Source organism: Diadema antillarum, unplaced genomic scaffold, assembly GCF_040938485.1.
Source record: "Diadema antillarum isolate AM-2024a unplaced genomic scaffold, OU_Dant_1.0 seq00002223_RagTag, whole genome shotgun sequence".
NCBI lineage: Eukaryota > Metazoa > Echinodermata > Echinoidea > Diadematoida > Diadematidae > Diadema > Diadema antillarum.
In genome coordinates, this window is record NW_027272857.1 from 60,251 (window position 1) to 122,171 (window position 61,921).

Consider the following 61,921-nt stretch of genomic DNA (forward strand, 5'->3'; position numbering starts at 1 on the left):
TTTTCCGTTACTCCAAATACTCTAACACAGTTTCTCCTTGAGTACTGCTCAGCATCCTGCGATCTGTGCTGGAGTTTATTCATTGTTTCTTGCTGACTGTCAAGGCGTTTCTCAAGATTCTTGATTTATTTTGCTTTATTTTCATTTTCAATTTCAAGCGCGACGATCTTTGACTCATTCAAATCAGCTTGTTTCGCAACTTTACTTATTTCCTGCTTTAGTTCATGTATTTCCTCTCTGATCGCTTTCTTCACTGTCTCCTTGATAGTTTCTATGAATTCTTTGCTGCCGATGAGATCCAACACCGTCAAGCGCGAACATGGTGAATCACACGCCGCCGAGTGTGATTGTCGCGTTTGCCTTCCAGTGTACGAGTTTCGCGCACCTTTCTTGTCAGACGCCGGGCGATCTGGGCCATCCATTTAGATGAGTAATTCGAAGGGTTACACACAACAAAAGACGAGATGCTTCCTTTTGTCACAAAACAAAAGAGTTAGGCCTACTAGAGCTTGTGAATCAGAGTCGCGCAAGTTCGAGTTATCGTTGACCGATTTGTAAGCTACTCCTCACCCGGCTCCGGCCCCGTGGAAAATTTGGCGCAAGGCCGTACGTCAAAACTGCATACACCATCTACAGATAAGACCACTTCAAAATGTATATTCATTATCAAGATTGCACGAAATAATGTTCAGACTCACTCCTGGGAGGTCCATACAAAACAGGAAAGAAGCCCTATCGTTCACATGTCGGATGAAACTTGACAGATGTCGATGTAAAAGTGAAAATTTGAACTAGAAATTAGGCCCGTACGTGTCCGTGTCTTATAAAGTGCAGATACGATAATATTGTTCAGGTCGAAAACTAGTTGTAAGCCTACAGTTGGATTTTTCAATTGGTATGTACTGGAATAAATTGATAGTTACCGTAGATCTCTAGTCCTACTGTAGGGCTTAAGGCCTTTTCATACAAATGTACGTGTGCCTACCGAGTTTGCTAAATTTGAAACACGATTTGAAACACGATTGCTGGGGGGGGGGGGGTTGGCTTTGCCAAGTTCCCATCGATCACTCTAACGTTAGAGTTGTCTTTCTGCGGATGTGAGTGGAAATCCGTAAAGGCAATCGTATATTTGGTCTAGTATGTGATAAGTACTTAGTAAATGTAACATCAATCCTTATTGATTCGAGAAGAAAAACAACGGGACCAAACTGGGTCCTTTTAATACCAGTTGGCATCAACTGAACAAAACTGATAGATTTACCAGTCTGTTGATTCCACTTGAAAACAATGGTGGAAATTGGAATGCTGAATGAGCCGCGCCAGTTCATTCCAGCTGAAACAACTCATGGACCAATCTGGGCCTTTAAAACCATGTGGGAAAATATCATTGAGTGTTGTATGTGTGTGTGTGTGTGTGTGTGTGTGTGTGTGTGTGTGAATAGTTGCATGGTTGGCACATATAAAATCGCGTACCCATCTCGACTTGCTTACCATCATTAGCGTAAAACTAAACTGAAAATTAGATGATACTTGGATTTTCTAGTTCTATAGTTCAGTTGATTGAAGATGGGACTTGCTTTCTATTTGGTTTATCGATGATAAAGTAGGGCTATTCAAAAGACTATGATCGTCGAGAATCTAACTTGTACCAAAAACAGCGGAAATACACATGGAAAGTCGTTAGAGTTTTAAGTATTCATAATGGGTTTAAACTTTATGTTTGAAATCGTACTTACATTATATAGAGGAAATTAACAATTTCTGATTGTGTCATATATAGAGGTATTTTCATATTCTGATAGGCCCAATAAAGGCATTACTGTAGTATCTAGTTTAGTAGGACCTAACCATCAAAGAAGAGGACCGTATGCATGTTGAAGAATATGAAATCATCTACAACAGGAAGAAGACGGACTATAAAAGCCGAGACATCAAGAAAAAGCCTTGGAACGATCAGCACGTATTTGCTTGATAATGAATAGCTGCAGAAGACCAAGAGTTTAAAGGAGCTTCTCCAATTCAATGCAGTATATCTCATGGTTCTGCAATCTGCATGTTCAGAATAAGTTGACTGACTATGGATCGGCAGCCGAATCGGGGTACATCGGGGCACATATCGGGCACTTTTCAGCTCTCTGGACGTGATAAGATCGTATATTAGTAGATGGTTCAGAGAGTGAATACAGCGTGCATCGGATAACATCGACAACATCGCACTGACAGCGTAGTTACATCGTTCTAAAGCGTAACTGTAGTGGCAAAGATTGGAAATGTCTCATTCCCGATCATTGTAGTAAGAGCGTAGCATCAGCAATCAGGTGTAAGTCATAAATACAGCGTTCTTCGAGCGTTCTAACATCGTATACTGTGTCCAGTTTGGCTCATGTTTAACCCAATCCTTCCTGATTTAAATATATTATTATATATGATGTTCATCTTGGAATTTTCCACGTGTTGGACTTCGAATGTTATGATTATAAGAAGAATGAGTCTCCAATACGCCATCTGTAGATCCAACGAAAAAAAAAAAACCAACAACAATAAAAAAAAATACCTTGTTGAATCTACAGATGGCGTATTTGAGACTCATTCTTATACATGTAAATATATATATATATATATATATATATATATATATATATATTTACAGGGCTCGACACTAACGGTGGCCCAGTGGCCCGGGGCCACCAAAAATGAAAGTCGGGCCACCAAATTTCAAAAAAGGGCAAATCTGGTGGCCCGCCTCGGGCCACCAAAATTTTTTGAAAAGTATGTCAATAAATTCGTAACTTTTTGCGCCGGAAATTAGCAGTTAAATTTGTTTAAAGGATGAATGAAAAGAACTGAATGAGTGCCTGTGAGTGAGTGTTGCAAGTTTGTTGAAGTTTATTTATGAGTAAAAATGTCCAACTTCTAATTCTTACTATCATAAAACTTAAATATTTGACTCATTAAAAAAAAGAACTTTTAATTTTTTTTATTGTTTTTTTTTCGGGACACCAAATTTTTCTCTGGGGCCACCAAAAATTTGAAATTTAGGATTTTGGTGGCCCCATCGGGCCACCAAACAAAAAAGTTAGTGTCGAGCCATGATATATATATATATATATATATATATATATATATGTATATAACACAAATTGTGGCAAAAACGGCATTGTCGATTTGGGGCTTTACAGCGAAAGGGCCTTGACAAATTAGGTTACGTGAGAGGAGAATAGCAGCAATTCTATACCAGTAAATGAGGTGATTGATTGCTATAAAGTGCATCAACAAAACGCGCCATTGCTATTGAGACCCAGCAGCGATATAACGCGTTTGACATTTTTTGAAGAGTGTACATGTATTATGAATCAACCTGATTTCATATTTTTGCTTGTTTGATTTTACTCATGACAGTCATGTCCGTTTCCATCACAGATAACGAACATTGTTTAGCTCACACAATTTTTAAATTTGCACTCTTGCTGAAATAAGATGACTTCATTATCACTTTTCTTCGTTCTATACTTCATATGAATTATCAGCGTCCCTTCTAAACTAGAGTTAAATAATTGTCAGTTTGTGGATGGATTCATTCATTTAACTTCCACATCCCTTCAGTCATTTGCAAACTTTCGCAGTGTTTTCCATTGTAATCATGCGCTACCTATATGTACAGACCCTGTCTTCGCGAATGAATGCGTATCCATGGACTGTTTTCGAGTGCTTGCACTTTATTATTTTGTCATTTTGTACAGCTTGTATCCCAGCACAATGGAGGCATCATATGCTCAGAAAGCAAAAATATTTCAGGTAAGACTCTTCCAAAATCTATGTACTTCCTCCGTGCGTAATAGAAAGGAAATGGTTACGATGATAATGTGGGTAGTCGGTGTAACAAATGTATTTAAACTAAGGACTGCAGTAATAAAGTGATTATAACTTACACAGACACACGGATACATTTAGACAGAGAGAGAGGGAGAGAGAGAGAGAGAGAAGGATTATTGGTGTTTTGGAATAAGAAGATACACTCAGATGTGCTCGGCGTAATGTTATAATTAAACTATGCTAGAAAGTTTTCATTTTATATTTTGATTGTCGGAAAGGCTGTACCCGTAAGTAAACTAAAACGGAATTTACTGCCGTCAGATAAGATGCCTATATAGCACCTATACATATAGTGTAGAACAATACCGCAACGCAGTTGAGATAATTTTAAAAGAACCCAACTACACAGACTATAGACCTTTACCTATACAAGCTAAGTATTAGAAAATCTTATAGATACAGTGAATATTACTTCGACAAATCTATGTAGTTCAAAGGTTTGCACCGGTTATGGCAAAATGATCAGCATCTTCTTTTAGATGCTCGCAACTAATCATATTTACTTAGTATACAAATATATACAACATTCCAAATGTACCGTACTGTCTACGACATGTTTTGGCTCCAAGTATCAAGTTTTGTAAGCAAAATATTTAAGAAACAAAATGTCATCTTAAAGTGGATGGCTAGTAACTGATCAGTGGGAATCAGTGGGAATGCTGGAGGATGATTGTTCCAATCCTTGTGGGATTCATATAAAGAGTACATTATATATCTATTGTTGTGTGAAAATTATTTGCTTCAGAATGGTCTCATATTCAAGTAATGTGCAGTTTAATGTTTCCAGGTTACCGTGCCTGGTCAGTGACGGGGCATTAATCTGATCGGTTACTAGCCATCCCCTTTAAGCCCTGTGTGTCTGCAGTTGCATCGCATTTCATCTTAACTGCGTTGATTCTGATTGGCACGTCAATACTCTGCTCACAGCAAAAAAAAAAAACAAAAAAAAACAAAAAAAAACAAAAAAAAACAAGCAAACAAACAAAAAACAAAAACTTTTATGGCTTTGTTCATTACAAATGCAAGATTAAAGATTTTATGATACCATTTCTAGAGCTTTGACAATGAAAAACGCGAAATGGAAGTCTCGAAAAAAAGAAAGTATTAGGTTTTTGACGAAATTTTTCCAATAACAAAATTTTCCATTTATTTTGAACGAATGATTTCATGTGTATGATGTATTTTATATTCGCTTGTACATTTCTTTTCCTTGAACTGTATCGACAACAAAAATGTGATTTTGGAAATAAAAATAATTTGAATTTAATTGAATTTAATGAAATAGGAAGAAGTCGGAAAGGAATAAAGAGAATAGGAGGGAGAAAAGGAGGCAAGAAGGAGAGAGAGAGAGAGAGAGAGAGAGAAGGAGAAGGGAGAGGAAGAGAGGGACAGAGAGGGAAAGGGAACACGTACAGAAGAATGATGCAACGTTGTAATAAATTATGCAATAGCATAAATTGTTTCTCCTACAAATCATATCGGTATGATAGAAACGATCGAATGCCTTGGAATCACAGAATTTGCTTTGTTCATGTAGATATTGAGACAGTTTGTACCTTTTGTAGAGATATCCATTGCTTAGTTTTGTGCTGCTTGTATACAATTTCTCTGCTCTTTTATCCACCTCTGTAGATACTTGTAGCAATCATTGTATATAAGGTATGACATGAGCTTGTTTTGCATTTTGTTTTATATGCCTATACTAATTTCAGGTGACAGCCTTAAGGTATTGCATGTTGCATTGTTTATTGACAATATAAGGAATGCTGATCACTCCCTTATCAAGGTAACTGGTGTCCTTCATCTTGTTGGGGGCATTTTACTGGCTATCTTCGGAGTTGCCGCCATTTGCTTAACAGCAACTTATTCCTACATCGCAATGCCGATCTGGGGTGGTTTACTGGTAAGTTTATAGCCCTTTAGAGTATTTTGGTATAGCGCAGATTATGCACACAACCGAGGGAACCTTATTCATTACAACTTGTTTGTGTCTGTTTCTGCACGTGGAGTTGTGTGCGTGATCATACTGTTAGTGTTTCGACAGCAATACCTAATAATGTGATAGACATACAAGATAATTAATTACATAGAATACGTATTCATAATAAATTATTATTTCTTGCTATCAGTTAATTACAGGGCGAGAAAAATGCAGCTGACAAGACAGAGGATAGGATAATGATCATAATCTCCAAAAATTGGAGGAGTCAATGAAATTGATGATTACATATACGCGAGAATATATCAATATCTTACATGGTGGTACCAAGGGAAGATGTCAAGAATAAGTATTCTGTGGGAAGTTCTGCCGTGAAATCATTTAAAGAGACAAAGGTTGCAATAAACAAGCAAATGAAGAAAATAAGACCATTCAAAATAATATGGATAGGACTTTGAAAAGCTCACTTCAGCTGAACGCATGTGTGTCATATTGTGACTACCGTCAAATTGAGTTATGAAATATTCACTAGCTTGCGTACTGATTCTGTGACCCTGAGAGTGGTTCGGATGTGTTCACTGTGAATTACGATAGATTATTGTAAAATGTATTGATTAGAATGTTATTAAGGTACAAAGGTTCAAATGTATATACATTTCCATCAGGTAAACATGGAGAATTATATACAGTGTCTAAGCAGAACATATTTGTAATAATTTCAAAAGCGTGAATTCACAAAATAAATGTGACAATAGGTGACAACATAACTGTATAAAACAAGTATAGGATATACATATGCATATACACTGTAGTACACATTAAATAAGGATGGGAATGGAAATGGAGGGTCCAACTAAAAAGCAAAGCTTGTACGGTATGGGACCCTCAGAAAATACATAAGAGAACGAATATAGAACTTCATGAAACTACAAACAGATGTATAAAAACAAGATCAAAGGAACCTATGTCAACTGACATGAAATTAAATTAGGACAGAAAAAAGGAAAAAGAAGAAAAAAGAAAAGTATTCCATTGACATAATATAAGAATATTGGTCCGTCCTCCTTTTCACAGTGATATTTCGATTAGAATTTCCAGCAAATGAAGTAACAGGTTCATGAGAATATTTACTCTTGATTTGATATCAGAATTAGTTTAATTATCTGAAAATCAGTACTATTACAGCATGTGATGAGCGTTGCGCAGAGTTTATGCTGAGAATCAAGAGTTTAACGTTTTCAGTCTTTAGTATGTGTGCGTGACTGTGTCTATTGATGGATTAGGGCCAGAATAACATGGAAAAACTAACCTTTTCTCTTTCCTCTCTCATTCTCGTCCCCTTAATGGAGAAATTATAGATAATATATTTCTACCTCTAAAACGACAATTCTATAAATTTGGTTCAAACGGGGTCGTCCCTGCACGATTTACAATTTAGCATTTTGGTTCAAAACAAGGCTCATCTTTAGACTCGGATCTTTTGAACTTGAATATGCCACAATAACGACATGATAACGACAAGGTGATTGTTAGTGTGAAGAGTTAAATAAGTGCAAGTTTCTTCTTTTTTATGTTTCCTTCTATGTATCAAAACCCTTGCACCTGGATTATCATTGCAGTTTTACGTTTCTACCGGAGCCGTTGGCCTTTCGACGTTTGGAAAGTATCAGACAAGTCTGGTATGTCAATATCAGTTCGCATTGTATGGATGGAACGTATCATCAGATTCCATTTGTGCACATGTCAAGAAGTATCGAATAAATGCTATTTGGTATTTCACATCTTTCACTTTGTGCCGATTTGAATATTTAAATCATGTAGTCAATTCGCAATTTCAGCCATAATATGGGTCAGTCAACGGGGTTGGGCCATCTTTCGTGACATACTAGACCTAAAAATCAAGGCAAACCAAACAATAATGTCTGCCAGTAATGACCTCAACAAGAAAATGGAATTCCACGAGGTTTTATACTGCTCAAGCATCATGGGTACTAAAATTTCAGACCGAGAAATTTCTTACCAATGTTCATATCAAATTGATATCTATGTAACAAAGGTTACAAATTAATTTGCAGTTTAGTAAATCAACGAATGATTTCTGACTTCAACATGCATCACTGTAGCACATGGTAAAGTTTCTTTTTGAACACAGCAAAACTTAATCACATTTAAATTGATTTTTCATGTGAAATGAAATAGTTGATACCTCCGTTACATGGACATCATGCAGTTTGATGTCCTAACCAGATGGAATAAACCATATGAATTCTTTCACACAAATAATGTTTTGAGGAAATTGTCTTTTCAATCCGAAAGTAACTTAAAGTTAAAGAGAAGAAAGGAGATGATATCATTCAGAGACTGTATTCCCTTCCCGGACTGCATAATACGCATTACAAAGAAATGGCACTGACGTATTTGAATTTAGAGAGAGGGGAAAAATACCATCTATACCGCAAACCGAAAACAAGATGACCCCCTCCCCCCCCCCAAAAAAAACAACAAAACAAAACAAAACAACAACAACAACAACAACAAACAAACGAAAAAAAAAAACAATGAAATAAACGTCCATGAATGGGATACAGGAGCAATAGATGTCACTTTTATTGAAAAATGCTGCATGATATTTTGATCAGGAGTTCATATCTTCTGTCATTTGTTTTCTTTCGCTCTCTTTTTCTGTCTTTTTTTTTTTGCAGTTGAGTGCTTACTTCGCATTAAATCTGATCTGTTGTCTGCTGTCCGCTGCCATGATGTTCGTTGCTCTTCTTGCTTGTAGTCATGAGTACTGGGGTGAATGTATTCCTCTTTACTGGTTCGAGTGTGGCGGATCGCCGGTGAGCAGTCAGAAATAAAAAGATAATTAAAGATAAATTATTTATAACGTCATGTACTATTACTCCTTTTTTAATGATGGTCTACTTATTACAAGATTTAGATACAAACGGGTAATTTCCCATAGAATAATTATCTTGACTTATCAAATTAGCATCGATATTACTTCTTGTATAGAAATGTGATTTATAGGTAAAACATCAATTCAATTCAATTCCAGTTTAATCCTAGTCATCGTAACAAAATTACATGCTGATGATAACCTCTGTGCTGTTACCGGGATAGACATGTATATGATCATATAATGTGCGTGAAAAAAATAATGATGATTATGATGAATTTAGATGTAAATGTAAGGCTAAGCAGAGTTCTGTCACTGGTACTGCAGTAGTCAATATATCGAGGGAAAAAAAAAGATAATCAGAATTACACGGAGCAATACGTTAGGAATAAAAAGAAACAACAAAACATATCTCCGAAATCCTTTGGATTTTTAGCCTAGCAAAAACACCAAATGTTTTGTGTTTATTTTTTTACTATTAGGGAAAATTTCCGTATAGCCTACAACAATCGTGAATTCCTAATAAAGCATTTTCACGATATATGTATATATGTATATATATATATATATATATATATATATATATATATATATGTGTGTGTGTGTGTGTGTATGTGTGTGTGCGTTGTGTATGTATGTATGTGTGTATGTGGATGTGTGTACGTTCATGTATATCGTATATATATATATTGTAGTTGTTCCGCGTATTGGCAGTACTAGAAATAGCAATAATAAAGTCACAACAGAGGAATGCAGGGAATGCATTGATAGCCAATCTTGATTTAATGAATAATCCGAATTTTCGAGGAACCTTCCTCTTCTTCAGGGATGACAGTGCGAAACGCACTGTCATCCCTGAAGAAGAGGAAGGTTCCTCGAAAATTCGGATTATTCATTAAATCAAGATTGGCTATATATATATATATATGTATATGGGTATTCTCAGCACGAAACTTTTCCTTCATTCACTGAAACTGATGAAACCTGTAAAGAAGAATTTGCAGATAGATGTTTGTATGATAACATTATTGTACAATACAGTTTGTCTCAATGAACTGAATTTCCGCAACTCTATTACAGATACCAAGAAAAGTAGTGGACTCACTCATCGTGATAGGTGCTGCTTACGAACTGGTCGTTAGCATCGTGTCACTCGTGGCTGCCAGCTGTAAACTACCCTGTTGCCTCGTGTACTTCTTCGATCATCAGTTTCGCGAAAGTATGATGAAAGTCTTTTTGTGTTCAATTCGTACCCCGCCTAACAGAAGATAATTTATGTCAGCCACTGACTCAAGGAAATCCTAAAAAGCTCAAAAGCATTCATGTATGCGTAATATCTATATCTATATTTGTAATTCTCATCACTAACACTGAGGAAAGAAAGCAAACTGGAGTGAAATGATTAACAAGAAATCGTTGAGTACATTCCGATTCGTGAAAGTCGCGGAATATTCCCAGTGACATAGGTATGCACAAGTGGAGACCTTTAAAGTATCTGCTTGGTTTCGAGTGTTTGATGAAAGTTATTTTCGTTCCGTGTGAAATTATATATATATTCCAATGTGCATAGTTTTACTGCGAGAAATATTGAAATAACACGAAATAACCTCAAGAGGGAAAACTACTCAAGACATGGTGTTTAGTATCACCGATTAAAAAAATATGTGGGTGGTATATAACTTTGTATGATTATTTGATCTAATTCAAGCTTCGAATTGGTAACTAGTTAATAAGATACTCCTATTTTTATACTCATAGATTCGGTAGATAAATGAATAAAGATACAAAATGTGAAAGTCCAGTGAATGCACCACTGCCTTGAGGGACCTAGTGCATTCCTTTGGAAGATAGAGAGAGAGAGCAACCGGAAAGGAACGTGCTTCTGACATTTAAACTTCATACATGCTGTCTCGTGGTATATATTCTCCCCCCCCCCCCCCCCGGTCAGCCCAAGGAGGCCAACGTGCTATCCATCCTTTGGAATCACAGACCCAAGCTGTGGGAGCACACGGTGCCCTAATAGTACTCATGCAAACCCAAGGTATGTGAACTTTCCGACTGGTGCTCCAGACAGGTGGATGAATTGTCAAAGTCAGAGGAAAAAGACAAAGAGAAATACTTCAAAATGAAAGGACGACTCGAAGTTACTATTATATAGTAAATGACGATAAAGAATGATAATTACGAATTCATGATAAGTATAACTTGATATTGTAAATGTTTCTTTCGGAATTACAAGGATAAGCTATAATCTTGCATTCTATGGATACTGTTTAAAGACAGTAATTATAGTATTTTCCGGTGATTTCTCAACGCTAGTCATCAAATTCGTCGTTAATATGATACAATACCTCGCGTGTAGTATCTTCCTATAAAATCAAAATAAACACATGCATTCATCAAGCACTTTCATTATGGATCATCCAATTTCGTTCTCCTTAGATCCAAAGTGTCAGCATTTTCAGATTTGAAAATTGATTGGAATTTAAATTTTCTACAATCTAATAAGCATCCTGTCTCTTTCGTCAGATAAACATATTTTCAGTATCAATATTCTGTTTAACGATGTCGATTTTCTTCTTTATTTATTGAATTTTGAATTATTGAGTTTGATGCATCTGCGTGGAAATGATAGACTTTGATCAAACGTGAAGTACACAAACGTATATAAGTTGATGGTCCTTTTTACTTTTTCATTTTTTTGTTTCAATTTCAGTATTATTTGTTTTTGTTTCATTCATAAGTTGTTTCCTTTTTTATTCTCATTTTTCATAAATTTTTTTATGTTTGTTTTATCATTTTCATTCTATTCTTTCCAGTACACTTGATCTCTCGTGCAGGTTTTCTCGTAAATCTTGTGACTGTATTTGGAAGGCGGTATATTGTGCGGTGAATTTAAGAAGCATTAGCTGACTGGGAAAGAATTTGGACACATAGGCACCATTTTCTATAAAGAGGCCGATTTTCCACCTGGATTTGATATGAAAAGGAAATAATGTTTGTGGTTTTTCACAAATAAATATAACACCATATAAAGCCAAGTATCGACAGGTATTCTCCAAACACCTTATTTTCATTTTTACTTGCCGCGAGCCTCACATTCTTAATTTGACATTTAATCTACCCATATATATCAACGGGTATGTATCAATTACATTCATCGTATAATGATAGTAGGCCTATAATGGTCACATTACCAAGCGACCAAAAGTGTAAGGATTTAGAATATAAAAGAAAGCATTTCAGTGCATATTAATTTCGTTTGTCTATTCACGTACTGTTACCATATATGTTATATATATATATATATATATATATATATATATATGTATATATATATATATATAGGTATACATATATATATATATAGGTATACATATATATATACATATATATATAGGTATACATATATATATATATATATATATATATATATATATATAATATTCATGATCACTGTTCGGCAGGTCAAGCCACACCGACGCCTTCCTATCCAATGGTGTTCCAAGCTCACAGTGCTGTGCAACCCAATGTTTATGTCCCGCCTCCTGTCGTGACTGCCCAAACTGGTTCCGTGGCGAATGCTTCGCAAAATGGTAATCTACCCCCAAGTACGTTGATTCTACGCAGTAGGAAATGGATGAAATATGTTTTTTCTGCCTTGTCGCTTGTTTAACCCTTGTTAAGTGTACGATTAAAATTGAAGTATGAAGTTGTTGAAATCGTGTTAAGTATATACGATTAAGATTGAAGTCAAGTTAATTTGATTACAATCTTTATCTTTAATCTTTCTAAGAGAGCAATGTATCATCGTTTTAATTTCGTCTTCATAATTCTAATACAGAATGTACGCATACTTTTCTACATGCTGATGATCATTATCTAGCAGATCAAGCCAATCTGACGACGCCTCTGCAACCCGCTTTGTACCAATCAGAACACGCTGCACCTCCCCCAGATTACGTTTCGTCTCATGTCGTGGCTGCCAAAACCGGTCCCATGGCGGATGCCGTGGATCATGGTAATAATCTGCCCAAAATTCTCTGATTCTTTGCTGTTAACTCTTAGCAACTACAGTGAGGAAATGAAAAAATATGGATTTTTATTTACCTTCCGTTCTAATTGTTCAATACAAATCAAATTCAATTCAAATCATATTCAGTTTAAATTTCAATTCGAATTTTATTGTTGAACCCTTTTTTATGTCTGATTAAGAGTGCAGTCTAATTAATTTCACTGGAATCTTTACTTTAAAACCTTGATCTTAGATATAAGTCAAACATCTAAATTCGTAGGTAGTTCTCTTGGTGCTACAGAGAGAAGTTACAGGAGTGGATGTTTGTCTCCATCTTTAACATTGCTCTTGGAAAAATCAGTAGGCCTGCATGTTCTATAGATAAAGGAGGTGAACAAGATAGTTGAACAATTAGTGAAACTGATAACTAATATGGACGTTGTGTAGCTTTGGGCGGATTGAAATGGAAGAGTCAATCAGTTTTCCATCAAAAAATACAGAAACCAACTTGCAAATCCAATATACTTATATCCTAAAGTAGGCTAAAGTTAAATAAATTTTATGGACAAATTTATACCTGTCTGTGAAAGTAGATTTCCCTACGTCGTAGACATGCTGAACAAAAGCAAACCACTCTCAGCCACAATTTTGTCGTAAATCTGTGTATTAGATGTTAATTCATGTCATGGGGGAAAATGCACTTTTGAAGAAATGTACAAGCATCTACTCTGCCTGTCAACATTCCCTTCAGGGGTCAGTTACTCAGAGCTGAAGGAAACTGAAGATAATGAGATGCACTGCAAACCACTGATAGAGAGATCAGTCGCCAACGGGGATGGCGCTGTTGGAGACAATTTCTCCAATGGGGCAGAAGGCGATTGGAAGAAGCCAGGAGGGCCCTAGAGAGATCATACTGCTGTAGATACGAGATGATTTCGGAGAAGTTTCCAGGCTGCAAGGAGGAATCTACGATACCATGGACACTCGAAAATAAACTGACAAAACAACAACAACAACAACAACAACAACAACAACAACAAAGTTTTATCCCCTCCCCCTTTTTAGCTCACCTGAGCCAAAGGCTTAAAGGGATCGTATAATTTTGGTTGAGACCTAATTTCAGGTTTTCAACATTTTTGGTGAGACAATGAGAAACCTCTTATGAAATATGAAAGAGCATGTAATTCCATGAGGAATTCTACGTTTATTTGATGAGAATTTATTTTGAAATGGCCGAGATATCCAAAAAAGAGCGATTTTAAGTGTGGGACCCACCTTTTATTGCGATCGCTTTGTTTTACTTTGATTTTGGATGTTTCAGTCATTCCAAACCCAATTTTCATCAAATAAACTTTGAATTCCTCTTAAAATGGTATATGCTCTGTACTATATCATAAGTGTTTTCTTGGTATCTCACAAAAAGTTAACAGCCCAATTCTCATCTCCCTCAATACTGAACAATCCCATTAATTACAGCGAGCTATTGCACTCAACTCATTGCCTGATGTCCATCGTCCGTCGTTCGTCAACTTTTTACATCTTCATCTTTTTTACATAATCTTATCTCCTTCGTCTTCTTGAAAATCCCAAGACGAATTTTCTCCATATTTGGCAGTTAGTGTTCCAAGGGAGGGGGGGGGGGATCTCAGTTTGTTCAAACGGGCACCATTTTTTCCATTTTTTTTCACATTTGCATCATCTTCTTTGAGTACATGGTTGAATTTGTCACCAGGCAGTATCACTAGGGTGACAGAATAGGTATGCACGAGTAGACACCATGCCCCCGCCAACACACCAGGGGACCCTAGAACTCCCAAATCAGAGAATGTGAGATAAAAAGCAAACGATTCTATAAAATCAGAAATGTTTTGAGTAAATTGTACATTAGTGTATGTTCTTATCAAGGCTATTTGTCCAGGAGTTGCCTCATATGTTTACCGGTATGATGTTGGTAGTTTTTGTTTGTAGCTCATATTCTTTTTTTATTCCTTGTTTCATCTGCATATACGTGCTCCAGGGAACAGGATCATGGGCCAGGGACAAATTTCACATTCCTCTCTCCTCCTCTCTCTCTGTCTGTATGTCTCTCTCTCTCTCTCTCTCTCTCTCTCTCTCTTTCTCTATCTCCTTCCTTGGTGTGGGTTATGGAGCAAAGAGTTTTGGGTATATATTGTAAGTATAAATGTTGAAATAGTATCATATATATGTTTGAAGGGATTTGATGTATTTATTTAACCTTATAATAGGGAATATTAGAGGGTTTATTTAGTTATGTTATGTTTGATATTACTGGTTGTTATGCTAACTGAGACTCATGTTAGTTATTTGGGTGTGTGTGTGTGTGAGTGTGTGTGTTATTTTGAATTTTCTGATATAAGTTTTGTTTGTAGTATTATGTTATTATTTTGTAAATTTAAAATTGGGGGCTGAGAAGGGTTGAAGTAGTTTGATTCATATAGGGTTATAAAGAATTGATATATTGTATATGTATTGTGTAATAGATTTGTAGGGTGTTGTTTGTTTTCATTGTGCTTATCATAGACGTAATTATGTAATTGTGATGTAAACTATGTGAACTGTTACGATCATTTGGTTGCAATGTAATGCCAGTGGAAGCCAAATTTCTATGTCTGACATAGACCAATAAAGAATAAATGAATGAATGAATGAATGAATATGGGCCTGGACCGAATGAAGAGCCAGTTCTTATACTTTGATCTCCTTATCGATAATGCATGGTCAGATTTTGTGCATTCTTTACAGGTATTTTTGCCACGTGACTGTATACAAATGGACTCCATGCCCCCACGAGGCCCTCTTAAAGCGTCTTTTCCCAGTTTTGATTTATTACGTATCTGCACAAATGCGTGGAAAGTGAACTTGCGATACTCGGATGAGCGCGAGTCTAGTAACTTCAGTTTTCCGTTATTCCAGAATCTTAGTCTGCAGTGGGCTAAACATACCACCGTGTATCATTTTCCACAGCTGCTATTCCTCATATGTTTTTAGGCCTCCGTCACGAAGTGTTGCCGGAGGTATTATGTTTTCCAGTTGTCCGTCCGTCCGTCCGTGCGTCCATCAATGATCGATTTTGTAGAAAGCACCGTTGAGGTATTCAAATAAAACTTGACACAGCGAAGCAGAGCCAATCAACTTTTCGGGCGCACACGCTCGAGGTCAAAGGTCACAGGTCAAGGTTAAAAACAAAACCATAAACATTTCCTGCCGTAAATCTACAATGCCTGAATGTATTTTCCTGAAACTACATGTACAACTGTATAGGTACACTACAGTAGCATAATGAACTACAGTGTAGGTAAGTATTTTGTAGAGGCAGTTTCATGCTATGGGGTCGAAGGTGACAAGTCAAGTGAAAACGCTAATATTTCATATTTTTTCCACATCTTAGAAATTGCTCAAGGTATCTTCATGAAACTATATACTAGTACATGTTCTGCCTAAAAGTGATTTTCTTTGGAGCTTTTTGGTCAGGACTACCAAGGTTAAAGGTCCAAAGTCAGGTTGAAATGAAAAAAGAAAACCCTGCTATTAATATGGCGAAATAACACTATTTCTCCATAGAGAGATGTACCGTGGGAAATCACTTAATCAAACTTGTATAAATGATTATACTTGACAATTCCGCAAGGAAAGATTTGGGCTATGGGGACAAAAGTCAAGAAAAATTCTAACAATTTCATTGTTCTTGTCTATATAATGGAAATGGTTCAAAGTATTGTCATGAAAATTGGTGTACGACAAATAGTAATTATGTGCCAATATATGATTTGTTCTCATATTGGCAAGGTGATCTGTACACGTGCTTGGAAAATAATGTAAAAAAAGGGAGGCACACCAGTCTCCATAGCGGCATTTCTAGTCTTGTTTGCTATCTATCATATATATTCATGTAATATGTCAGTTCAAAGTACAGTACATGTAGAAGGTATAGCCCATCAACTTAGATAGTTGTGGAAGTTCTTATTACAGTACTTCACATATGACTTGTGATTGTATGAATTTGTGTACTTCGCCACAAAGCTTGCATTTAGGTTTGTGAAATAGTTTCCACTGATATCGCATACATACACTGTACAATATAGTATTCAAAACAAAGATGTCCAGAAACGCATCAAATCATCAGCATTATTCATTCTCGAAGATGGTATAGCTTAACAGACGCATTGCGTCACTAACGCAAATGAATGTAGGATTGCGCGTTCACAGAAATGGTAAGGTCACGAAACTTTTGAAAATGTGTCAAAGTACTGTCATTAAAATGTTTCAAAGTACTGTCATGAAAATTGATGTATATACTTTTCTTTTTTCATTTGGTTTCCAAAGCTTCCTGGACACAATGTATGCTAGATATCTTGCCCAAGGAAATGAATAGTGTCTGGCATTAGCTCAGCATGTGCTGTGGACCCCTGCTTCCTCTCGATAGTCCTCTTCTCCTCCCCTCCTTTCCTTCCTTCTTTTCCCTCCATCCCTCCTTCTCCCTCTAACCTGTTCCTTCCCTTTGTCTCATTGTTTGCCCTGTCTACGTTCTTGTTTAAAAATAAAATACAATGTACATATCAATCGACACTGATATGAATTTGCACACAGAAACGCAGTTCAGCGTTATGCCACTATTTATTGGATGATCAACGAAACCTTTATTTTCCCGTTTGTTATGTATGTCAACAAAGAGTAATACTAACTATTTTACTGTCAGTCCTTTAAAAAAATCAACAGGTATATTCTATTAAAACAGAGCAAAAAAAAAATTATTTCACCTTGTCAATGCCTCTCATTTCACATTGCGTATTGTATCATCATTTTTGTTTTATTTGACCAGGAAGCAGACAATACAAGAAAAAAAAAAAACAAACAAGTATACAAATAAATAAATATGCACAGTAAACGGTACAGGGAAATGTTCCATGTTGGCCTGGGCGGACAAAAACAATGGAATATGGATTACTGTTGTTCGGAAGCATGTCAGCCCAAACATATAGCACTGAGATTTGACATGCAACCAAATGGAATTATATAAATCAAGAGAGTCAAGATATGAAATGCACAACTATATGGCAGCAAACTAAAATAAACAAAATTCATTATTGAAGGCAGATGAATTGATTATTTGTCATAATATTGTATCATCTACAAATGATCGTAGGTTCGGTACAGTACGCACCTTTACATTCATCTCGGATTTACATACCTTCGGAATAACACCACAATTGTTTGGATTAACAGATACCTTCGGAATAACACCACAAATGTTTGGATTAACAGACCCTTTTTTATTTCCGGATTAACGAATTTCTAGGCATACAAAACTTCTGTGTGTCGGAATAACGAACATCATCCGTTGGAACGACGGACGAGAATACATGAGACATAAAGGATATGCAATAGCAGAAGATATGCAAAAGAGTTGGATAACCACATGACGACGACCCCTACAAACACAGATGGAATGCTGAAGGAGGAGGAGGTAATAATGGCCCTCGTAAAAATCGTAATGATATACACAACAATTTAATCCAGTATTCCAGTATTCCAGTCTACAAGTGTAAAATTTATACATTTCGTAGCTCCTTTTTTTTTTTAATTCTTTAGTGTCATTTTGTGTGTGTGCGTGTGTAAAATGGCAAAATCACCAACATTTCATTGAAACAGACCTAATTGTATTTACGGAGTTACGGAAGTCCTACAAGGTGAAATTAATGATTTGACAGAGAGGGAACAAAACATCATGACATTTACTTGGATTATTAAAGCAGTTGAAATGAAAATCACTTGTGATCAACGTGAATTAAGAACGTTGTACGTCATTAGAAAGTTGTGTAGGTACGATTTTTGCAGTCTAAGTTAGATCGTATTACTCTTAACTCTAATCTTATTCAATATAGTAAACGTTACCCTTTTCATGAAACTTAGTTTTATCATCCGAGAAATATCTTAAAGATAGTAATAATAATCGTCATCTGGGTCATCTTCTCTAATAACACCATTATAGTCCTCAGTATCGTCATCTTCGCCCTCTATGTCATTACTGACATCGCTTTCATCCGTTTCAGCGTCAGAGTCGTCTGCGACGTCCGAGTATTTGCCAACATCGTCATCATTGTTCTCGGCATCGTTATTGCCTTCAGCGTCTTTGTCACGGACAGCAGTGCTGTTTTCGTCAACTCCCTCGTCATCACCAACAATTCCGTTATCGCCGACATAACTTTCGTCATCACCGGCAGTGTCGTTTTGATCGTCATTACCCTCGTTATGATCCTCATCATTTCTGTTGTCGATTTTCTTGACATCGGGACCACCAACAGCATTCTTGCCTTTGTACCTCCCATCATTGTTGCCACTGTCAAACTTGGGCTCTTTGACAGTGCCTGTGGGCGAAAGAATCAGTGAATTATTATTTTGTCAATAAGCAAAGCGAAACAAAGCAAAACAACTAATAATGACCGGCTCTACACATCATGTACATAACCCAAAACGCGTTTCTTGGCATAAACTAATGTGTTAGTAGCTATATTCTACTTTCATCCCATCCTTTTCAACAGAAAAACCATCTCCCCGGAAAACAGTACGCCCGATTTTGCCTTGCCGGCGTGACGAAATGATTTATTCGTCATTAATTAACTGGGCAGGTTGAAAATAAAATTTCGACTGGAAAGTTGTCATTGAAATGGACAAGTTGTTCTCTTTAAGTCGGTGACTCATATTTTTCCCGTCAGTAACGAGGAAATCTTTCGACAAAGCCTCGGGCAGTGAAAATAAGCAGGGATAAAGGAGAAAATAGACAGATATCCATGTCATTCAATGCGTACTTACACTTTTCTGGTTGCCCCGGGAACTTGGTACACACTACCGGTTCGGAAGTACATCTTTTGGTGCCGCCTCCTGGAATGATTTAGATTTTCAGGGAAATATCATTCAAAGTTAAACAAACCTTTCAGTCAGAATGTGCATAGCTGATATGCAGGGTCTTATACATTATTATCCCCGTAACATTTCGAGTAGTAAAAATTTAGTGTAAATGTACAATGTTCAGAACCGAAACACAAAGGACATTTCATATCACAGCAATCGCTGAGCAGTTATAGTATCTTCCACTAATGATCAAAACAGGCAGGTAACATGCACGGTCAGATATTTGAAGTAAATTTATGAGAAAAAGGGGCATTTCTAAGATGGTTTTCAAGCAACGGCCTGCCGTCGTTATTTCCACCCAAATTTGTCCGAGATGGTGTATCATAAAGTATAGGAAGTGCCGCACGGTTCTTGAGAAAATCGGATGATGTTCGCTAATTATTCCGAAACACGAAAGTTACCGTTGCCTAGAGGTTCGTTAATCCAAAAATGAAAAACTTAAGGAGTTGTTAATCAGAACATTCAGTTGCGTTAATCCGAAAGTTCGTTATTTCGAAGGCTCGTTATTCAGAAAATGAAATAAGGTTCGTTATTTCGAAGGTTCGTTCATCCGAAAATCAAATTAGGTCCATTATTCCGAAGGTTCGTTAATCCGAAAATGTAAAGACGGTACGTACTAACGACCCTTCGGAACTACAAACATTATTTCGCTTTCGGATTGACGAACCTTCAGAATAACGAGACTTATTTCATTGTGGGATTAATTTTCGAATTAACGTACGTGTCTTCGGAATAACGAAGTGTCACCGAGAAAAATAGCTCCATGTTCAAAATTGATTTTCATTAACTGGGCAAAATCAAAATTAAGAATTTGTACTTCAGCGTCACTAAAAAGAAGGTTTGTGCATCAGGTTCTTATATTCATATAACTCACGCAAAATACCCTGACATTTCCGCCTTAATGAATGTTGGCATAGCATGTTCTCGATCATTGTATAAAATCATATTAAATAAGCATACACTAAATAGCACATTTCATGAAATAAAAGTTATGAACATGATATAGTTTGGGTGACACGACATTTGCTCCTGCGACAATTGCTCCGGTCTTATTTTGTCTAAGGACTTAGGGTTAGGGTTAGGGTTGTGATAGGGTCTTAGGTTTAGTTTGATGTGAGAATTAGGATTAGGGTTAGGGTTATGTTTATGGGTTGAATTTACGTTTGGCTTAGCATGCAGATATATCATGGAAGTAATTGTCGCAGGAGCAAATGTCATGGAACCATAGTTTGAATTGGCAGAATTAGATGAATTTAGTTTCTGCATGAACGTAAATTCTCTCAGTCCCCACCGCAGAAAGGAGTTGGTTTACTCTTTCTGGCGTATGATAATAATGTTGGTCTGATATTTTACCCTCATTGTTTTACCCATCTGCTCTCTCTTATCACTTCTGCTGGTTTCACTGAAGGATTAAGAATCTGTTGCCATTACTAAGAGTATACATGCAGGAAAGAACCAGAAAATGGGAAGCCAAATATTGTGAGAACTTCTTAGGAGTGACGCACTTACCTTGTATCTCGATGCACGTGGTGTAAACACGGGTAACCTCGTATTCCAGGGATGTCTTACCGTGGTGGAGATATTGTTCCGGTTCGGGAAATTGGTCGGCAATGTTGTTTGTCTGGGTGAAGGTGATGGGCTTTCTCCCATGCTGTGAGTCCCGGAGATCATCGTCGACATCGCCAACCCTACCTCGGCGGTCGCTTGCCCCGCGATCGAAGTCATCACTCACCATACCACCATGCCTGCCATCGTTCACCATACCATCCACGTCGTCGCGATAGAAATTGTGGAAGTCGTCTCGAGTCATCATCCAAGGCGGCCGATAGAAATCTGCGAATCGTGCCAGGAGTAGATCGTTTAATTAACACTGACTGCATTATACGGTACAACCACGCTAATGATGATGATGATGGGGTAAGCGCACATCACACATTTCAAGGACAAGTTCACATTCACAGGCATGTGGATTGAGTCAATTCAGTCATATTGGTAGAACACAATATATGCCATCTGTGAGATTTCGAGGAAAATCGGACAATCCATTCACAAGTTATGAATTTTTGAAGTTCCTGCTCAGTCACTGCGTGCTGGATGAGAAAACTACTACAGCTCGTGATGTCACATGTGTAGAACAATATAAAGAAAATACAAAGAAAATTCAACATAATTATTTTCACTTTTCTTAATTAAAGAACACTAATCTTAAATTGCCTCTTTCAAAATAAAATTCTTTCCATTTCCTTATATCGTTCTACGCATGTGATATCATACACTGTATAAGTATAGTATTCTTCTCATCCACATTGCAGTAACTGCGCAGATAATACTTGTTTTTTTAAATTCATAACTTTTGAGCGGATTGTCCGATTTTCCCCCAACTTTCCGAGATGTGTTCTACTAATATTGCTGCATTCACTCAATCCACCTGTCTATGAAGGTGGACTTGTCCTTGAGTCAGATTTCGGTCAAGGTGATAACCAAATGCCATTATCTTCCTAGGTTTTCATTATCTGTATGAATACGACTGGAAATGTGAAACTCTGGCTGCATGCTGCAGTTATTAGGTTGTTTGTTAAATGATCCCATTTTCTCCATATCATTATACAAAAAAAATGTGAATTTTTATGATGTATACCTCGTGGATCATCATTGAACTTGGCCGCAACCTGCGTAGCTGTAAAGGCGATCAAAATACATGGTAGGAACTTCATCTGCAAGAGAGACAGAAACAGAGTCAGAGAGAGATAGAGAGAGTGGGGAAGCAAAGACAGGAGGTAATAGGGTATGACAGAATAATGTTTATAGATAATGAGAACAAAAAAATAAAAATAATTAACTTCAAAACTAGAATGGAAAATCACATTATCGCAGTACAGTATAACCTTTCTGTTCACAAAGGATCCAAGGGATATTAACGATCCAAGGGAAGATTTCATCAACTCTGTACTTCAAAAACGTACAGAGTTGAAGAAAATAATTATGTGCGTGCATCTTATTGCGGGAGTTTGTGCCCATTATATAGTAGAAATGAAGATCTAATTGAACCAGTCTCATCAATCACAGCAAATGAAATGAAACATAGTGAAACAGTGATATATTGAGAAAGATTATACATGTTGCAGACCTGTGTTTTCATTAAAATGACAATATACCATATGGACCTCTAATATATAAGACACAAGAACACACATCGAGAAGAAATTATCTGTAGCGTTGAAAAGTCACTTGGAGCATGACGCTTTATAGTACAAATTCATTTTAAATTTTGCGTTTTCATTGGCGTGTATTTTTCCCTTCTGGATCGTTTTAAAATCATTATGTATTCTCGCATAGCACCTGTAAAAAGTTTCAAGGTATCAAACCTTGTTTAACTTTTCCCATGTCAATGAGTCATCGAGGTTACAACGCTATAAGGGCAATGACGTTAAAAATACGAAATCACGAGTCTCATTATGCTTAGGATTTTAGCAGAGGAAACAAAATAAATCCTCACAATATACCTCAAAAACAGAAATCGAATTTCACCAGTGCAGAAATTGCTTGCTCCATAAACTGTTTATGGAGCAAGTAATTTCTGCACTGGTGAAATTACGATGTTTAACATCGCACAATATGGATCATGTAGGTCACTTACAGTTATATGGTTAGACACAGACGTTTGCTTGTTTTTGTGTCGTTTGTTCTCATTTTCCATCCGACAAAATGGCTGGATACCCTATATTCATCTGCACTAAAAATGTTGTTCTTCTCCCCGGGGTCTTCATGGTGTCCAGTTATGCACCTTGCATGCTCTTTGCAATGACTGAATGAAGCGAAATCTTTTACGTGCTTGGGTTTTTGAAGCTCTCTACTACACAGAATCTCCTTTTTATGTCCTATCTGAGGGGCAGAGTGCTTTCCTCTATACTACAAGGGACCGCATAAAAACGCACAACATTGTTCAGCAAGACTCGCTCTAGGATTCGAACCCGTGACCGTACCCGAGGCATTCGACCGCGAGGGTGATAACGCTCCAGACTGAACCACCTCGCCACCCAACATCCAAACACCAACCTCAACAAAGCAGACAATATTATAGCCCTTCATTTTTACACTTAACTAAAAAGAAATTCGTATACTCATTATACAGTGTAGACGAATGTGTAAATCTGGGTACAAGAGGAAATAAACAGTCAAACTTACCTTTGTATTATGGGGAGAACCGGCTAATTGCAACTCTTTAGTTCAGCGTCGCATGAGCGTGACTGAAATTTTCGTTCTCAGAGCAGTCTCCCACAGACGATGCCTTGGGTATGTGTCAATGCACTCATTAATCGAAACAGCCTCTCATAACACCACTTCATTGCATCACTCCAGTCATAATCACTGATACCAAGAAGAAAAAAACAAACAAGCTAACCTAGGTAATTGATGAGCGATACATACAAACTATACGCTCGTGGATTGCTTGAGGAAAAAAAAAAAAAGACAGAACCGAAATCGAATGATTAATTACACTCGATCGAGACAGAATGATAGCGCATTGCTGCTGATGTTTTTTTGTGTGTGTGTGTGCATGTGTGTGAAGGTGATAAAATTCTGCCGCGTTGTTGCCCTATTTGTTAGTTGAAACTAACGTCGCTTTCATTTAGCGATAAATTTCCAGCGTTATTTCCGCCTGAAGAAAGTGAGTATACGATTATCATTAAACCATCGACAGTGTCTTTTTCTCATGCATGATGTGATTCAGGTGACATTTATATCACAGAAGAAGATGGCTCATCGATAGGGAAAAGAAAATATATTTCTCACTTTCATTATTATCTTTGTATATCATGATCAGACCTGGGCATATAATAGGACGTTCCGTTCGTTGCCATAGATGCCAATCTCTATATAAGCCTACATTTCTAAAAGGAAAAATATCCGCTATAAGCGCCAACAGAAGACACACACACACACACACAAAAAAAATGAATTAAAAGAAAAAGCACTTAGACGTCGCAAAGCCTTGTGAGTATTTTCAAGATTTGTGGCTGATTTCAAACAATTACCTCTACGGATTATTTGGTGAGCCAATGTTGCTATCCGAAATAATCATGCAATTCAGGAAAGTCTGACTATAGATTCCCCCCCCCCCCCCGGGGGGGGGGGGGGAGAGAGGGCGATTAACTAGCAAATGACAACGCAATGTGTTACTTCTCTCTTGTGAGAATTCCAAATTACATATAGCCCATTCAGACCGCCAAAAAAGCGATATGGTACATAATGTATTAGTGCCACGTTTCTAGATGGTGGTCTTTTCCTAATTTGAAGTATATTTTCCATAACTATCTTATGGCAGGTTCAATTTTGATGAAACATCTGTAATTTCTGTATGTTTACTCTATAGAAATATTTTGCCAATTTGAACACCATGCAGATTTAGCAATTCATACTGCTGCATAATATTGGTCGCATCCTGACTAGGAAAAGGAAATGACTTGACATGCATGGGTAGAGGGATGAAATTGAAAGCAAAGCTTGAATTGGTCTAGGCCTGTCATAAAAAGGTCATCTAACAATACAGTTTATAGCGTAATGTCATCTTCAGTGTAATCCACACCATACATAATGGTACATACGTATGTTACACTCACTGCAGTGCTTACGTAAGAGAACACTCTAATATGTAACACAAAACCACATGAAGCGGTGCTCACATTAATTGTTATCTATTTTTTGAAATAATTCCGACAAGTCTTGTAGCGATTTGATTTATATTTTCCAACCAGCATATTCCACAATATATGATCTTCTAATAAAACTGCGCCTACCTTTGTTTACCGTATGGCACACACCCTTCAAATCAAATTTGTTATTTTGTCTCTCTCTCTTTTTTTTAATGTTTTGGGTGGTGGTTGCACCACCATACGGTCACTTCAGAAGGAGGGTAACGAATGAAGAGCTGAATTTGGGTGTTTTCCTTTCGAATTTTCGATTCAATGAACCAGCGACAGACCTTTCTCTGTGCATTGTGGTCTAATATTATACCATTGTCCTAACTATAGTATATATTACCCGTTAAAGTACAAGCGTTATAGCAATATATCTTATTGCAAAAGACGACTGATAACCAGATGTGATTCTATCAATGGTTATCCATAAACGCAACATTTTTTAGCAACGTTGTAGGGAGGTGATTTGGTTTTCGAATAATAGGGATATAGTGCTTCCCCCTCCTCTTCCAGATGACTCGGGTTTGAGCATGCAAAAACAGTGATCACACCATAGTCTGCACTTAACAATTTAAGAAAAGGCCCTGTTATATCATGATAACACATGAACCACAGAATCTGATGCGATCACACTAAACCATCAATGTAAAAACATTTTATCATATAAGTAATAAGCGTAACTGTAAAGACAATTCAATAATGATACAATTTATTTTACAATCATTGGGTATATATTGACTGTCCAATAAACGACAGCTTATTCGACTGAGGTCATAGGTGTTTAGAAAATAAATTCGGTTATCTTCAATTTTGGTATCTTATCTTATTTGATAATTTTTCATCAATGCTGTTGCAAATCCGGAAAGATTTTCAACAGAGTCATTCCGCGAATGTATTCATGAGCATTAGAATATTGCCAAATTGAAACAGACGAATATAAGCCAGTTTAATAATAATGTCTAACACTGTCCAACGTTTTCCTTTAAAAGCAGGCCCCTCCCCACCCTCCCCCCCTAAAAAAAAAGAAAATACCACAGGACAAACAAGCAAGCAAAACAAAAAGCTCGAAGAAAGATCATAATAGCAAATGCCTATAGAAATTTTGGAAACACTTTGAGCAAAAGGAACTATTTTGATGGATATAGCTTGTCTTAACAAAGACAACAAATAGCCATAATCTGGGCCGAGCATGCACCAAGTAAACTGTAACATAATTTAAATTTCCTTTCTTTTTTTTTTCAATGGCTACATCCTATATTGCTCATAATGTTTACGACAGTAAAAGTTATCATTTTGATGGTGGATATCCTTATTTATGGTAAAAGTGACACGTTTGTGGATTGCTTGCAATATCGTTTCATATCTGTTTTATACGTGTATGTGATGTGAGATGCAATATATATATATATATATATATATATTGATATGTTTATAATTACAGTTGTATGAAACTTTTTCGGAAGCCAAAGAAGAGTATGGACAGTAATACGTTGTATACAAATCCACACATCACGCACACACACATGCACATCATAAGAAAACACAAACAAACAAACACACACATTTATATCGCTATCATTTAGATTGGATAATGTTCGTGATTCGAGAGAATGTAATCCAGTGTGCGCTGTCACACACACACACACACACACGCACACACATATAATCTATAAACTAGTAAACTATTAATATATTCAGTATACTAATTATCATAATATATTCAGTATCGTCGAGCCATCTAAACCACACTCCCAAGTGGTCACACACATAAACAAGATCATCGCAAAGTTTAATTGTTTTCCTTTCTACATAGCTATGCGCCGTATGGTAATTTAAATGTAAATGCACGATATGGTAGAGCAATGTATATATTATGTGTGCATATTGCTTATTGATTCGATGAGGGCCATAAAGGTCATGCTCTGCTTATGAAATGAAAGTGGCCTCCTGTTATATACTGATTTATATCTCCCCTATAATACATGCTATACGTCTGGTTTATGAAATACGTAATAGTATATTTTGCTCTTTGTATCTGTATTCTGAATTCATTATATACTGTTTATCCCTTTCGCAACTAAAGATCCCGTGTAATGGTCTATTGTTCCCTGGAAGACACAGCAATACTCTCATTTCATTTCGACAACTTTCTATATACATATATGTGTATATGCAAATGGATCTCTGTTTATTTTTTGTACAGACAAATTAGAGCAAACCAGTTCATCACCAAACCAAACTTCACCAAACTTCTTTGTTCTCACTCTGGAAATTAAGCGGCTGAGTTGGGAGCTCAATTCAGATTTCTCTCAGAGACGACGAGAAAAACCCCTGTAAACCTATTATCCTGTTTATGTAAAAGTAAAAAGTAATCTCATTTTTAAGCGATAAATATACAAAGAGTAAAGTCATGCAAACGAAAAGGCGGAAGTCTCATCAAATCCGGACTTAAAGTTATGAATCCGTAAAGTGTCACTCGTTTTGTCAGCAAATTGTGGACAGGCCATAGGCCCTACTGGAGATTGCTAGTTTAGGTATAAGTTAAGTCATTATCACATCTTTGTTGTAGTTTAACGCCGGTAAATGCGACAATTTCGTGGGAAAAAAGGACAATGACCACGCATGCTAAGTTACGAAAATTATTCTCTACTCGTCTTCTTTTCAGTCTTCTTTTTGCTATAGCTCGCATCAAAAAGCAGTTTCTATCCTGCTTGATGCCGTGCTTCTTTCTCCATCAAACAAAAGATGGTGTCGAGTTTCACTTTTCAACTTGAGCAGAAACTGAAGATCGAATGAATGAAAAGCTTGTTGTGTAACATTATAGGCCTAAACGGAATATCGTACTTCATAGGTCACTGTTTCATAAATGTATACTGCACGTCTCGCATTCACACACCGTGCTGATGAACCTTACAATCATAACTTGTGGGGAGCCGTTAGATAAAAGAGACAAAGTCCGGAATCTCTCCTTATGTACCCAAGTTACTCCTTGACGCTGAGAACTTAATAGTAGACCAGCCAAACCTCAAAAAAGGCTTTAGATAAGGATTCGACGGCATTTTTTGTTAATGCTCCGTTCTCATACTGAAAGTCTTGCAAAAATACTAAGGAATAGCGTACGGCCGGATGTCACGCGCGTTTTTGCCGAAAAATGTCATTTTTAGCACAAAATTCAGAAGCATGTCAAAAATCACGATTTTTATTTTTTGCTTGCATTCAATTGATATTTGAAAGATCATGAGTTTCAATTGTCCCTTTTAATGAAATTGCAATTTAAATGTGTTTCCTTAGCATTTTAAAAAGTCATTTTGTACAGCCGTATATGGGGCTCTCAAATGTTTGGGTGTTGTTTTCTCGAAATAATATTCACAGATTACTTAACGTTCTGCAAAGTTTGCTTTTCCAAGCTAATTAGATGATCTTCCAAAAGTACTTTAATGTTTTATAAAACTACAAGTGCTTCTTTAATTGAATGTGTCAATATTATTTCTAGTTTTCTTGAAGAAATCTTTACTTTTAATCAAAACTCTGAACTTGCAGGAACTCAGAAAATGCATTTTCCGAGCATTTTCCAGTAGCCCCGCGCAGCTTGTGTGCGCGCGAATACTTAATACGTGTGCGTACGTCTACCACGCACTACCCCTACGATCTAGCTACATACAGGTAAAATCTCTCGCGCGAGAGCTGCATGTTTCTGTCGTTGAGTTGGAAACGTGGTGACTGGAAAAGGGACTATTTCCTTCGAATGTAAGTAACTTAGTAAATAAATACATAGTTCCTTATTGCACTGCATAACGGAACTTAAAAATCTGTTTTGATCTATTAGTTAGATATACAACTTTGATCTGAGACTTGGTTAATATCAAGGTTCAAGCGCTAGTACTACGTTAGGCCGATGTCTTTAATTACTGTATTTCGCACCGATCCCGTGGTCGCGGGCATGCCTACCAACCCCCGGGCCGCCACCCGACCGTGCCGGCGGTGTTTGTTAGTGGAACAGCGATTATTCCGTAAAGCACGTCTTGACACGGTGCGAAAAGAGGCCTAACAAACATTAGGTCTACGTCTAGATTTAGGTGTCTTGTTAGTTCGATCTAGGTTTGTAATTTATGGCCTCATCACATGCAGTTGGACTGAATCCTCGTCTACTGTTAGGTCTAATCTATCTAACGGTAATACACTCTCTCTAACTGTTAATACTAACGTTAGTGTTAGACATTCTAGCTAGTAGGGGTAGTGTTACTCTAACGACGAATGTTAGTGTTAGTGCTAGAATGTACGGCTACGCCTGTTATTATGCCAAAACAATTCAATCGGGCTAGGCCCTATGACACTAGTAGTATAATCACAATGAACTGAACACCTAACGTTAGCACATTAGCAGTTGTATAACGTGGACAGTACAGGTCCACTACTACTAACGTTACTGCGCTGGTTAGATGTATTTCTATTTGTAGGGCTAGAGCCAGGTCCAGGGCAAGGGGCTGTAGACTATACAGAAGATGTAGATGTAGATCTACCAACGTTTAGAGTCTAATAGTAATATACTAGACCTACAATATAAAATCTAGGGCCGGGGTCTGAAGCATAAATAGCTGGCGTCTGGAATTAGGATCTAGGTCTAACCTTAGTCAAGATCTGGGCCACTGATTCTACCTAACGTTAGAGGTTTCTAGTAATCTACTACTCATATCTAGGCAGTTTTGTTGTAAAGACCCAGCTTACTAGGCCTAGCTAGACCTAAGTTTAGGCATCTAGAGGTTCTAAAATCTATGCATAATAATTATACTATATATGTAGGCTAACTTTGATCAAAAAGTTCATGTTAGATCTAACATTAGAAGATCCTAACATTAGCTCTAACGTGAATTATCTAGGCTAATATTAGTCTCTAGAGCAGAGGTCTAAGGTTGATTCCACTCTTTCTGGTATTTGTAGACCTGTGGGTTCAGAAAAAGAGTCTAGGATTTAGGCCTAGGTGTTTTATATAAAAGCGAGTCTACAACCAAGTGATCTTGCCATTCGAATATGCCTGAAAGAGAGAGAGAGAGAGAGAGAAAGTGTTCAGTCCTGACTGCCAACCTCTCCTAATCTGTGAATCATTTACATGTACTCTTCTAGTTTACAAATAGATCTAGTCAAAGAGAAACTATTTAGAAATGTCTTTACTCATAAGTACCAAGTTCTTATGTTAATGTCTCAAAGAATAAAGGTTCATTTGAAAAAAAATGTAAATATTACATTTTTAATGGATCATTTATACCGACTCACTGAAACCTAAATATCTTCTTCTTTTTTAACTTTTTAAAAAGCTAAAAAAAAATATATATCATCTTAATGAAAGAGATATATTTTTAGTTATAATTGATTTGCATGGGAAACAAAGAAAATGATGTCAATGTCAAGATGCCTTTTCAAAACAATTAAATTTCAAATTGATTTTATTTTTTGTTCACTATTAGCTTATAATGCTCTGCTTTAAAGATGAAAAAAAAAATTATTTGAGTCATGTTGATTTCTGTTTTCAGCTAGATGTACCAACAAGTGGACAGACTGAGTCTTGTCTTCAATCTTCACCAAAGAGAGAGACATATGCCTATTCTGACTTGCCAAAATCTAATTGTAAAGACTGAGCTCTTTCTACCTGCAACAAATTGCAGAACAACCAGAAGGTAAGAAACGGTAAATGTCTTAAATAGCGGTCTAATTTGAAATATCTTTTAAATACTAACTTACTAAGTGTTTGATTATCAAATGTATCACTTCAGTGCCCAGTTGAAAATAATGCCAAATCTAAATACATTGAGTATCAAATATTCCTATTCCATTTGAATAAATTGTAACAAGCATGTTTTCGCTTTGACAGTTGCATTACAATGCAGTGTACAAATACTTTGCAAACAAAGAGAGGAGAATAATCTTATACACGTGTATCTCCATTTATATAATAAGGGGAGCAAATCTATGATCGGATGTGTATTCTTGTTTTCTTGTAAATTCATTGCATGTTCTATTGTAGAGGATCATATGAAAGAACGGTATTCTATCTACTGAAGATGAGATCATATAAAAATCAAACATAAATGTAATCAAGTAAGATATATGTAATGAAATATTTCTCAACCATGTCAATTGGCACAAGTGTTTAATGTGTGCACAAATGAAAATACGTCTGTAGTCACAGATCAATTAACTTTCCATTGTTATTATGTTGCGTTAAGTATGACGTAAGGGTGATATGCTGTGATGTATTGTTCTTTATTTTTATCAAGGTGTCACCAACAAATGGACATGCTGAGTTTGAGATCACATCCACTAGAGTGAGGGGGAGATAGAAAGATGTCTTGACTGCGATGTGAATGCCCTTTCCAGCTCAGAAGTAAGTGTCATCGATTTGAAATTAGGAATATCATCTCAAATATACAAATACAAATCGATTTATGCAAGGAAATCATATCCTAATCCACATACAAATGAGAGCATGATACAATCAAATATTTGTGTACAGGAATTACAGGTGTCAAGATGACTTCCATCCTACATAATTCATTTTCAGTAAGATATGGCTTTAGAGCATCAAAGATGATAATAACAATGACATGATTAATGTATTACATGTAAGACAAATTAATGTTGACAGTGACCTGAAGATCCAAAATCTCATACTAAGGGATTCATGAGATCGTGATGATTAATTCTAATTCATGATGAATGTGTTTGTTTATGTTGCAGTATGATTATCCTGTTTCACTCATAAAAATGATAACTTATGTAAGTTTTTGTTAATTGTATTTTCGACCAGAACTAGCACAAAGTGGACAAAATGGACCCTGCAAACCACAGCCAACTACGGACAAGAGAGAGAGAGAGAAAAAAGAAAGAGAGAGATGTCCTGACTACCAACCTCTAATCTGTGCATCCTGCACTCTATTTCGAAAGGAAATGTGGGAGGTAAGCAATAATACATGTACATGTAAAATGTAAACCCCAAATATGTTGGAATATTTTGTCAAGCCTTTGACATCTTGACCAAATTTTTGACTGTCGATCGTTCATTGGGCAGAAAATTAACGCATGTTTTGCTAAATGAATGCAGTACTGCATATGCATGTAGTCAATCACTCCAACAACGAAGATTTACATGAATTAACGCTGATTATTTTTTTTTTTAGCCTCTGTCAAAGATGGTTGCAGGAGTTTTTATGTTGTTGCAGTCATCATTCACACGCACATCTGTCCTATTCTCATCTTGCAATAACTTAACATTTACTCAACAGATCATCTTCAACTTTGGTTTTATACAGAAGAGATGATTACCTGCTGAGCCTTGTACAAGTAGCATTTTAGTTATTGTTGTGATTTTGCTGCTGATTGTAAATTACAGGGAAACCCTGATTTTCGTTGACTGTAGAGCATTGCTACCATGACATTATATTTACCTTCGGATGGCAAAGTTACCATAACCTCTAAGCAATTTGACTTTGATTAGTTATGAGGGTATTGATGTGAAAGGTCACAGGGACATTATATGCACGAAAGTGTTGAATGTATCCAGTTGCAGTATCAGGCAAGCACTACCTTGAAATTCTTCTGAATGGAATAAAAAGCTTAATGGAAAGAATTGGATATTTGGATCATGAAAGTTTCCTACATTTTATATTTCATCGTGTACTCACGGTTAAATTGCTACAATTAGGATCTACTGTATAAAATAATATACTTTACAGTTTCAAGGAAACACTACATATAGAGGAAATCAAGTAACCGTATGTCTTTATTAGCCTATATGTCACTGTGTCTTCACCAAAGATTAAAATGCCCATGTCACTTTCCTCATCAAGTAAAGACAGATACACCATTCTTTCTCTCTCTCTCTCTTTCTCTCTCTCTCTGTCTCTCTCCAGAAACAACCCTGCCAGGCTATCCGGTCCGCATCCAGATTCCGTATGAAGGATGTCATCAGAACCTGAACTTACATGTGGAATGCATCCATCTAAACTTCTCAAATATAATCACAATGTGCTTTCGGAACTATTATAGAAGTTGAATATATAAAAGACATGTGTATATATTAGACATTTCTACTAATCCAGATTAAATGCTTCTTTTCTAATCTTTTTTTTTTCTTTTTTTTCCCTTAGTGATGAAGTAAAACAAGACCTGATATCAAAATGTGCACAACACTACTTGGCAAAGAGCATTTACAATATGATTTGATGTAGATCTACTTCCAATTTTGATGGCAGCATTAAAGGGATGAGGGATGGCCTACTTTTGGTTGAGATGGGGGCTGATGTGGAGATTTTGTAAAATAATGAGAACCCTGTTACAAAATATTAAAGAGTAAACAATACCAAGAGGAATTCCAAATTTATTTGTTAAAAATTGGTTTTGAAAAGGCTGAGATGTACAAAAACAAAGAGGTCCTAATAAAGGTGGCACCCACTTCTAATTATTATCATTCTGTGTCACTTTTAAAAAAAATTTCTTGGCCGTTTCAAAACCAAGAACTTTAATCAAACAAACTTCAAATTACTCTAAGAATTTGATGCTCTTTCATATTTCATAAGTTGTTTTTATTTGCTTGCAAAAAGTTAAAGTCTGAATCTCCATCTCAACCAAAACTATACCATGCCTTTGAGACTCACAGTTACAAGCCGCATACTAGTAGTTCATGGAAATTGATCCTGTTATTTCCTTTGAAGCCCAAACGCCAACATTTTAATCCTGTCAGATTGGAATGTCTTTTGTTTTTGTTTTTATGGGGGGGGGGGCAGCAAAAGGGAAGTGAACTTTGCCTTTCTTCATCAGATGGAGGAAAATATGTGACATGTTAGTCAGAAAAAAAAACAACTGCACGTTGAAGTGCTTAAAAAGAGAAAATTTCACAAAGTAACAGTTGGTGAATCTGAAGGGAAATAGCATAGAGCATGTTTTTTCTTTTCTAGTTTAAGATATAAAAGAATAGTATGTAGCTTAAAGGAACGAACATAAGTAAAATGTTTCAATCCAAACGCCAAGTACAAGAAGTAGTGAAAAGAAAATGTACTGGTCAAGATATATGTTTTGCCAGGTTTTCTTTCACATGTGCCATAATTGTCATGATGTTGGTAATACTGTAATATATGTTAGCTATTCAGGGCCCCAGCAATGTATTCTGGTACTTGGAATGAGGGAAAGTATTAGAGGGAAATACCGGTACCATGCATTTTGGAGAGGTGATTTTTTTTTCTTCATTGAGAGACGAGTATTCAGTACAGATACCTTATCACACTGGTCTGCAGAACACAAAAATAATATCAGACTAAAAGTAGATTTTTAAAAATTTGACAGTCACCATTCTAATTTAGTTGTACATTGACGAAAGTTCAATGCAACAGCGTACAGTCATAATTAGCTAGGATATGTAACCACAAATTTTTAAAAAGATAGAGATATTGAAATATTGCTTAAAGAGAACATTTTGTTTTTCTAACTGGTGTAACGTTTGTGATGCTGGACACATTATAGTATATGTCACATTAAAAAAAAAATTGAGGCTGTCAATGCAGTTAATGTAGTCAGCGCAATTTGTATTGTTTTTCAAACTCTTTTGATGTATATCACAGAGATTTGTTCATGAAAGACATTTTCACTGAGGACTCATTCTTTTCTAAAGCTTTTAATCATTTAAGAAGATTGCTTTCAGATGGATTTTTTTGTTTGTTTTTAGATGTCCACAAATGGAGACTGAGGTTCTTTACCTTTCAAAACGAAATACTGTTGAAGAGAAATAATTATATATATTTTGCAGGATTCAAGCATGTTCTTACTGTGTATGGTATTCTAATCAGCATTTTGGTAACCAGCAACATAGATGTCAAGTGCTGCTATTCTAGTAAATGTACGCTAATGGCAAATCATTGCTTTAAAAAAGAGAAATTGCCTCGTTTACTGTTTACTGTATTTCATTCGTGAACGCTGTTTGAGACGGTGGTTGCGGGCGTGTGCACATTGTGTAGTACGTTTTGTTGGTTGACTGGGAATTTAGAGTGTTGGTGATAACTGAAATGATTTTTTTTTTCACAAATTTGTGATAATATAGAAAAAAAATCGAATCGCAAACAAACAAGTTGTTACATGTCTGCTCCAAGGACATAGAACTTGGCCAAGGATTAATATAATCTGCAATATAGACTCGATGATATAACCGACTTAATGATGGGAAGGGGAAATAAAGCTGTTATTGCATTGTACGCATTTCACTTCTACTTCCTTTTCGCTTCTTATTTTCTCTTTTGAGGGTGATGTTTGCCTTACTTTTTCACACAAATCCGGGATACATAATAACATTTTTATGTCGCCGACTAAGTGTGCGTTCCAAACAACGTTCATGTCAACAATCAACCATCATAAAAGAAACATTTAGTAAAAGTCTTCTGCGGGAGAATAAATCAAAATAAAATGCAAACACCTCGCCTTAGAACATTACAAAAGTAAAAGTGATTTCGTGCCTATCCCTTGCAGGGCTCCGTTTCAGGGCCTGAGAATGCAAACTATGAGCATTACGAATTCCAAAGCATTCTCGGGGGAAGGGGTGAGTATGCAGGATGGGAGATTTGGTATCGTAATTTTTCCCAGTAACATGTGATTTGTTATCACGGTTTCCATGACAACCATTTCCGAACATAGTAAACAATTTTATATAACTCTTAGGTTTCATTGTTAAACATAGATTAGTTAGATTGACACATTTTTCACACACACAAAATGTTTCAACACTTTCGTACGTTTTACAATTATGAATATTTGAAATTTTCAGGGAGTGACCTAATGATGATCAGTTGCCATGGTAACAACACTACTGATTTTATTATTTTTTTTTGGGGGGGGGGGGGGGTGGGGAAGAAGCACATTTCAGTCATATCAAGGTGCCACAAAGGGTTTTGCAGTCAGCTATCCAACCTGTCCATTGACTTCGCCAATTATGTAAGATAAATACCTACACGCACTATACCATGTACAATATATATGGGCTTACGCTATACATTCGATTTTTCATTCAAAATGCGCGTCCGGTAAAAATACATCGTCCCATTTAGGATAACATAAAACGAGTTATCTTTCGCCTTATCTTGTAATTTCTTTGCTGCATAAGATATCAGAATATATATTATATTTCGGAATAATAAAAACTTTTGAATAGATTGATTTAGGTAGTTTTAAAAAACTTTGAAATATTGGTAGATTTTACAAAGTACAATTTTGAGTAAATCAAGTTTTTATGTTTCATTGCGCCATATATGTGCGTGTAAAAATTCTACATTCAAATGCATATTAGTCAGGTTCTAAACTTGAAATGGAAGATAACACATTTCTAGTTTGAAAGGTACTTATCAACCATTACTTATTTCGGTAAAAAAATACAAATCGTGATTTTTGACATTCTTTCAAATTTTGTGCTAAAAAAAGACATTTTCGGCAAAAACGCGCTTGACATCCGGCCGTACGCTAAACTTGAGTATTTTTGCAAGACTTTCAGCTGGAAAACTTAGCATTAACAAATTTTGCCGTCCAAAGTAAAAAAAATCGTCTTGGCTGGCCTACTATAATGTGCTCTTAGCGCAGGTTTGAATATTTTGACAAAAGAGAGCACTTCTACTTAAATAGGCATTATCTTTAAAGTTACAATTAGCCTGTAGAAAACAGCAGTTTGGTGTCCCTTTCAATAATTTCGGTAGCAACTAGTATGCCAAGGACAGGACACGAAAAGAAAAATCAATCAAAATGGTACTGCTTGACGAATGCCACTAAAAAGACACGAAGAAATATACATTAGCCACTACTATTCCGAAAGATTCGTCGTTCAGCGCGAACATATCAGGCGAACATAACCAAGCCCCTGGGAGCTGGGGGTGCTGGGGGTGCTGCAGCACCCCTGACTTTTTGAGCAGCCGGGCATAGCACCCCTGTGAAAAATAAAAGTTGGGGTGCTTTTGCACCCCAACTTATATCTTTTTACAGGGAAAATTGCTTGTTTTTTTTAATAGAAAATTGTCCAAATATCCCACCAAAGTGGGCATCAGATTGCTGAATTTCACTTCTGAAAATGCGAAATCTCCATGAGCGTGGGAGGGGTATGCCCCTCCCACGCAGAACAAGCTTATAAGTGCAGACAGCACTATTAAAGCATTTTCATTGTCCCTGGATATTTTGCTTTTCCTACTTTTCTATTGTTTTTTTTAAAATAATGCTACCTGAAGGGCTCACTTGATTGCTGAATTTCAAATCTAAAAATGCAGAAGTTCCCTCAATTAGGGGGAGGGTACCCCCTTTAGGACATCGATGGAGGGGGCAGCATATCATTTTGCCCCCCCCCCCCCCAGTAATTTCCAAGATGTGGATTTTTTTTTTATTCGACACTGTCCCATCACACAAAGTGTGCAGCAGTCAATTCTGAAATGCGAAATCTCCCTCGTATTGAAGGGAAATATCCCCTCCCACGATATTTTCCTTTCTATTGTAGAATAATGCAAAAGTTTCCTCGTATGCAGGGGTGCGGGGCAGTTGCCATGATATTACCCCCCTCCCAATGATTTTCGGGATGTCGGAGATTTTCTTGCTTTTTGTGATGGAAACTGTCCAAATATTTTACCGAAACTGTGCAAGGCATTGTTGCAGTTCAATTCTGAAAATATAATGGATTTATACCCCCTTCCACATCCTCCACCTTTGGTCCTTTCCCATAAGATTGACATACCTCCGAATGATTCTTTTATCAATAGATCTGTCATTTCTGTTGAAAAAATGCAAAAGTTTCCTCGTGTGGGAATATAATATCCTCCTTTCATTAGGCCCTAACCATTTCCCCGCTTAGTTCCCCTCCATACGTTCCATAGACGCAGTAGTAGTACACTTTGTGGATTGATAATTGCCCTAATTCCACCAAAATGTGTTTGCGAGATAATGTCAATTGGATTCTAAAAGTGCCACACTTTCCTCGTATCAAATAGCATCAATCCTGGAATAAAAATATTGGGTGGGAGCTATGCAAACACATCACTTTGCCCCCCCCCCCCCCCCCCCACGATGCGGTATCCCCACGACTCGATGCGGAAACATTTCTTGCTTTTTTTTTAATAGAAACTGTCCAGATATTTCACCAAAAGTGCACAAGATCGTTTAATTTCAATTCTGAAAATGGAAAATGCCCCTAGTGTGGGAGGGATACCCCCTCCCACACCCTCCCCCGTTAGGCCAACTTCCATCCACTTAGTAGACTTTTGAGATCGACACTTTCTAAATATTTCATCAAAAAGTGCGCACCAGATCTGTCACTTTAATTTGAACAAATCCAAACGTGCCAAAATGTGGGAAGGGGATATTCTCTTTCAGTTTACCTTTATTCCCCTACTACATTTAGTATGCTTATGCTTCTTTGACAGTTTTTCAAATACTCCATCATAAATGACTATGTGTAGAACCAACATATTTTCATTCCAATCCTTAAGATACAAAGGCTCTCTCGAATGGGAGGGGTTAGAGGACACCCCCTTCTAAAACCCTCCCCCTTGCTATATTAGCCTCCACCCCTTGCATTGATTATGGCTACATTGTCATAACATATTAAGTCAAAAGTGTGCGCCAGAAATTCCACATCTTTGAATCACAATCATAAAGATGCAAAAGCTCTCTCATGTAGGAAGGGGATACATCCTCCCACATCCTTCCCCCACTTGGTCTCCCTCCATAACACTTGTCTGAAACAAATTCCAGGATATTCCACCAAGATTTTGCATCAGATCATTGTACATTGTATTTCAATTCTAAAAAATGCAAAAGCTCCGTCGTGTGAGAGGGGGCTACCCCTCCCAACCCCGCCTCCTCATCTTCCATACATTTATTACACAGTGATGATGCACACGCAGAACAAGAGCTGATTATACCCCGATTTAATGGTCATTCACATTTCTGTGAATATCCATTTTTCATGCTTTTTTTAAAATTTCACCAAAAGTGTGCACCAGATCGCTGAATTTGAGGTCTGAAATCTCAAAATCTCCTTCGTGTGGGAGGGGGATACCCCCTCCCACACCCTCCCCCTTTATGTTCCCTTCCATGAACTTATACAAAGTGAAGATCCACACACACGAACGCTGATACAACTTTCAAAATATTCCACCAAGAGTGTGCATCAGATCATTGCATATCAATTCTAAAAATGCAAAAGTTCAATCGTGTTGAAGGGGTCTGGCTACCCCTCCCATCCTCGCCTCATCAACTTCCATACAGTTATTACACAGTGATGACGCACACCCAGAACAAGAGCTGATCTAATGATTTAATGGACATTCACATTTCTGTGAATATTAGTTACCTTTCATAATTTTTTTTTCATTTCACCAAAAGTGTGCACCAGATCGCGGAATTTCAGGTCTGAAAATCCAAAATCTTCCTTGTGTGGGAGGGTATGCCCTCCCACACCCTTCCCCCCTTAGGTCCCCTTCCATGGACTTATACAAAGTAAAGGCCAACAAACGATTATCTAATACAAATATGGGGATAGTCCACCAAGATTGTGCATCATATCGTTGTAATTAAATTCTACAAATGCAAAAGCTCCGTCGCATGGTAGCCACCTCCCATCCCCGCCTCATCAACTTCCATACAGTTATTTCACAGTGATGACGCACATACGGAACAAGAGTTGATTGTAACCCAATGTATTGGTCATTCACATTTCTGTGAATATTTTATTTTCATACTTTTTGAACAAATTCACCAAAAGTGTGTGCCAGATCACTGAATTTTAGGAATGAAAATTCAAAATTTCACCAGGGTGGAAGGGGATACCTAATCACAGTGATGACGCACACACGGAACAAGAGTTGATTGTAACCCGATTTAATGGTCATTCACATTTCTGTTAATATTTTTTTTTAACTTTTTAAGAAATTTCACCAAAAGTGTGCACCAGATCGCTGAATTTCAGGTGGGAAAATTCAAAATCTCTCCAGTGTGGGAGGGGGATACCCCCTCCCACACCCTCCCCCATAGGTCCCCTTCCATGGACTTATACAAAGTGAAGACACACACACACACGAATCAACAATTCATCCATGAACATAGTCCACTAGTATTCACTTTTTTTTTATTGAAGAATTTCAAAATTCAACACATAAAGTGTCTTGAATTTTACTAAGAGTGGAAAAGTTTCCTTGTGTGGTGGAGGGCTTTCTCACCTCGTTTCGATGTCCCCATCCCCTCCGTTCACCTCCCCCTGCCCCCCCCACCCCCCCCCCCCCATTTACTGAAACGCTACTAATATGATCCGGCAACCGAACGGGTGGGTCAGGGGTTCAGCACCCCTGTGAAAAAAGTTGCTCCCAGGGGCCTGAACATAACCATGCTCAAAATGTGCGCACTATATAAGAGATACACAGTTACCAAGGTATAGTGAGATACTAATATTCCTTTTTTTCTTGATTCTGGGGCATTGATAACAAGGAGATTTGAAGAAACTTTGTTCCGTATTTACCAACTTCCATACGATGATGATTTTAATTCCTTTGAAACACATTTTAACATCAAGAAGCATTACTTTGGCAGCCATTACATCCTAAATCTCGAAGAGCGGCCTCGGGCCATGGAACGTTCAAAATCATTCAATAATATAATGTTGACTTGATTGTGTTGATTCACCTTTGGTAGCCTCGAGGATGACATTTTGTTCCATTGCTCGCACGCCGAAAGGTACTAGGTGATCCTTTCGGCGTTCCATAGCGAAGGGTAGATGATCAGAATGGGTGAGAGCCAAAGAGATTTTTCTCCTCCACTGCGGAAAATCTCTTTGGTGAGAGCGCGGATTTTTCAAAATGGCGACTTCTAGCGTGAAGAAGTTCTCGAAAGGAAAAGGTTTGTGAGATGTTGTTTTATTTGGTTGCATTTCTACTGCTTCATTACAGAAGATATAAGTGATAGCTATTTAAAGGAGAGGGATGCATATTACGTTTGCATACCCTTTTGGCCGTTAGATCTATTTCTTGTGAGGCGGTAGGCAGCAATCAGCGTTGTGATTCGGGCATCAGCGGTTGCTGGCGGGATTCCAACCCCGACCCCGCCCGGTGGGGCCGATGTGGTATGTGGTGGTTGCTGATACGCGCTCCCTTTTTGTGTTTTGGGTGGTGGTGGTGGCAGTGCAGTGGTGTGGTGGCGCGGGACCACCATGGCCGAGTGCCATGCGTCCTTGGTGACCGTGGGCATGTGTCACCAACAGCTCACTGACAATACAGCAGCAGGTGGGATACAGGTGAAACGGTGGCAGTGCAAGTGCAGTTGCCAGTAGGTCCTAGAATCTAGATCACAAACACCTTGAAGCTGAACTGACTGAAGAGAGGGATCAGGAAAAAGCAGAGGGCCAGAGGCTGTACAACAAAGCTAAAGCCTCAAGTTCAGTTATCGCGGTGGTTATACTAGATTACTGCCCAACGCTTTGCGTTCGGCGTTCAGGCTGTGTTTCGCAGGTAATATTTAGTGTTGCCACTGTTGCGTTGGTAAACCTTTATTTAGACCGGTCACATTGTTAAAAAGAATTGAATAGATCTAGACTAAAGGCTTAGATCTAGTATAGTTGTTGGGTGTCCACATGTCCAACACATGGACACCCTAATGTTTTGCTATCAATACTAATGAAATATCTCACAATTTGCCTGAAATTTTAGTCACATGTAAAGAAAATAGACCTACTTTGAATTTACAAGCGTGCATTAAAAATGTTATTTGTGGTACATGTTCCAAGATATAAACTGCTTCAAACTCATGGCTTGCTATTTTGACGTACCCGGGGGCTGTACTCAGTTGCGCCGTAATTTTGAAACCAACAGTAAACACCCCTACGGTGCTACCCTATGTTGACAATACATCATGTGAAATGCACGTAATGCTTTTCCAATGAGCATTTATAATCCACTGGATCATCGTTTTGCTGTTGATCTTGTTTATAATCGGGTTTTTCAGCAGCATTTGGACATCTTCAAATCCCTAGTGAAGAATGCAAAGCCACTGCGCGTAGGGCCGTAGTCTCATGCGTAAAAGCTGAAAGTTTATTCTTTATGTGCAATGCTCTAAATAGAGGGGTGTCGGTTTCAATGTACAGTGTCGATGTGTTGGACACCTACTAGCATGACTACCTAGGACCTAAATCATTGTGGCTATGCTTAAAACCTGCACTGTCCGTATAGACGTGCTGAGTGAGGTAGGATGGGGGGTTGGGTGTCCGGACACTTAAGACTCTCGCATACTGACTTGCTTACTTTACTTTGAATACGCATTTACGCACAGCTCCTCACTGACAAACAACTGTTTACGTAGGCGCCTATTGTCAAACCAGATGCACTTTACAGTACGCGTCCGGTCCCACAACCTGTCCGGACACCCAATGACTGGGTATACCTTACACTTCTTAAATTTATAGTACATCCAATGTTTGATGGGATATCAGACCAATAGGTGTATGTGTGTGTATTTAGATTTAGAAGTTTGGGGTTTTAAACAGCTCGGGTGAAAAATGTAAGCCTGGGGTATACAACCACCTCCCCCCCCCCCCCCCCCAAAAAAAAAAAAAAAAAAACCCAAACAAACGGGAGCAAACACCAAATAAATAGAAATCCAACTTAGTGGCATCAATGCACTCCAGTATATGTTCAGCATGATGCATTTTGCTGTACTGCCCATATTTGGATTTCAGTTGTTGCAGACTTGAATGGCAGTGGAACCAGACTTATATTATTGAAGGGAATAGCCAACAAAGCTGAGATTCACGAGTCTGTAGGGTTCCCATCATCTTTTATAGGCTGCAAAGCCTTTTGAAGATTACAGCAGCAGCAGAAGCACAGGGGCGGATTCAGGAATTCCGTAAAGGGGGGAGGGGGGGGGGGGGAGGTGCCTTTACAAAATGAAAAGGGGGTGCATGTGCCCTCCTTCTTTTTTCCCTTTTTAATACTTTTGTTTTAACAAAAATAAAGGGGAGGGGTGCAACTAGGGTTGCATCTGGTGCGCTCCCCTGGATCCGCCACTGAAGCAGGTATCCAGCATAACTTGCAGCAGTCACATTCAGACAGGTAAAATACAATGTATGCTGTCAGCAAACATGCAATTTGGACACTTGTTAACTGAACAAGCCTTTTTGAAAGCTTGGAAATGTGTATAGTATTGTAATTTACTATCCTTCCTCCCCCCCCCCCCCCCAGGCAGTTATTCAAATATTATAAGCATAATAACTTGCATTCCTGTTTACAATTCCTGTAGTTCATCTTCAGAACTGTCCTGTAGGTGAACTGTAGAGGGAGCTGTGTAAGATGTGTTACTTCTGGCTCCAGAACTACTCTAGTACATAGAATGGAAGTTGAGGGGTACAGTATGTATTGTAAAACAGCATGAATAATTATATATAAATGTACAATGAAACTCATTTTTTTTTTCAGTTCTGTTTGCATGCTTATAAAGTGTTAATTGCAACAAACAGCTGATACCAGAGCAAATCAGTTTGACAGTGCACCAATGTACGGACATCCCTAATGAACTTCAAACCTGCATATCTCATACAGATGCATTTGTTTTTACAGTGCATGATTTGCGCATGATGTGCAAATCACATCACGAAACACAAGTTATTGCTCTTTTTTGGCATTCTCTTGAGAATCTGATAGTAATTCTTCAATGTACTTCGTGGTGATGGTGTAAGCATTGTCCTTTTTCCCCCTAAGTTGGTCTTAAGGTACTGTTTACCATTGGAAGCAGTACAATTCAAAAAATGTTTGAGTTATCACATTTGATGCATATTTATCTTGTACGGTAGTGTAAATCAGTTGTATCATAAAACATCCTACCGCCTAATGATTTTGTAGTAAAGCTTATCACTATTTTTCTCAATAAATCATAACTATAGACGATTTATTGCTGAAACAATTTTATTATTTAACTATTCACATTTCGTATATTTAACGATATTTACATTGATTGTATTGATAAACATATTTACTTTGGTTGTGTCTATCCCTAAGTCACATATTTTGAATTACTAAATCTGGGTTTTTGTTTCATCTACAGATGGTAAAATAATGCCTTTAAGTTTTATCCATGCTCCTCTCTTGTTCTGCACACTTGGCTTTATAAGGGACCTACACTTAACAAGCTCGCCTTAAGTTGGTTCCATGATATTTCAATTTTTTTTGTTTTTATATGATCGAAACTCTATAAAACTTGCCTTAAAAAACGCCCAAAATAAAAAAGAACATGTTAACTCTGATATATCTTGGTACTACTTTTATCAGCTGAAAATTGTCGAATTTCATGTAATAACATACATACATAAAGAATTGTGAGGGTATGACATCATCAACTCCCTCATTTGAATATTCATAAGGACTGGTCAAGAAATGCTTTCTGAAAAAAAAAAGTCATTTCAAAATGTCATACGTTCCTTATTTCTTATCCTGTTTTTGTCATTTTGCATTATTCTGTAGGAACACTATTCTTTTTCTTTTAAATTTTATGGTAGATATCCCTTTTAAAGACATTATGAATGCTTTTATGATATCTCATTTTTAAACTTTGAGAATTGTTCTGATGGTGCCTGTAGCTGTATACATACCACCCGTCTTTCTCTCCTCCCCCTCTCTTTCCCTGTCTCTCCCAATGATTCTCCCTGCACTTGCAGTTTGTGTGAAATCCTGAGAACAGTAATTAGAAGGAAGGGAAATGGAAGCTAATCCGTGCCAAAGATTCATCAAAATTTGCCAGTTCCTATGAGAGGAGAAGCAGCAGTGAGTAAGAACTTCCTAAAGTCGGAGATAGTCTGCGTTTGCATACCCCTTCATACCCTTTTACCCTCACTTCAGTACCAAAGCTAGGCCAGTTTCAGGACTTGAAATGAGTGGATACTGTGGCTGATTATATGTTTAGACTTGTAGATAGCTCCACATCCAGATGTGCCTTACTAAAATGATATACAAATTAGGTGTGATAGTAATGACATGAAATTTTGGATGTACAGTATGTACACATTCAGTTTATGTATGAAGAATTGTGCTTGCTATCTGTATTATCATAGCATTGTTCTTGTATTATCATAGCATTAATCTTCAGACTTCAGATATATTTCCTTTCTCATTTTTTTGGTTGAGCTGGGTGAGGGGGTTGGGAGGAGGGTGACGCCATTTATTTTTTTAGACTCAATGCTGATGTCACACGTTCTCAATGATTTTATAAAGAAATTCTGCTAAACACAAAAGCCATAATACTGGAAAGAGCATTAACTATAAAACAAACAGAGTTTTGTTGTGTCCTGTTCGAAAATTGATTCCGTTTGTGTAGGGTTGCCATTATGATTTTATCTTTTGTATTTTATCATTTATTGTATTTTCAGGATCACATGTCCCATAACTATAATTTTTTTTAAATGCAATTAGATTTTTTTTTCTTTTACTTGGAATGACTCATCAGATACTAACTGTTGCAGACATTAATTGTGGCTCTGACTTTAGCTACACACACTCTCTCTCTTTTAGACATATGAAGGCATGTAACTTTTTAGTGTCACCTCAGTTTGGTGTATAGTTAAGCAGTTTCAAATCCATGATTTATCAGTCAAAGCAGAGATTTTCCCCTGGTACAGCAGTCTGAGAAAATTAGACTATGGTGGCGCTTGTAGCAGCACTGCAAGAAGCTAGACAACATCTCCTCGAGTAATGTCTGATTTCCCTTTGGAAGCTATTGAATCATAACGCCGCACGAACGAGACCCCGCAGTGCATGCTGGGTAAAGACCGATGGAGGGTGCGCGACAGTCATGCCAAGCTCTAGTCCTCGCGCCTAGCTCAGCCACAGAGTGTTGTTGACTTCTCGAGACTCGTGAACATACGCGTGTTCCCTTTGGGATACATTCTTCCCTCTCTGTTTTTTTTTACCCTCCGCTTTCTTTCTTGGCAAATGGACAATTACAACACTTGTAGCGTTGGGTAAACAAAGTAAAGTCTGTTTCTGCCAGGTTTTTTTTTCGTCGGGCCTTGTGTTGCGAAAAACTGACATTTGAGTCGGTGACTGTGATGCAGTAACCATCACTTGGCAATATTTGCATCATCCAGATATTTGTGGATATCAGCAGTGGAGGCCAGGGGTTGTGAATATTTTTGTGTGTGCTTCGCTGCGTTCATTCATACTTTGGGGGGATAGCGCTCTTCATGTTGTGGCGCCTGACAATCATGCACATTCTCTCTGGGCTGGATAATGGATTGTAGCTCCGGAAGCATGGAATCGGCGTCGTCAAGTGGTGGGCCAAACTCGGACTCGGCGCGGTGGTCGGAAAGTGAAGAACGTGTGGAAAATGAAGGTTTGCTTCTTTTTTTCAATCAGAAAATACTCAATTTTTACTTGCCATTGAAGCAATCATTGCTTTCCCCACGAAAACCTTATAAAGTCACCAAGCATGAATTTCCTAAATAATGTATGTAAACTTGGATATTCCAGACTATAAGTTTTCCAGCGATATAGAATGCGGTTGACTTTATTAAAATCAAACAACAAACAGAAAAACTAGGTACCATGAGGAAATGCTAAGAAACTTGGTCACCAGATAAACAATTTTGAAAAAATTGGCTCTGCACTCAGGCTGACCAGTGTAAATGTACTGAGCATTCAAATGTATTGCAGATTGGACATTTGAACACAGTGAATTAGCTTAATACATAGCAGTCGTGTGCTCATGGAAGCCAGGAAGTGTATTTCTAATAATTTCTAGACTTTGAAATGCTGACCAGAGGTTGCTTGGATATCAAACTTTTGATTTTTGAAGAAATATCAAACTTTCAAATGTTTCAGCCAAAATGCCATATTTTGCAGGTCTCTTTGTAAGATTAGATATTTTGTCAGGGTAATTTTCCTCTTGTCTTTTCCCCTTGCACTTTGAAACATTGTATTAATCCCATTACAAATGTAGTTATTATAAAGGACTTTATAAAAAAACAACAACACAATCATTTGAATAAACAACACATTGATACACATGCTTCAAAACATTATAGTAGAGTACGGTGCATTGTATTTAACAAACCTGGTTCGATCGAGAGTTGTTGCTTTGAGGCTTCTTCACGTAAGTGTGGGAAAGTTGCTAAAATAAAATTTTAAGTGTGTTGCACCACTAAACAGTCACTAGACATCTTCGGGCTTCTGTATGGTTGACTGACATGGGTTTGAAGGGGAAAAGTGAAAGAAAGGTGGCTCCAAAACTTTTGTTTGCCCAGTTCAGCCAGAACACTTGCCCATCTTTGATTTTCATTTGCCCCTTGGCAATCGGGCAAGTGCTTGTATTGAGCACCTTTTATACAGCATGCATTTATTCATAGTGCCAACGTTCGAATGTTGCAATTTCCATAAATGATATTTGTAACAACACATGATTGTTTCTTGTCACGAACTTATCAATTCGACTTAAAAAAGCTTGCTCTAGCGGACAAGTTGTCCTCGGGACCGGCAGTTTCCTTTCGTTATATCAAAAATTTCGTTGTAACAGAACAAATAAACAATAATGATACATAGTGTGGATAATGTTGCGGCCTGAATTTTTCCTTTGTTTTGACCAGAATTTCATTATAACTGTGTTTGTTATAACGGGAGTGCACTGTATGTTTACAGGCACAAAGAACCGAATACGCCCAAGGCCTCTTCTGTAGTAAACAGTACAGTAGAAAGAACAAATGCGGGGGCAGTGTAGAATCCAGTTCTGTGGTTTGCGATGCTGGTTAGATCAAGTCACTCTGAGTTGAAACAGCGCCAAGAACCATGGCAACAAATACAATGGTATTGATATGTTTGTGTGTCTTTGTTGGGGAAGGGGAAGGGGAAGGGGGAGGGGGAGGGATGAGGGGGCGTGGGAGACAGGGGATGCATTCATAATGTTTCCAGATGATACCAACAAGTGAATTAGTTTGGCAAATTCAAAAATAATGGCGAACAACATTTTCTCCCTGTTGAATTCCATTTGTTTTGGTTGTAGACGTATAACTTAAAAGTAGTAACTATACAGTGTTTCAATGTTCTCGAGTCCATTGATGATTCCTGAAACATATCACAAATATTTGGGGTAATCACGTGGAGTACAGGTGTATGTTGTTTTCGAAAAGGAAGTGTTTCATTTGTTATTGCGAATCAATTTATGAAATGGAAATTTGTGTTGAAATTATGCAATATATCTGCATGTCTACATATTAAAGCCACTCATGTCTACATAAGCCACATAAACTTAGCCCTTATTATTCATTTGCTGCTTGAATGAATCTTGGAGGGAGGGGGGGGGGGAGGGGGAGAGCAACATCTTTGTTACTTTTTGACCTCACTTTGTCAAACACAATGGAAATGTAATCAGTGTTGGTTCTTAATCTGTGTTCTGATTTGCTGTACACTCTATTGTGTCAAACAGAGAGTAAACTCGACCCATACTTGTTCTCATCCTCTGTGTCCTGGTGTACTGCACACTCTCCATCGTGTCAAATACCGTGTAAACTCAACTCATTTTAAGTTCTTAACCCGTTTAGGACGGACCGATTTTGCTACAACATGCATTTCCCATAGACACCTGCCCGAGTATACTCGGGACTCGTCTTCAACGGGTTAATATCTGTGTCCTAGTGTACTACACACTTCATTCTACCAAGGGTCAGGTTGCAGCACATTAATTCTCTGCGGGAGTCTTTACATACGAGCCATTGCAATTCTCTGAGGCCTTTGATACAGTTCATCTGAAATGTCACTTCATTTCACTTCAAATGAGCTCTAGTTATCATATGATACACCCAGAAATGCACCAAAATGAAGGCCTGGCTTCAATATTTATAATGTAAAAGGGAATAGAAATAATATAATCAATCAATAAATAATAAATCAACTTGTCATTATGACCATCATGTGAATGTTTGCATGTTACTTACAAGTGTCACATCATCACTCAGCTCTCTGCAGCTTTGAGTCTTTTGCTATTTGAGACCATCCAAACTTTGCATTTATGGTTACTGTCATGATCAAGGCATACAAGTTTGGTCAGTGCTGGGTGTACAATTCTGTGGAAACAACTTCATCGCTTCAGCCACTAAACACTTCCTTGCAAATACTGCATAATCTGGCAAACAACTTTCGGATGTAATATGCTCACTAATCCTAGTCAAAACTGCCAAATTTTGAGCAAACTGTCACATGATCTCTTGCAAATCCTAAGCATTCTTTGAGCCTATGTCATAGAGTGATGCAAGATTTCAACAGCGGGAATTACAAAAATTGAAATGATGGAAGAGAGAACTTTATCAAGTGCCTGTCATAATTCTAATGTAGCAGGTCATTTACACTGTCTGAATTCTGTAGCCCTTTTGATGTGCATATCATTCAAAAGATAAGCATACATTGTATTAACACCAAGTTTAGGAGAAGTTGGTGCTCAGAAATTGAAGCTATATGTACCTTATATGCCTTATATTTAGCAAGCCTATTTTTTTTTTTTTTGGTGAATCGAGACAACTTCATGTATACAAATACAATGTAGGTGCTGTTTAGTAGGTTAGTTGAAAGAAACTGAACTGGTGTGACTGATAGATCCACTGTATAGGATTTTGCAGAATCACTTAATATGGGAGGAAAAAAGAATGTCAACTCTGCATTTAAGACTCGTCCAGAGTATACTTGGGCAGGTGTCTAAGGGAAATGTGTGTTGTATTGAATGCAGCCAGTCAGCAATGGGTTAGTTTATAGGTTGACTATTGGAACTGGAGCCTTAGTTTCAACCATTACATTATCAAGTGAGATATTGAAAACATTAACATGAAAAATCTTAGCACACACCTCATGTTTTAGTCTTTAGAATTCACTTCAGGCTTTTTGTAAAAGCAGTGAGTAACCGACTAGATGCAGGAATGTCTGTATCGCGAATTAGAGATAGTTATCGTGTTAAGGCATGCCAGGAATAGCTCCACTTTTTTTATCTACTGAAGATTTGACCAACGTTGAGACACCTCTAGTATGGTTTTTAAATCTGTCCATTGATGTCATCGCATTCTGTGTGGTTTTAACAATCTCTCTGATTGTGCGTGTCGGTTTCAGTTGATCTAAGAATGGAAGAGTGACATTTCTAGTTTGGATGATTCTTTCTCGGCGATGTTCCTGTGTCAGGGTTACTGGCATCCCCCACCTCACCTCGTATTTCCTGGGCTAGATTAGGAGCAGGAAGACTGAGCTTACTCGCCTGATATGGCCAACTCTTTCCTTTTTTTCTCTCTCATTCTATCTCAATATCTCTCTTTCCAAGTCTCTTCTTTTAGCTTCTGACGTTTTCAAGACTTCATTTGTCTTCCTCATAGCGTTCTTCGTGGTGCCAATGAGCATGTCTGTGTTTCGTTGCTGTGTTGTCGTTGTTTTGCTGGTTCTTATTTAAATATCAATAGGCAGGGAATGGAAACGAACGTTTGAAAGGGATAGCTTCTGACGTGCGTCTTCCAGATGCACTTCGGTGGCTGTCACTGCCTGTCTCGTGCGTAATGCGACTCAAATTTGACATTTCCTAAACATGGGGTGTGAGCGGGGATAGATCGCTGAAACACCTAGATCAAGAAACTCTGAGCCGACGCCAATTTCTGTTTAGAAGTCCCCTCCTTTTTGAGTGCAGATTCATTGCTAAACACATTCTGCTACACTTGCATTAGATGTAAAGGAAGAGAAATGTAATGCTTGTTTGAGTTCATGATTTTCACTCGGGTTAAGATGAAAAGGCATCTCGGTACAAATTTAGGTTGAACACTATAGCTCTGTATAATGTAGGCTTGATGAATTGTGATTGATCGATATTGTAGCTATTATATTTTAGGTTTACTTTAGTGTGACATAATACATATCAAGTAGTTTTACATTTTAAAGATGCGTACAGACAAATCTTTAATAGCTGCCATTGATTAAAGACTGCTTTTTTTCTGTCTCCCTTGGGTGTTCATTGTAGATAGGTCATATATTTAGATGATAGCTGACCCAAAGACAAAGCAGCCAACACCATGTCAGAACTAATTCCCTCTAAAGTGACAGAGAAAGCTCCCCAGTATGCAAGTTGGCTGTTAACAGATTGCGTACATTAACATGATAGGCTCTTTGACTCAGTACTTGCGGCTGTCACATTGGTTTACGTGTAGCACATGTCATGGGACTTGATTTTGGATCACAGTAAGAATGCTTGATGTTTACTATTAAGTGATTTTTAAATCCTGATTTTATCAATTTGTAAATTATTTCCCGAGATCAAGAGAAAACAGTTGCATACATTATGCTAACACAGCAGTAATTATTCATCATTGATTTTCTAAGTATTACTGAACAACATATTTTGTTGTATAACCGGGTGCACTCCTTTATGTTAAGTACTGTAAAATGCACGCGAAAGTTCTTGCTTACACTATATGCATTGAATGCCACTGGCAGTTCACGAAAATTTCATGCCGCAAAAAAGGCCGTCGGCTCCAATTCGCGAAAAATTCATGCCGCGAATATATCATGTTTTACAGTATGAATGAAGCAAATCACCCATTGCCTTAAATCTGAAGAATAATGAAGTGATTTATATCACACACTGATACAGTTGTAACTTTGTTTTGATCGAATAAATCTAACATCAACAAAGGGATGCTTGACTTCAATGAAACAAAACCATTCTGCCCTCAGATTCTTTGTATTAGCATAGATGGAGTCATTCACCCCACCACATATTCCTTCATACCTTTTCCTAATTATGTAAACTGAGCAATATGCCATCATGTACACCTTTGATGTTAATTGTTTCTTTTTCTGGCACAGAATTAGTATTCATCAGTAACTAACTTCTTAACCCATTGAGGACGAGTCCTGAGTAAGCTTGGGCAAGTGCCTATGGGAAATGCATCTTGTCGCAAAATCAGTCCATCCTTAATGGGCTTACACACTACTACTGCTCAAGATAGATGACTGAGAGATATCGTTAGATGTTAAGTGGATTAACTCTTTATGTGCCACGTTCGCACGTCCGACTCAGTCGACGGCGCGCCAACTTCGCATATTCTGCTCAACAAACAAAGTCGCCAAAACCGATCGATAAATCGCTAGTCACTGCTAATCCCGCGGCACAATGAAAGCGTTTCTCATGCTTTTGTTCCTCTCATATACGGCTTGCGTTCTATGAGGTGATTAACTGTCAAGCGGTGTTCCCAACTAGATTTGCTGGTACATTCTAAGTTTCTGTCACGGTTTTATGTGCAAAAGTCATGCCTTTACAGTAATGTAGCAACTGGTCATTCAAAAGAAAAATTGAAAATAGATTCATCATACGATTTATATTGACACAAAGCTTGGCGCGTTCCTCATTAATTTTGCCTGCTTTTATGCCCATCTAAACAGAAATTTGTAGAAGTTATACACATTGGAAAAACATAATTCTTTCTCAAAGCATGACTACCTTCCTGTCTCAGAATAACGTGGCACACAGGAGGTTTCCACCATGGCACATAAAGAGTTAAGAATGTTCTTTACACATAGTGCATGACAATGCCTGTGTCCTCTTAAAACTGTTGAGTAAAAAGGAAGCCTAAATTACTGAAGTTGTTTGCGTAGATGACTGCGGTGAATAATGATGAAGGCATAATAGATACCATTGTTTTGTGATTTTCTGCTATATTCCAAGCAGACAATGATGATGATGATGATCCACAGCATTTGTATGGGGCCAATGGCTGGAGACTTGTGTGCATAAGGGTAGTAGATGATGTAGATGATGGGTTATGGGTGTTGGGAAGGGAGGTGCCTTGGTGTAGGTCTCAGAGACTGCCTAAGACCGATCAAGATGTTTTGCTGGATAGCACATTACACAAGAAACTTGTGTGTAGAAGAGTTGCTCCCAAACACATCTATAGCTTAGAGATGGAGGGTAGGGTGGCAAGCTCAAAAACTGTCTTGATTGCTTGTTTTGAAGTGGTATGAATTGAAAAAGAAGATGAGGTAATAGCCATGTAATGAAGCTACATGTATTATACTTCACAAATATTGTCTTATTGCCCTACAGCTGATACTACCTCGAGAACTTCAAAGCCTATAACATAATTTTAAATGGTATATTTTATCATATTATATTATATTATGTTATATTATGTTATATTGTATTATATTGTATTATATTATATTATTATTATATTATATTATTATTATATTATATTATTATTATATTATATTATTATTATATTATATTATATTATACATGTACTATACTATACTATACTATACTATATTGTATTATTATATTATATTTTAAATATATAAAATGTATTGTCCAATATGTGTGTGTGTGAAAGAGTGTTTGTGTATGTGTTAGATGACTGTGTACAAGATAGGATAGCCATTTTAGTATTGTCCTCATGTTGTGGAATCTCACAAACACCTCATATCGGCCACACTCATGACAGTGCTTGTACTAATTAGTAACAGGAAGCCCTGGGCTGGTATTTTTTCGTTGTTGATGTCAGATGTATTGGCAGGCGACGCCCACCGCGGGCAAGGATAGCACTATTTACTGGAGATTAAAAGCTTCCTGTATATGGGATGGATGGCTAATAATGGCGACACCTCCCCAATGTGCAAGCACGTACTACGAACCTCTTACAGGCCCGTGAAGGGGGATTACCCTGGCCCCGTAATATGTGGAGGCTTTGTTTGTTGAAACAAGAATGCGACGTGAGGTGTGGCTCGGCCAAGGTTCAGACATTGGCCAGACATCTCCTTTGCCGTATGATTAGTTACAGAACCGCAAGAAAACATTGTGCAACGAGTGCCCGATTTAGCTCTTACTCAAACCACCGTCTCCAGGTGTGTTGAAAGTGCACTGAAGTCCTTGTTCAAATGTGACCCCACGTGTCTAACCACCAGAAGTATTATGGTGCTGTAATGCCCAAGCTATTTTTTCTCCCCCGTACTTGATTCCACTTGAAAGTTAGAAGTGATTGGTGTTGTGTGTGCGTGTGTGTGTGTGTGTGTGTGTGTGTGTGTGTGTGTGATTTTTGCATTGATTATTACGTTGTTTTGATATTGCGATATTTCCACAAATTGCCTGCGCCTATTTCGGTGCAGTGCCATGTCCCAAAATTTTTTGTCATGCGTAAAACTACGTGTGAGTTTGCTCTAAAAGCAAGAAAAACAGAATGTACATTACAAACTGACGCCTGCACACACAATTAGGAGCATTTTCACTTGCCAGTCCAATTAGACACATTTGAAGCCAAACAACAATTCAAGAATGATCTTCTTTATCCAGTGTAGTCTCTTCTTCAGTGTTGTGCCTGCTCTACCAGAGGGCCTGCCATTATTATTATTATTAATTTAGCATTGCTAGGTAGCTACAGGCTGTATTTACATTTAGTCTGAGTCGAGAGGAGCATGGTGGGTGAAAACATCTTGTCCAAGGACGTAAGCACTGGGCGAGAATCGAACTCGGGTCCTGCGATTGTTAGTCGGAGACTTATTCACTATGCCACAGTGCCCCCATGGATCTGATGAAACATGTTACATCATACTGGTATATGCTTTCAGTCAGAAAGTTCAGAAAGTGTACATCTGATTTGTTTACTCGAAGACACATCCACTGATGCAGGAAATGAAAAATATAAAGAAAGAGTGAATAATAGCCCACAGTTATTTTCCAACTTTTTGCAATTAATTCCTTGCAATGGATAAACAAAAGAAAAGAGATACATGTACATCCAAACAAGTACCTGCATTCATACTTTATTTTTTTTACAAAGTCTCAGAAAAACATTGTGTGGAAGGGATGCATGAATCTGATTGAATCTTTTGCAGCTGCACACAATGCCCCATCACTTCAAAAAGTCTTCAAGAGTGAAATCCTGAAAGAACATCCTTGCTTTATAAGTAGTGCCATATGTGGGAGTCTGTGTGTATTATCAGATACATCATATTTCATGCATCGAGAGATGTTCATTTTGATATTACTTGTGTAAAATCTCAGATGGCTAGTTTTTGTGTGTATGTTTTTTTTTTTGGGGGGGGGGGGGTGGGGGGTGGGGGGGGGGAGGTTGGAGGGGAGGGAATCTAGTTCCTTATAAGACATCCTGACTCCTGCTTATAAATGTATGTAGATCATATCTGTGCCTGACCTGGTAGTATCACTTTACATTTTATGCAGTTTCTGAAAGCCGCAGGTGCCTGCATGCTATATATTGACAACCACAAAGTACCCATACCCCGTGCCCTGCCAGGACATGCCTAATTTACCCCCCTCCTGCCAGATTTCCCGCTCACCCTCCCCCCTTTTTTTCATACTTGTCACTCTTACTGTGCTGATTGACACTCTGTGGTGCAGGAACTTTTTTTTTACTCTCATTTTTGCATTGATAGAGATTGTAGATAAATGAAAAGAAAAATATTAACCGTTATCTAATGAGTCAATGACAGGAGATTTGAAATTTTCTCTCAGATGTTGAGATGTGATGCTTGTTAACGTGTCGGGAAAAGAGGGTATTATGCCAGTGATGGGTCCTTTTCTGAGCAGTGATGAAGTGGGAAGAATGCACAAGCAGAATATTCCTCACACCGCAAATTTATTTGATGTAATATTTTCTAATAGACAGTCATGTGCCATGAGTTGTTTAAAGTTTAAAATGTATACCACATTGTATTGGCTGATAATCATATTATTTATGGTACATTTTATTAGGGTTGGGGTGATGTGCATGTCTCATTACAAGGGATGGTGAGAATCTTAATTGACATATTCCATGGAAAAGCAGGAATATACAAGGACATTCAATGTCATTCAAGTCTTCATCTCACTCCCTTGTCTATGTTCTCAAATAATTTTCTGTAGCAACTCTCGTACCTTTGGATGATTCGAAGAAGTGTTCATTCTTGTCCCCTCAAAGCTTCCATTGCCCTCCTTTATCCTCAGTACAAAGTCTTCCTGCATGATTTTTGTTCATAATATACTGGTAGTAACTCTCTCTACTTGCCCTAGCATCTCCCTTGTGGCCCGCCCACCCTTTCTTATGAATTCCCCAAATGCCTCCACGTTCAGCAGCGTTACTGCTCTGCGGTTTTCCAGTAGATCCCACCGATATGCAGTGACCTTGTTTATTCTCGATCTGTTTCATGTCAAATCTGCTTCTTTTGCTATGTGTTTGCTCCCCACGCAGTGTGTGTTGTAGGCTAAAGTTTGTAAATCTTGTACAAGAATCATTTCGTAGAATGCATACATTTAGATGAAACGGCACCCATGGAAACTCTTGAATGAAAAAAAGCAAAGGAACATTTTCAGTTGTGATGATGTCAAATGTCTCTGTAGTTTCCGATTAAAGTGCAATTATGCCCCATGTGAAAGTTTGCCTTGATGAATAGAGTTAGATAAATAGAAAGAAGTTTCATCAGACTTGGATATGAAATGAGTGGTTGACAGACTTTCAAAATGTCCCATGTGTTCATATACCAGTATTTTTTTTCTTTCTGCCCAAGATTATACTTTGCTTTGTTAAATGTCACAAAAATCTAGAGGACAGTTTTTAGAGGATAAATCCCTCACAGTGTTCTCTTAGTCCATCGTCCTCTTTGGCTTCAATGTTAGCACAGGATTTGTTATTTCCTCTGCTTTTTTTCAAATTCATTGGTCATTATTAGCTCTTACCCATAGCATAGCTTGATAGTAACGCTTGTTACTTTCTATGCTAACTGCTGTCAATATCTGCAAGTAAAAAGAAATGAACACACATTGGACACAATGCTGTAAAGCAAGAAATATTCGTGACATTAAATTTTTGCAAATTGGAGCCAATGGCCTCTCGGTATCTTTACATCTTCAGAAGATAGGTTTAATATTAAGACAGTATGAGTTTTTCATCATAGTCTTCTTTCATCCTCCCCCATCTCCCCCCCCCCCCCCCAAAAAAAAAAAAAAAAATTATTGTGACCATTCAACGTTTTCCTTTATTCGATCTTGCTCTGTAAATGAAAGTTAACTGTAAGTATAACGGGGTATCTCAGTTTAGATACTTTATCTTTGAGCAGTCCTGTGTATTTCAGATATATAGATATTTCAGTCGAGTCTGGAAGGTGACCTTTCGTTGTGGATGTGAGATAAAATCCCGTCTTGTGGAATTCTGCCAAGGTTTGCATGCGGTGGGATGCACTGGCGCTTCTATTAAAGCAGAAAGGCATGGCTGATCATCAATCTTGAAGACTAGGACCTACGTCACAATTAGAATGTTTGTATTACAGTTGAAGTTGTAGGAATTGCAGTCAGCTACAGCTACAAATAACATGCTCGCTGCAGATGGGATCATTTCATGAAGCTGTTGCTGCATGGTAACTGCTATTGTGACATTTGCCTAGGTATGAGGTCCAGATAGAGTGGCCGTGCAGAGCATCCATGGGATTATGCTGTACAGGATTGGCTGTGCGTACTCAAGCAGGTTATCACCTTTATTGTATCATCCGTCCTCAAGATGACTGAATTTCTTGTATAAATTGTCAAGATATTTTCACAGATGAAGAGGTTGCAGACATTTTCGTGAGATGTTGTTTTTCGTGATTTTGACACCAAGGCTAATATTGTACAATTGTAAGTGCATTAATGGCTGTCTTCTGTTCGCTACATTTTCGTGTATTACTAGATTGCAACCTTACAGTGACTTGCGAAATTCACAAAAATTAAACCCATGCAAAAATAACAGCTTGTACAGTACCTGTAACTCTGTCAGCACTCTTACACTTTGAATAGAGAGGCTAACTAGTTGTATTTATTGCATTTCTTTGTATTGTTTTATCTTCTCTTTTGCAGAGAACATGGTTATCGTGGACCTAGCAGGGCGTGGCCTGAAGAAACTGGAGTCACTTCCCTCGTCAGAGACTCACAGCACCTGCACCACTCTTATTCTGGATCATAATGGATTATCACGCATCGATAACCTACAGGAATTCAAGAATCTGCAGCAGGTACAGCTGTACACACACACACACACACACACACACACCACACACACACACACACACACACTCTTTCTTTTTCTTTCATCATTTATGTATGGTTAAAAGAAAAACCCTGCATCCTTCCTTATACTGCAAGTTTTCCTCTCAAAACCATGTTGTCTACATTAGATTTTTATCAAAACACACATTTGTATATTATGAATTTGTTTTGCTTGATATTATTTACTACATCTGTACATGCTGCTCTTCCTTGCTCTGATGTAGTTTCAGTCACAACTATTATCTGCCAAAAGAATGAGCCCTGTGACTTGTCTATCCACTTTATCATCCCAGCGTTTTCTTCAGCCATCTTTGTCACTATTTAACACAATACCAATGATGAGTCAGCTTTACTTCAGTATTGCTACATGAAACGGAAATGCACTGGTCACATTTTGGGGCAAAATACCTCAATATCAGGTCAATTCCAGGTTGCTGAATGTCATTTGGCTAGAAATGTGCGTTTTCCATCCCTAACCTTGGCTTTGAGAGTCATGTGGTCATGTTAGATGGCAAGAAAAAGAGATTATGCAATTATTTGTAACACAGAAGTATAATTTGGTGTCAAAAAAGAGAGAAATTTTAGGGGAAGTAGTTCATTAAGCAGAGAGTTAGAGGTCATCCTAGGGTTACGGGCTCCAACCTTCATTTTCTTTCTAATGAAGGGCTGTTCCTGTTACACTACTTGTGTGTAATGATTGAGCTCGGAGGTAGATATGCATCCCACTCAACACATGGCAGCTGACTTGCTCCAGTTTCCTTGACCAGTCTTGGGGGTGGGGGATAAGAACCAGCTGCAGTGCTTAAAATGGGTGTGGCTCAGCTTATAGATGATAGATATGATGATAGATATGAAGTCAAGGATTGTTAAAGTGGTGCCTGTGACGCATATTGTGTGGTGCCGACATGAGAGTAATTTCACGCTTGAAGTTATTACTTAATAATTTGATTTTATCTTTTGATCTGTTCAGAGACAAGGCAAAAGAAGTCACGTAGTGTCATCGATATAAATTAGAAAAGCACTCAGAGAGCTCAGACCTCAGCCGAGCAGGTCATCTCCAACCATACATGCGCGATGAAAATTGCCCGATTCCCAATAAAGAAGCTTTTTGTTTACATGATTAGCTTCCAGCTGCACGGCACCTTGCCCGAGCAGAACATGCGCTTTCGTGCGCGTCCCTTTTCTCATTTCTTTGACAGATATATTTGGCCTGGAATGATACACGTTGGGCCCACCATCCAGAGGAATGTTTACATTTTAAAAGTGCCATGATACTTTAATATCAGTAGTATACAAGATGACAGTACTTTGTTGCGCTTGGTGAATGGTGCTCACTACAGAAAGAAAACCTAGTCAGACATTGTCATTCAGATTTATTTACCATGTACACTGATGATCCTTGATGATATAGCAATGATAATGTGATTCATTTCATTTTGTGTTACTTTGGCAGTAGGATTATTGCAATACACAAAGAAACACGTATGGATCATTAAAATGTTCACATGATCATTTACCAGTATTAAACCAATAACACCTGAGCTGTTTATGTGTATTTCGTGCACCAGTCGTGTTCCTTGGTTACAGGTATTTATCCTAAGAAAAATTTGTATTTTGTATGGTCTAATATCCAGACATTTGTACAAGTACCTTCTCCAGGATTACAAAATGATCTACATACATTGTGCGAATTGTTGTTTTTTGTTTTTTTATTTTACAGCTGTCTGTTGGACACAATCGGCTAGTGCGCATGAATGGTGTGTCGCGGCTGCCAACGATCAGAGTGCTGAACCTTCCCAACAACAGTATCCAGACCATCGAAGGGCTGAGGGAACTCCCCCACCTGGAGTGGCTCAACCTCTCTGGGAACAGTATCAAGGTCTGTCAGGGCTTAACGTGGACCATTTAAAAAAAAATTGAGATGTCATGTGTTCTTGAACCCGAAATTTTCGTGTGCATGTTAATTTCCTGAATTTTATGAGAGCCAAGATTTGCGAAATTAAAATGCACTAGAAATTTCTTGTCCACATTGTATGCATTGAATGTCAGTGGCACTTTGCGACAATTTCATGCCACCAAAAAAGAATATTGGCTCCAATTCACAAACATTTCATGGAAATCATTTCTTGCTGTGCTGTAATTGATAATTGCTAATTTCTTATCTCTGTTTGAAGCCTTAACACATTTACATGTTTCTTTCAACCTTCAGAAATTTACTCCCACGGTGGGGGAAGATTGAATGTGAACTGTGTTCTATGTAATTTTTGTTTCTGTAACTAATGATGACCCCTTGGTATTCATAGATGAGTTGGTTATGTGTAGTAAAATTGGTAATGATTTATGTATTTCTTTAGCACATCCTACCTGTGGTATTGTCGGGTTGAAATAAGAGAATAGAGAATTAGAAAGTTTAAACCATGTAGCATACCTTATCTTGAGTGAAACTTTGATGTATTTATACTTTAATAGTGAGTTTTATTCTGAGCTATTTCATGTCAAGTATTATATCACCCACTATTCTTTGATGAGCACTTGATTGTTGTCTTCGAATAGAAACTATGTGTGTTCAGTGCAGTATAATGTATACTGATATGGCATGAATGAAGGCTCTTATTAGAAAAAGCAAAACAAAACTGTGTGGCACAGATTGCTTAAGGCGTGCGTTAACCTTCAAGACAATCCTTGGCTAATCTCATGAGTTTAACAAAAATTGGAGAGATCGCCAGCGAGAGGGGGCAGGGGAGGAGTGATTAACACGCGATAGCGTCGTGGCCCTGTGTGTTCGAGGAACACATGAATGGTTGACGAGCGAGCCCTGGTTGATCCGCGTTATCAGCCAGACACAGCCCACTGAGAAGCTGAGTGACGTGCTCTTCCTGCCTACTGTAGCCTCCGCTTCAGAGGGGAGATACCCTAAGCATCACCCTCTAGGAAGGTACAAAAAGAGCTGGGGGGGGGGGGGGGGGGGATGGGGGAGGGGGAAGGGGGTTGGTAGAGAGACGGAGGTACATGTAAGAGGGGGAGATCTTGAGTGGAAGGTCATTTAACAGAAAAAGGAAATTGCGCAAATAACGACGACTATGGGGTGAATTTACCATTTGGGCGCACATGGTGCCTGCTGAAATGGTAGATTAAAGTAGTCACAACCAGGGGGATGGGAGCGAGGCACGGCTAGACTTCATTCAATCAGCGCTTCGTCTCCAATTGTGTGATGCACATCAAGTTTGTCATCTTATCACAGGCCTCCCCTTCACTCTCCTCCCACCATCCATCAGTCTGGTGCTAATGTTCTCTGACTGACTGCAGCAGTGTATACGGCTGTGTCCAAGTGATACTTGGTGCTATTCCTGGAGCTGAGCTACACAGTTGTTATTGTCTTTTGCTCCATGTCGTTCTCTTCCTCAAACCTTCCAAACCAACATTCTTCCTGGACCTTAATGAGATTATAAAGTGTCATTGTCTACCATCATTTACCTTTCTTATCTTCATCTACATCTATCTGCAGTACAATTACT

General features: G+C 37.8%; 1 protein-coding gene across 1 annotated transcript; it reads left to right on the forward strand.

The window, feature by feature from the left end:
- Nucleotides 1-41,199: 41,199 nt before the first annotated feature.
- Nucleotides 41,200-60,285, forward strand: LOC139714289 (uncharacterized; the record flags this gene model as incomplete). Its single annotated transcript, XM_071626007.1, has 3 exons — nucleotides 41,200-41,249; nucleotides 58,218-58,372; nucleotides 60,127-60,285. Coding segments are annotated over exons 1-3 (354 nt in total), but the record flags the coding sequence as incomplete, so codon positions are not given.
- Between the last annotated feature and the right edge of the window lie 1,636 nt (nucleotides 60,286-61,921).